The 71,252-nt window shown below is 46.6% G+C and overlaps 1 protein-coding gene across 1 annotated transcript; it reads left to right on the top strand.

Moving 5' to 3' along the window:
- The first annotated feature begins 25,161 nt into the window (after positions 1-25,161).
- Positions 25,162-40,258, top strand: LOC138304270 (perforin-1-like). Its single transcript, XM_069244194.1, has 2 exons — positions 25,162-25,738; positions 36,089-40,258. Exons 1-2 carry the CDS (start codon positions 25,197-25,199, stop codon positions 37,173-37,175), a joined length of 1,629 nt encoding a protein of 542 aa, XP_069100295.1. The 5' UTR covers positions 25,162-25,196; the 3' UTR covers positions 37,176-40,258.
- The last annotated feature ends 30,994 nt before the right edge of the window (positions 40,259-71,252 follow it).

The following is a 71,252-nucleotide window of genomic DNA, read 5'->3' as shown; positions in this document are numbered from 1 at the left end:
CTTTGCAAAAAACACCTGTTTTCTTTCAAAAAATGTGATGTGTCCACTTTGCGTTTTTGGGCATTTCCTGTCGCGGGTGCTAGGCCTACCCACACAAGTGAGGTATCATTTTTATCGGGAGACTTGGGGGAACTCTGGGTGGAAGGAAATTTGTGGCTCCTCTCTGATTCCAGAACTTTCTGTCACCAAATTTGAGGAAAATGTGTTTTTTTTGCCAAATTTTGAGGTTTGCAAAGGATTCTGGGTAACAGAACCTGGTCAGAGCCCCACAAGTCACCCCATCTTGGATTCCCATAGCTCTCTAGTTTTCAAAAATGCACAGGTTTGGTAGGTTTCCCTAGGTGCCGGCTGAGCTAGAGGCCAAAATCTACAGGTAGGCACTTTGCAGAAAACACCTCTGTTTTCTTTCAAAAAATGTGATGTGTCCACCTTGCGTTTTGGGGCACTTCCTGTTGCCGGCGCTAGGCCTACCCACACAAGTGAGGTATCATTTTTATCGGGAGACTTGGGGGAACGCTGGGTGGAAGGAAATTTGTGGCTCCTCTCTGATTCCAGAACTTTCTGTCACCAAAATGTGAGGAAAACGTGTTTTCTTAGCCAAATTTTGAGGTTTGCAAAGGATTCTGGGTAACAGAACCTGGTCAGAGCCGCACAAGTCACCCCATCTTGGATTCCCCTAGGTCTCTAGTTTTCAAAAATGCACAGGTTTGGTGGGTTTCCCTAGGTGCCGGCTAAGCTAGAGGCCAAAATCTACAGGTAGGCACTTTGCAAAAAACACCTGTTTTCTTTCAAAAAATGTGATGTGTCATTGTTGCGTTTTGGGGCATTTCCTGTCGCGGGTGCTAGGCCTACCCACACAAGTGAGGTATCCTTTTTATCGGGAGACTTGGGGGAACTCCTGTTGGAAGGAAATTTGTGGCTCCTCTCTGATTCCAGAACTTTCTGTCACCAAAATTTGAGGAAAATGTGTTTTTTTTGCCAAATTTTGGGGTTTGCAAAGGATTCTGGGTAACAGAACCTGGTCAGAGCCCCACAAGTCACCCCATCTTGGATTCCCATAGGTCTCTAGTTTTCAAAAATGCACAGGTTTGGTAGGTTTCCCTAGGTGCCGGCTGAGCTAGAGGCCAAAATCTACAGGTAGGCACTTTGCAGAAAACACCTCTGTTTTCTTTCAAAAAATGTGATGTGTCCACCTTGCGTTTTGGGGCACTTCCTGTTGCGGGCGCTAGGCCTACCCACACAAGTGAGGTATCATTTTTATCGGGAGACTTGGGGGAACGCTGGGTGGAAGGAAATTTGTAGCTCCTCTCTGATTCCAGAACTTTCTGTCACCAAAATGTGAGGAATACGTGTTTTCTTAGCCAAATTTTGAGGTTTGCAAAGGATTCTGGGTAACAGAACCTGGTCAGAGCCGCACAAGTCACCCCATCTTAGATTCCCATAGGTCTCTAGTTTTCAAAAATGCACAGGCTTGGTAGGTTTCCCTAGGTGCCGGCTGAGCTAGAGGCCGAAATCTACAGGTAGGCACTTTGCAGAAAACACCTCTGTTTTCTTTCAAAAAATGTGATGTGTCCATCTTGCGTTTTGGGGCACTTCCTGTTGCGGGCGCTAGGCCTACCCACACAAGTGAGATATAATTTTTATCGGGAGACGTGGGGGAACGCTGGGTGGAAGGAAATTTGTGGCTCCTCTCTGATTCCAGAACTTTCTGTCACCAAAATGTGAGGAAAACGTGTTTTCTTAGCCAAATTTTGAGGTTTGCAAAGGATTCTGGGTAACAAAACCTGGTCAGAGCCTCACAAGTCAACCCATCTTGGATTCCCATAGGTCTCTAGTTTTCAAAAATGCACAGGTTTGGTAGGTTTCCCTAGGTGCCGGCTGAGCTAGAGGCCAAAATCTACAGGTAGGCACTTTGCAGAAAACACCTCTGTTTTCTTTCAAAAAATGTGATGTGTCCACCTTGCGTTTTGGGGCATTTCCTGTTGCGGGCGCTAGGCCTACCCACACAAGTGAGATATCATTTTTATCGGGAGACTTGGAGGAACGCTGGGTGGAATGAAATTTGTGGCTCCTCTCTGATTACAGAACTTTCTGTCACCAAAATGTGAGGAAAACGTGTTTTCTTAGCCAAATTTTGAGGTTTGCAAAGGATTCTGGGTAACAGAACCTGGTCAGAGCCCCACAAGTCACCCCATCTTGGATTCCCATAGGTCTCTAGTTTTCAAAAATGCACAGGTTTGGTAGGTTTCCCTAGGTGCCGGCTGAGCTAGAGGCCAAAATCTACAGGTAGGCACTTTGCAGAAAACACCTCTGTTTTCTTTCAAAAAATGTGATGTGTCCACCTTGCGTTTTGGGGCACTTCCTGTTGCGGGCGCTAGGCCTACCCACACAAGTGAGGTATCATTTTTATCGGGAGACTTGGGGGAACGCTGGGTGGAAGGAAATTTGTAGCTCCTCTCTGATTCCAGAACTTTCTGTCACCAAAATGTGAGGAAAACGTGTTTTCTTAGCCAAATTTTGAGGTTTGCAAAGGATTCTGGGTAACAGAACCTGGTCAGAGCCGCACAAGTCACCCCATCTTAGATTCCCATAGGTCTCTAGTTTTCAAAAATGCACAGGCTTGGTAGGTTTCCCTAGGTGCCGGCTGAGCTAGAGGCCGAAATCTACAGGTAGGCACTTTGCAGAAAACACCTCTGTTTTCTTTCAAAAAATGTGATGTGTCCATCTTGCGTTTTGGGGCACTTCCTGTTGCGGGCGCTAGGCCTACCCACACAAGTGAGATATAATTTTTATCGGGAGACGTGGGGGAACGCTGGGTGGAAGGAAATTTGTGGCTCCTCTCTGATTCCAGAACTTTCTGTCACCAAAATGTGAGGAAAACGTGTTTTCTTAGCCAAATTTTGAGGTTTGCAAAGGATTCTGGGTAACAAAACCTGGTCAGAGCCTCACAAGTCACCCCATCTTGGATTCCCATAGGTCTCTAGTTTTCAAAAATGCACAGGTTTGGTAGGTTTCCCTAGGTGCCGGCTGAGCTAGAGGCCAAAATCTACAGGTAGGCACTTTGCAGAAAACACCTCTGTTTTCTTTCAAAAAATGTGATGTGTCCACCTTGCGTTTTGGGGCATTTCCTGTTGCGGGCGCTAGGCCTACCCACACAAGTGAGATATCATTTTTATCGGGAGACTTGGAGGAACGCTGGGTGGAATGAAATTTGTGGCTCCTCTCTGATTACAGAACTTTCTGTCACCAAAATGTGAGGAAAACGTGTTTTCTTAGCCAAATTTTGAGGTTTGCAAAGGATTCTGGGTAACAGAACCTGGTCAGAAACCCACAAGTCACCCCATCTTGGATTCCCATAGGTCTCTAGTTTTCAAAAATGCACAGGTTTGGTAGGTTTCCCTAGGTGCCAGCTGAGCTAGAGGCCAAAATCTACAGGTAGGCACTTTGCAGAAAACACCTCTGTTTTCTTTCAAAAAATGTGATGTGTCCACCTTGCGTTTTGGGGCACTTCCTGTTGCCGGCGCTAGGCCTACCCACACAAGTGAGGTATCATTTTTATCGGGAGACTTGGGGGAACGCTGGGTGGAAGGAAATTTGTGGCTCCTCTCTGATTCCAGAACTTTCTGTCACCAAAATGTGAGGAAAACGTGTTTTCTTAGCCAAATTTTGAGGTTTGCAAAGGATTCTGGGTAACAGAACCTGGTCAGAGCCGCACAAGTCACCCCATCTTGGATTCCCCTAGGTCTCTAGTTTTCAAAAATGCAGAGGTTTGGTGGGTTTCCCTAGGTGCCGGCTAAGCTAGAGGCCAAAATCTACAGGTAGGCACTTTGCAAAAAACACCTGTTTTCTTTCAAAAAATGTGATGTGTCATTGTTGCGTTTTGGGGCATTTCCTGTCGCGGGTGCTAGGCCTACCCACACAAGTGAGGTATCCTTTTTATCGGGAGACTTGGGGGAACTCCTGTTGGAAGGAAATTTGTGGCTCCTCTCTGATTCCAGAACTTTCTGTCACCAAAATTTGAGGAAAATGTGTTTTTTTTGCCAAATTTTGGGGTTTGCAAAGGATTCTGGGTAACAGAACCTGGTCAGAGCCCCACAAGTCACCCCATCTTGGATTCCCATAGGTCTCTAGTTTTCAAAAATGCACAGGTTTGGTAGGTTTCCCTAGGTGCCGGCTGAGCTAGAGGCCAAAATCTACAGGTAGGCACTTTGCAGAAAACACCTCTGTTTTCTTTCAAAAAATGTGATGTGTCCACCTTGCGTTTTGGGGCACTTCCTGTTGCGGGCGCTAGGCCTACCCACACAAGTGAGGTATCATTTTTATCGGGAGACTTGGGGGAACGCTGGGTGGAAGGAAATTTGTAGCTCCTCTCTGATTCCAGAACTTTCTGTCACCAAAATGTGAGGAAAACGTGTTTTCTTAGCCAAATTTTGAGGTTTGCAAAGGATTCTGGGTAACAGAACCTGGTCAGAGCCGCACAAGTCACCCCATCTTAGATTCCCATAGGTCTCTAGTTTTCAAAAATGCACAGGCTTGGTAGGTTTCCCTAGGTGCCGGCTGAGCTAGAAGCCGAAATCTACAGGTAGGCACTTTGCAGAAAACACCTCTGTTTTCTTTCAAAAAATGTGATGTGTCCATCTTGCGTTTTGGGGCACTTCCTGTTGCGGGCGCTAGGCCTACCCACACAAGTGAGATATAATTTTTATCGGGAGACGTGGGGGAACGCTGGGTGGAAGGAAATTTGTGGCTCCTCTCTGATTCCAGAACTTTCTGTCACCAAAATGTGAGGAAAACGTGTTTTCTTAGCCAAATTTTGAGGTTTGCAAAGGATTCTGGGTAACAAAACCTGGTCAGAGCCTCACAAGTCACCCCATCTTGGATTCCCATAGGTCTCTAGTTTTCAAAAATGCACAGGTTTGGTAGGTTTCCCTAGGTGCCGGCTGAGCTAGAGGCCAAAATCTACAGGTAGGCACTTTGCAGAAAACACCTCTGTTTTCTTTCAAAAAATGTGATGTGTCCACCTTGCGTTTTGGGGCATTTCCTGTTGCGGGCGCTAGGCCTACCCACACAAGTGAGATATCATTTTTATCGGGAGACTTGGAGGAACGCTGGGTGGAATGAAATTTGTGGCTCCTCTCTGATTACAGAACTTTCTGTCACCAAAATGTGAGGAAAACGTGTTTTCTTAGCCAAATTTTGAGGTTTGCAAAGGATTCTGGGTAACAGAACCTGGTCAGAAACCCACAAGTCACCCCATCTTGGATTCCCATAGGTCTCTAGTTTTCAAAAATGCACAGGTTTGGTAGGTTTCCCTAGGTGCCAGCTGAGCTAGAGGCCAAACTCTACAGGTAGGCACTTTGCAGAAAACACCTCTGTTTTCTTTCAAAAAATTTGATGTGTCCACCTTTTGTTTTGGGGCATTTCCTGTTGCGGGCGCTAGGCCTACCCACACAAGTGAGGTATCATTTTTATCGGGAGACTTGGGGGAACGCTGGGTGGAAGGAAATTTGTGGCTCCTCTCTGATTCCAAAACTTTCTGTTACCAAAATTTGAGGAAAATGTGTTTTTTTTAGCTAAAGTTTGAGGTTTGCAAAGGATTCTGGGTAACAGAACCTGGTGAGAGCCCCACAAGTCACCCCATCTAGGATTCCCCTATGTCTCTAGTTTTCAAAAATGCACAGGTTTGGTAGGTTTCCCTAGGTGCCGGCTGAGCTAGAGGCCAAAATCTACAGGTAGGCACTTTGCAAAAAACACCTCTGTTTTCTTTAAAAAAAATGTGATGTGTCCACGTTGCGTTTTGGGGCATTTCCTGTTGCGGGCGCTAGGCCTACCCACACAAGTGAGGTGTCATTTTTATCGGGAGACTTGGGGGAACTCTGGGTGGAACGAAATTTGTGGCTCCTCTCTGATTCCAGAACTTTCTGTCACCAGAATTTGAGGAAAATGTGTTTTTTTTGCCAAATTTTGGGGTTTGCAAAGGATTCTGGGTAACAGAACCTGGTCAGAGCCCCACAAGTCACCCCATCTTGGATTCCCCTAGGTCTCTAGTTTTCAAAAATGCACAGGGTTGGTAGGTTTCACGAGGTGCCGGCTGAGCTAGAGGTCAAAATCTACAGGTAGCCACTTTGCAGAAAACACCTCTGTTTTCTTTCAAAAAATGTGATGTGTCCACCTTGCGTTTTGGGGCACTTCCTGTTGCGGGCACTAGGCCTACCCACACAAGTGAGGTATCATTTTTATCGGGAGACTTGGGGGAACGCTGGGTGGAAGGAAATATGTGGCTCCTCTCTGATTCCAGAACTTTCTGTCACCAAAATGTGAGGAAAACGTGTTTTCTTAGCCAAATTTTGAGGTTTGCAAAGGATTCTGGGTAACAGAACCTGGTCAGAGCCGCACAAGTCACCCCATCTTGGATTCCCATAGGTCTCTAGTTTTCAAAAATGCACAGGTTTGGTAGGTTTCCATAGGTGCCGGCTGAGCTAGAGGCCAAAATCTACAGGTAGGCACTTTGCAGAAAACACCTCTGTTTTCTTTCAAAAAATGTGATGTGTCCACCTTGCGTTTTGGGGCACTTCCTGTTGCGGGCGCTAGGCCTACCCACACAAGTGAGGTATCATTTTTATCAGGAGACTTGGGGGAACGCTGGGTGGAAAGAAATTTGTGCCTCCTCTCTGATTCCAGAACTTTCTGTCACCAAAATGTGAGGAAAACGTGTTTTCTTAGCCAAATTTTGAGGTTTGCAAAGGATTCTGGGTAACAGAACCTGGTCAGAGCAGCACAAGTCACCCCATCTTGGATTCCCATAGGTCTGTAGTTTTAAAAAATGCACAGGTTTGGTAGGTTTCCCTAGGTGCCGGCTGAGCTAGAGGCCAAAATCTACAGGTAGGCACTTTGCAGAAAACACCTCTGTTTTCTTTTAAAAAATGTGATGTGTCCACCTTTTGTTTTGGGGCATTTCCTGTTGCGGGCACTAGGCCTACCCACACAAGTGAGGTATCATTTTTATTGGGAGACTTGGGGGAACGCTGGGTGGAAGGAAATTTGTGGCTCCTCTCTGATTCCAAAACTTTCTGTTACCAAAATTTGAGGAAAATGTGTTTTTTTTAGCTAAAGTTTGAGGTTTGCAAAGGATTCTGGGTAACAGAACCTGGTGAGAGCCCCACAAGTCACCCCATCTAGGATTCCCCTAGGTCTCTAGGTTTCAAAAATGCACAGGTTTGGTAGGTTTCCCTAGGTGCCGGCTGAGCTAGAGGCCAAAATCTACAGGTAGGCACTTTGCAAAAAACACCTCTGTTTTCTTTAAAAAAAATGTGATGTGTCCACGTTGCGTTTTGGGGCATTTCCTGTTGCGGGCGCTAGGCCTACCCACACAAGTGAGGTGTCATTTTTATCGGGAGACTTGGGGGAACTCTGGGTGGAAGGAAATTTGTGGCTCCTCTCTGATTCCAGAACTTTCTGTCACCAGAATTTGAGGAAAATTTGTTTTTTTTGCCAAATTTTGGGGTTTGCAAAGGATTCTGGGTAACAGAACCTGGTCAGAGCCCCACAAGTCACCCCATCTTGGATTCCCCTAGGTCTCTAGTTTTCAAAAATGCACAGGGTTGGTAGGTTTCACGAGGTGCCGGCTGAGCTAGAGGCCAAAATCTACAGGTAGGCACTTTGCAAAAAACACCTCTGTTTTCTTTAAAAAAATGTGATGTGTCCACGTTGCGTTTTGCGGCACTTCCTGTTGCGGGGGCTAGGCCTACCCACACAAGTGAGATATCATTTTTATCGGGAGACTTGGGGAAACGCTGGGTGGTAGGAAATTTGTGACTCCTCACTGATTCCAGAACTTTCTGTCACCAAAATGTGAGGAAAACGTGTTTTCTTAGCCAAATTTTGAGGTTTGCAAAGGATTCTGGGTAACAGAACCTGGTCAGAGCCCCACAAGTCACCCCATCTTGGATTCCCATAGGTCTCTAGTTTTCAAAAATGCACAGGTTTGGTAGGTTTCACTAGGTGCCGGCTGAGCTAGAGGCCAAAATCTACAGGTAGGCACTTCGCAGAAAACACCTCTGTTTTCTTTAAAAAAAATGTGATGTGTCCACGTTGCGTTTTGGGGCATTTCCTGTTGCGGGCGCTAGGCCTACCCACACAAGTGAGGTATAATTTTTATCGGGAGACTTAGGGGAGCACTGGGTGGAAGGAAATTTGTGGCTCCTCTCTGATTCCAGAACTTTCTGTCACCAAAATTTGAGGAAAATGTGTTTTTTTAGCCAAAGTTTGGGGTTTGCAAAGGATTCTGGGTAACAGAACCTGGTCAGAGCACCACAAGTCACCCCATCTTGGATTCCCCTAGGTTTCTAGTTTTCAACAATGCACAGGGTTAGTAGGTTTCCCTAGGTGCCGGCTGAGCTAGAGGCCAAAATCAACAGGTAGGCACTTTGAAAAAAACACCTCTGTTTTCTTTAAAAAAATGTGATGTGTCCACGTTGCGTTTTGGAGCGTTTCCTGTTGCGGGCCCTAGGCCTACCCACACAAGTGAGGTATCATTTTTATCGGGAGACTTGGGGGAACAGAGATTATCAAAACAAGTGTTATTGCCCCTTGTGTTTCTCTACATTTTTTCCTTCCAAATATAAGAGAGTGTGTAAAAAAGATATCTATTTGAGAAATGCCCTGTAATTCACATGCTAGTATGGTCACCCCGGAATTCAGAGATGTGCAAATAACCACTGCTCCTCAACACCTTTTCTTGTGCCCTTTTTGGAAATACAAAGGTTTTCTTGATAGCTATTTTTCACTCTTTATATTTCAGCAAATGAATTGCTGTATACCCGGTATAGTGTGAAAACGCACTGCAGGGTGCAGCTCATTTATTGGCTCTGGGTACCTAGGGTTCTTGATGAACCTACAAGCCCTATATATCTCCGCAACCAGAGGAGTCCAGCAGACGTAACGGTATATTGCTTTTGAAAATCTGACATTGCAGGAAAAAGTTACAGAGTAAAACGTAGAGAAAAAGTGATGTTTTTTTACCTCAATTTCAAAAATATTATTTTTCAGTTGTTATTTTCTGTAGGAAACCCTTGTAGGATCTACACAAATGACCCCTTGCTGAATTCAGAATTTCGTCTACTTTTCAGAAATTCTTAGGTTTCTGGGATCCAGCATTGGTTTCATGCCCATTTCTGTCACTGACTGGAAGGAAGCTGAACGCACAAAAAATTGTACAAATGGGGTATGTCCCAGTAAAATGCCAAATTTGTGTTGAAAAATTGGGTTTTCTGATTCAAGTCTGCCTGTTCCTGAAAGCTGGGAAGCTGGTGATTTTAGCACCGCAAACCCTTTGTTGATGCCATTTTCAGGGAAAAAACCACAAGCCTTCTTCTGCAGCCACTTTTTACCATTTAAAAAAAGAAAAACGAAATTTTCACTGTATTTTGGCTAATTTCTTGGCCTCCTTCAAGGGAACCCACAAAGTCTGGGTACCACTAGAATCCCTAGGATGTTGGAAAAAAAGGACGCAAATTTGGCTTGGCTAGCTTATGTGGACAAAAAGTTATGAGGGCCTAAGCGCGAACTGCCCCAAATAGCCAAAAAAAGGCTCGGCACAGGAGGGGGAAAAGGCCTGGCAGCGAAGGGGTTAATTTGTGCTTGTTGTTTCCGGTGCTGAGCACCGGTGCTCATTTTTGACGGCCGGGGCTTATTCTTCGGCCTCAAGCATTTGCTGCGAGCAAAAGACAAATATAGGAAAGACGGATGAAGGAATAACGAAAAAGCGTGACAAAGGTAGAAAGTAGAAAGCTTCAAGAGTGAGCTGAAAGGGCAGGGAGTGACTTTAAATGGATTGAAGAGGCCCACGATGGCTTCAGGATTACGCCGCCTCAGTATTCCGTGTTCTCACATTTAATTGCAGCAGCCACGTGTTTAAGAGGATGGCTTTTTTACTTACAAATTAAGCACTGGGTTGTACACCATCTGGACTGGCGTGAGGGATAGCCAAACTGAGATAAAATGGAGGTGGGTGTCCAAGACGTGGGCCAGAAGGCTAAACAGACGTTCAGGTCGACTAGCACGACTGAAGATTCTTGAGAAACTCACCGGTGTGTAGTTGCTGTTTAATCAAGTATGGCTCCGAGAGTAACTGTACCACTGCTCAGTGGAGCTCGGTCCGTACATCAAATACCTAACACACATATTTCTATACTTCTTATGCCAATGTAGCTCATTTGAGTTTGAGAGGCAGAGACGAGGAAGTACGAAGGCCGCAAGAGACACGTGGGAAGGCAGCATGTGTTAAGAGGTGTGAAAAACAGTGGTGAATGTCGCCGATAGAGATCGCATCCACGAAGGTGCGACGGCAGCTACGAAAAGAGGAAGGGGGTAAGCAGAAGCTCGTTTGTAGGAGGGGTCTTTGAAACGACAAAAAGGAGAGGTGGCTGGGTGCTGGAAGGAGAGCGTCTTAGATCTGTTGACCAGAGGAGAGCAGCGGGTGAGTGCTTCAGGCCTATTCTGCTACAGGGCTCCTGGAAGTGTCAGCAAATCCTTCCTAAATCATGCACTGACATGGATCTCTCCTGGCAGCACTGTAGAATAAAAGATGTATATCAACCCTTGCCCATAAAACTAGGAAAGGGAGGGTGACATTTCTAGATCAAGGCGGTCTGCCCCCTTGGTTTGTCGTGGCAGGATTGTGGTGCTGTTCGAGGGCAGAGTGCACATCCACTGAGGACAGAGATATCTGCGCATGGATGGTGTCTTTGTAAATTACACTCTAGTTTAGGAGTTGGTTAAAATCTCAGCATTTTCTGAGAGGTAACTGTGCGGAGCCAGAAAAATGCTCTGCAGTAAAAATATTGGCTATTCGGTCTGAGGTGCATATTTACACATGTCCCTGGTAATTACCGGGAGATGTGGCTGTAATACGCGTTCTGCTGCCACGGGAGAAAGAGTGAGACGACAGGTGGAGGTGGTGTCGGTCTGTGCCCGTTATTTCCCAGTCTGCAGCCACGAGACGTAAACAGCGCCACAATGGCCGTCGATACTAACGGCTTTCCCTTTCCTCCATATATCACGATCCAGGTTGTTACTGGAGCCTTAGTTTGATAATAAGGCAGGGTGAACTGGGCGATGCCTGATTCTGGAAGGGGTTGAAAGGTTACTACCATATACCGAAAAAGGGGTGAAAGGTCCGTCTTATTGAACTAGTTTTGTTAAAGTTGTAGCATCTGTTGTTTAGAGCGCACTAAAGCTGCAAACCAGCGCCAGTAAGATTTATATAGATATTGCATTTTATTATTATTGTTATTGCAATAGTAATTGAGACATCAGATTTAACAGTGTTGCTGATATAATTAAAATAACACTAGCAGTAGTCCATGCAATAATTATTATTGTATTATGTTGTTTACTCTACCTCTTACCATTACATTGCCTCTGTCTCCCGTCTATTCACAAATCACAATACAACTGTCCGGAAAATTGGGAGGGGGGGGGGGGTGCAGTGGTGAGAGTGCTCCTTTAAAGAAACAAGCATAGACAAAGCCCATAGTTGTGTCTTTTGTTTAGAGAAAGTTTTTGTATTTCGCTTCATAGACTGCTTGTGTGGTAACGCCTGGACTGTGAATGCCACAATTTAGGGTTTAATTTGATACCTTGGCTAGCTTTCATGTGATCTCTGATAAAGCACAGTGGGTGAGGCATTTTGGAGCTTCGAAAAGATAGCACGTGTGCGCCCAACCTTTGCCTGTTGTAACCAACCTCAACAAGCTGAATAGCTTTGTTCCCAGATGCACACCACAGATATCTAACCTTGGGTTCCGGAGCAGTATGCTGCCTGGCATAAAGCACTTTGTCAGGGGAAGTAAGCACTATACATATGCAATTACAATACAACTGAGACTTGTTAATGGTATTACATTAATAAAAAGGTGTGGTATTGTAAGATTAAAGTTTCTTTGAATTTTTGTATTGTAATAAGAAAAGGTTATATATATATATATATATATATATATATATATATATATATATATTTATAGAAAGGTCATAGAATAATTCAAAGAAATATTCATCAATACAATGGAGCATTATCTCCATCTCCTGTAAATGTGTTTTGTTTTCTTTTAGTGTTACTTTCTTTTCTCAAGATACAGAACAAAAAATAAACCTTCCCCGCACCTTTATATTAACTTAATTCCATTTAATATATATATATATATATTTTCACTGAAGGCGAAGGGTAAACTGACACTGTAGTCTGGTGAAAATGTCAGTTTAAATGTGACATTTTAAACTAAAAAAAAAACCACTGAAATTCACCAGTTATAGTTTTTTTAAGTAACTGCAATTTGTGCAAGGGTAACTATAACTTTCAAGAAAGTCTTGAGAACACAACCATCCAGATATATATACATTTTGAACCTTCTTTTCTCAAAAGCTACTGAATAAATTTACACTAAATCACAAAAAGCACACTTTCTGAGTAAAGGTGTAGATCTCTGTCAAATATGGTGTAATTCTGATCTGCCTTCTGGACTGCAGTGCTGTTCAAAAACCCTATGGAAATTGCATGGGGAATTTGCATTTTGGGGTTCTTTGTTCTCGACCCCTGCGTGACAGATCATCTGAAACTTTCAAGGGAGGTGCTGAGGTGATTGAACCTTTTTTTTGACTACTCAAAAACTATGAAAGGGTTTGCACCACATCACAAAAAGCAAACTTTGCGGACCAAGATCTAGCTATCTACCAAATTTGTTGAAATTCTGTTGAGTCATTCTGACTGTAGATGTGTCTAATTTGTAAAGTAGAAAATTGCATGGGGAAAATATGTTTGGGGACTCCCTTTTTTTCCTCAGCCCCCGCTTGATGGCTCTCTCCAAAACTTTCCAGGAAGAAGCTGAGGTGCATGAACTTTTGTTTAAAAAGTTTCTTGAAGATTCGTCAAGCGGTGCTAATGTTATTAGCAAACCAATAAATGCTTTACTTATGGAAACATGGTCTTGTTAATACTCAAAACAGTGTTCAGCATATGATGTTGGTTTTATGGTAGTATGCTGGTGGTTGTATTGATGTCTGATGGGTGTGTTGGCATAGGTTGTTTTTTGTTTGCATGCATGTTGGTGGATGTATGATGTTGGTTGTGGGCATTTAGTTGACACGTAGGCACATGCCAGTAGGTGTATGGGCAGATGATGGCCAGTGTACTGGTGTATGTGTTGGTGTATACTGGTGATTGTGCCCCTGCACCTCTGTCTTTGGGCCAATTGTCTCTCCTGCACGTTAGTTTTGTAACCCTTACCATGTACAGCCCCTATGTGTACCCCGAGCCCCCCTGCAGCCTGTCTTTGTCCCTACCACACCTCTGCTGGCCCTCTACCCCCTTGCAGCTGCTATTTATGTGTCCCACCCCCCTGCAGCACCCGTGTGACACACTGCTGTGACCCTGCAGCCACGTATTGGGCACGTACATGCCCCCTTCAGTTTATCTGTGAATCATCTGCCCCCCCTGCATCTCTTCTTTGTGCCCTCGCCATTTTACTGCCCCTACGTGTGCCCCATCTCCCCGGCAGCCGCTGTGTCACCATGCGCGCACCTACAGGCCCTCTGTGCGCCTTCTGCTCCTTTACATCCTCTTTGCATCCTCACCTCCCCTGTCATTCTCTGCTGGAGCACCGGAAACCTGCAGACCCCACGTGTCCCCGTCCTACCTGCAGCCAGGGTTCCCACTCTGCTCATAAAAAAGCACATCCACCCCTTTGTGTATGTTGAGTTGTTGAGAAAAGGGAATGAGCTGGCAGATGGATACCAAATTGTGTAAAATCCTAAGAATTCTTTATCATGTGGCAAAACTCGTTTTCTAATCAATAATATAGATAGCTCTAAAATACGTCTTAAACAATTTCTTCATGCGTTTGCTGTTTCATGCCTATGTAAAACAAAAAGGAAAAATACAGATTTCACTGATTTCCACCTTTCTTGAGCACCGACTTTATCCAACCCTCTTTGTTCCCCTTGCCTCAACCCTGCACCCCTCTATGGACCCCAACCCTTTGTGGCCCCTCCTCTCCGCTATGTGACCCTCTTCTCCTACAACTCCTCTGCGTGCTGCTGCCCCATCTGCAGCCCATGCGTGCCACCTCCTGCCCTGCTACCTGTCTGTGCCTCCACCCCTTATGTGCTATCCCGCACTGCCCCACAAGACGCATCACTGTGTGCCATCCATGCCCTCCCCATATGTGCCCTCCACCCCTCCCCCGGAAGGCCTCTGTGTGCCTCCTTCTCGTATCTGTGACCCGTGTCCGCTGACGCCCTCTGGGTGCCCCCTGCCTTGCTCCTGCACCCAGTCTGCTTGCCCCCCTCCCCCTTTGCAGCACTCTTTGTACCCCCTTCTCCCCCTGCATGCCATGCCCTTTGTGCCCCTTACCTCCCTGCCATCCGTGCAGCCCGTCCTTGCCCTGTCATGCTCTCACAGCTGGTCTACTTCCGTCCTTACCTCTGCACAGCCTTTGTGCCCCGCCTGTGCCCCACACCCCCTGCTCCGCTACTGGTCCCCCGCAGCCCCTTGTGGCACACTGCTCCAACCTCCCGTGTCTCTGTCTCTCCGTGCCCCCTGCAACCCTTCAGCCCCCCTTTATGCCACCCTCCCGCACCCCTCAAATCCCCCACGTGCCCCAGCGCTTAATTCCAACTGGTGGCTGCAGGGGGAGGGGGGGAGTGGGGGCACTGCCACTCAATTTTGGGGTCTGGCAGTTGTTTTTCCTCAACGGACTTTAATATCCTTTATCCAAGGAAAGAGAGAAATAAACGACACAGATCATGCAAGAGTTGGTGAGGCCTGCAGCGGCTGCTGGTGGGCTGCTGAGGCATGACGTGGATTCAAGACTAGCAGCCCTGGCAGCCGCACCTGCACCTTTCACCGCACAGACCGTGGGCCTCTGATCAAAACTTTAGGCCCCAGCCCTTATTATTTTACGAGTGAAGTGCCCTCGTGCCCTGCAGCCCATGAATGCTCCTAGATGCAGCCCCGGTATGAGCCCCTCAGTCACCTAAAGCCCCTTTGTATGCAACAGTGCATTGCACCTGCTGCCACCCTTTGTGCCCTTAAACCCCCTGCAAACACTCTGTGAACATGCTGCTCCGATGCCCCTGTGTGCACCCCCTGGTATTGCCTTATTGCCCCTTTTTGTGCTTCTTCACAGGCCCCAAAAATGTCAAAGCTAAGAAGTCTGGCTAGTAACAAAAAATACAAATGTGACTTCTTAGCTTATACATTAAAAAAAAAATATTCCCATATGTTTGTGAAGGGAGGGTTTGAAAACAAATGGACCTGGGGGTCGCCGGGGTGTTTCTTTAACATCTCCCAATCCTCTGGATCAAATTAAAAAAAGTCTCTATCAAAGTTAGCAAACATTATGAGAGATTTCTTTAGAAGCTGTCTCCAGGGGAGGTTGGTAATCCTTCTCACTGGAGACGGGAGGGAGTGGAGAGGTGTGATTCTCGCCCTGCCTGAAGGCGGGGCTAGTGTTCCACCTTGTCCCGACTCACATTGTCCAACTGCAAAGAGGAAGTTATAGCACCCGCCAGGCCTATCCCTTGCCCTGCCCACCTAGCCCTTGGGGCGGAGGGGGGAGAGGAAGCCCCATTCCTCGCCTTGCTCAATGGGGAGAGGGAGGCTAATAAAATAAAAGAAGAGAGGGTGAGCGGGGGAGCTGCACCAAGGCACTCTTCCGTGGCTCATGCAGAAGATGGGTTAAGCCGCGAGCACCAAAATAAAGGCATGTACCATGGAAAATATTTGTGAGCTTATAACTTCCAAACCACTGAATGCACGATCAAGGGAGTAGCCAGAAAATTAAAATACCCCCAACTTAAAACACATCTTTAATCACACCTAGCATGTGCAACGAGAGCAAACGTCATCGCCCATAGAAGAATTATTTCATGTTTTTATCCTTCTTCTATTCATCTGTCCATCCACATACACACTATGTCTTCCCCCCTCCATCTGTCCATCTGTTCTTTTTACAACCACCCATCCAATGATTCATCAAACCATAATTGTTTCGCCAGATCCATCTTTTCGTAAATACTTCCGTTCATACACTCATCCTTTCATACTCTGTTCTCCATCTATCCATTCTTACTTCCTCCAATCCGTGCATCCTTTCACCTATTGATCTTTTCACTCTTCTTTGAAACATTTTAACCTTCGTTTACTCATCCTTTCACCTTTCCATCCATCCATCGTTTCACTCTTCCAGCCTATCACCTGCTTTCCTTCTTTCCTCTCATGGTTCTTCCTTCCTGACACCCTTGTTTCCTTCTTTTAATCTTTCTTTCCTCTTTCCACTGGCCATCGTTTTTTCCTTTCTTATCCTTCTGCTCATGCCTATTGTTTTTCTAGCTGTTCTTCTGTCTGTGCTTCACCATGCCGTTTTAAAGTTTAACAATGTATTTTCAACCCACCAGCTCAAACGATTTTTGAAGCAGCAACAACAAGAGCACCAATTTCAAAGATATATGCTTGGTCTTTCTTATTAGATATAGATTTTTATGTGCGATTATTCTGAAACAATGTCCCCTTGCCTATATCCAATTAGATTTGGAAGAACTATCTCGAGTCTCCGAGTTCTCAATTTACTTTTGACTTGCAATCCATGTTTGTAAGCGTAATTGGGGTGTAGTTTTTTTTTTATAAGTTACATGTTTCCTTTCTTTGGAATAACACAAATCTACAGCTTGAGAAATCGAACCCTCTGACTTGACCAAGAGAAAAATCTTATACAATCTCTAGTATTTTAGAAAGGTGTTCCACCAGGCCCTGAAGAGTTTCACAATGAAGTCAATGATATTATCATCTCTTTAATAGTAAACTCTTCCTTCTCACAATCTTTGAATCATTTGTCATATATTTTAATAGTTGGTATGGGTAGAGTACACTGTACTGCCTAAAACCTCTCACAATAGTTGATAAAACAGTTACTAAATTATTTTGTAACAACTCTGCCAGTTTCGTCTTCAACACTCGTTATAAGGGAGCTCTCCTTCTAAGCCTTCAGATAATTATCTAATCATTTGCCCATTTTGTTTACGGACGTAAACAAATAATTTGCATAATCACGGACGTCATTTAGGGGTTGCCAGGGGTCGCAAATGCCACCCTGGTTTACTCCTTACTACCCCTAGCACTACCCTTGGCACCCCTATCCTTAGAGATCGCAAAGGCACTGCCTAATAAGCAGGGCTTTAATTAGCTTTTTGTAAAATTATGTTTAACCTGCAGCTAACACAGAAATAAATTCAGCAGTGAAATGGAACATAAACCAAATGTTATCATTTGTGACCTGGGACCAGCAAGAACCCAGCACAGTGCATTTAAAATGAAAAGAACAAGCTTGCAACATAATTTGCTGTTGCTGATTGAGAGAGCCTGGTAAAAGGTGTCTTAATATCCCTGGGCATGTCAGGGAGAGGGGAAATATGACAGAGAAAAGAAGAGGCAAGAGAGGACTCAGGAGCAGCAGAGAGACCGCAAAAGAGGAAAAGGACACAACAGATAGGGGAGACACAGACGAAAAGAGTAGTGTATGTCTTTGTTGTGAGTGCGTGAGAGAGATCGCTATCGAGAAAAATAAAAATAAACAGCAGAGAGAGATGGAAAGATGTAGCAACACATGCTGGAGAGACGGACAGATGTGAGAGGGAGAGACAAGAGAGAAGTTTAGAAAGGCAAAAAAGAGACAGCTAACAGACCGATGGAAAGACAAAGCTGTGATGGCACAAAAATGAGGAGGCACAATAGAGAAATGGGAGGGAGACAGGTGCGAGGAAGCGGTGAGAAAGAGACAGCCGAGAAAAGGACACAGAAAGAGTGGTGACAGGTGAAAAAGAGATAGGTGAGAGAGACAGACTAGGGGAGAGGTCTAAGGAAGGTAATAAAGAAATCAAGGTGGAAGACAGTTCAGAGAGGAAAAACAAGAAAGAGGGTGTACAAGAAAGAGGGTGAAAGAGTGCAATAAAGAGACAGGAGAAGAAACAACTGAGAGGTGAGGGAATGCACAAGTGGGAAAGGGACAGGGGAGACAATCTAGAGAGAAATGATACAGAGGTAAGAGACAGCTGAGAAAGGTGGGCACAGAGAAATGTGAAAAGTAGATGACATATATCGAGAGAGGTGAAAAAGAGATGAGTGAGAGGGTGAGACAGAAGTCTGAGACAGACGAGAAAAGTACTGGGGATTCAGGTGAGAGACACAGGCAAAAAGAGAGAGCTGGGAGAGAGGGTGAGAGGAGCCAGACAACTGGGAAATGCTTTGTTCACAGAGAAAGCAAGAGATAGTTTAAGGAGAAAAAGAGAAACTGATGTGAGATCTTAGAGAGAGGGAGACAGGTAAGAGTCACGGTTGCTAGACGACAGCTTAGACATAAATAGCTTAGAGAGGAGGGAGGATTGGCAGGTGAGATGTAGGTGACAGAAATAGCAGCAAGAGGGGGCAGACAGGTGAGAAAAGGGACAGCAATGGAGCACGTTGAGAGAGAGCTGAGAGGAGAAGACATGAGTCCAAGAATGAAGTCACAGACAGAAGAGGAAAATATAGCTGGATGAGAGGGTGAGACAGATGAGAGGAAGATCATACAAACTGACTGGGGGAAGGAAACAGCAGAGAAAAAGGTGATAAAAAGGAAAGGAGTGATGATAGAACAATGACGAAGACAGCTGAGAGACAGAGAATGCGAAAGACAGGGTTGGTAATGAGGGATGTTAGAAAGTGACAACTAAGGGAGATATGGAAAGGTGGGAGACAAAGAACTGATATACAGACAGGCAAATGTGTGACAGACAGGTAAGAGAGAGGTGGCTGGAAAAAGAGACAGGTGGGAGACTTGTGAGAAAGGGACGATAAAGAGATAGAGAAGCAAGAAACAGGTAAGTGAGCCAGAGGGGAGACAGGGGAGATAGAGAGGTGGTAAAGGCATAGCAGTGACTAAGAAGGAGGCAGCTAAAGCAACGAGGGGCTGATAACAAAAGAAACATACAGCTACATTTGAGGAAGAGCCCCTTGTAATGGATGAAAAAGATGAGGAATAAAGAAACGTGGTGGAGCCACCTTAGCAAGAGAGATGCAGAGAGGGAGGAAGGAGATGCAGTAACAGGTGGTATTGAAACTGGAGAGAAGGATGACCAGCTAGATGGGACAGACAGGATATCAGAGGGAAATGTCAGGAGAGTGGAAGGGGCGGGAGAGCAAAGTGAGATAAGAAAAACTACAAGGGGACAAACAAACCAAGAGAATGTGCTGGACAAGTTAGGAGAGAGAGACACACACAAGATGATTAACGGGGAGGAAAAAGAGATTTGAGAAAAGAGGTGATAGGAAGAAATCTAGAACTATAAAACTTGACCAAAAATGTACTGATAATCTGGCACAGTAGTACAGCTGTTCCACTCTCTATTATGAGATGATGGGCATGTATTCTGTACACATTTATGAAACCAAAGGCAGTGTCTCAGTCTATGCCACTGTGCACCCATTTTTGGGCATGTCCAGTGCTATAAAAACCTAAATTCCTGAAAAAGACTCTATCAGCATACATACTTACATTTCCAAACAGGAAAGCGGTAGATAGTGAGAAAAGGCAGAGGAATTAATTTTTCCAAATTAATAACTATGAAACAGAGGCAATTTTTAGGCGGGAAACAGCTAAAACCAAGACTTCTTTGGCTTTAAAAATCTAGAGTCTTGCTCCTAAATTGGGTCTGCTGGCATGTATGAATCAGGCACTGGTGTGAACAGAGAGTCGTCTGCATCTGCACTGGAGAAAGAGCATCAGTAAAATAGAGAACAGTGGTTTCAAGCTGCAGCTCCATCTTTGACTGTATGTGGACTACCTCCCTTTTAGTGGTGCACCTGGGACTCCCAGGAGCAGATTTAAGAGCCCCTAGTGCCTCCTTGACCCATATTAGCATCATTTTTTTTACGCTAATGTGGCCCAACGTGGCCAAAATCGTCCCACCAAATTTACAAAGTGGCAGAATGCATGCATTGCACCACTTTGTAACTCTTTGCGCTACATTATATCTGAGCCAGGCATAATGTATGCAAAGGGTGCGTCCCCCATTAGGAGGGTCGAAAAAATGGCACAAAGAAATCTAAGAGATTTCTTTGCGTCATTTTTTTCGGCACCTTTAGAGCCTGCTCAGACAAGGCATTAAAAGGAGGCACACCATTGTTTACAATGGGCCTCAATGGGCTTTGCAGGATTAGCATCAAAATTATTGACACTAATCCTGCAAAGTGCCGAACTAGCATAAAAAAGTATGACACTAGTTCCCTACCTACCGCCATGGTGCACAGTATATTTAATACGGCACACATGGTTTTGTTAGGTGGGACGCTAAGGGGTGCGAGAAAAGAGGTGCTGCACTAGGTGCAGCGCCATTTTTCATAAATCTGCCCCCAGTGTCCTTCCATATCATCTCAGGAGTGCACTAGTTATATGATACTTCCTACGTGGCACAATTTGGTGCAAGCTGAAGGGCAAAGATTTTCTCTCATTTGAATGGGGCACACCAAAAATGAAATGGGACATTGCCCTCTTAAGATTGGACAAGAGTGGAATGTGCACCTAAGCTAAGGGCATTAAACAATGCATCTGCAGCCCTTTCTATTTAAGTGTCTGGTGGAAAAGAATGTTATAGAAGATCGATGGGTGAATATTCTGTGATAAAACTACTGAATATCCTTTGTCAGTTTGACAAAATATGTTATTTTGGTAGTAATATTTTCTTAAAGTTTAAAAAAATGTATACAGTAAAACAGCCTAGGTTTGGTTTATGAACATGAGTATGCAGGCCTTGTTTATGTATATCTGTAGGGGACCAGGCCTCCGTTTGAAACTACAATCTGTCTTCTGCCAGGTGTTTTTTTGCATTCAGGGATTGGTCGGGCCCCTTGTAAGAGCATCACTAAATAGATGCCTGTTCACTTATCAATTCACACTGGGGCCCGCTGACTATAACTGCACTCACATTTGGGGACATAAGATGTATTTCTTTATGTGTTTCATCCTCTAGTGACTGTCTTACCTATGGATTTTTCAAGTTTTTATTAGATCAATTTGCAGTTATGTTTAAAATTAAGAAGATTGCAATTACCTATGATGTAGATCCAATAAGCAAACAAAGTGCTATTTATGTGGTCTGCATTACAAAATGTGTTTAACTTTGCATCTGACCACCTGTTGTATCTGTGGAGGGGATGTCTATGCCTCTGGCTCAGCTTGGTAGAATCCTAGTTGAAATATAGATTGTAACTAAAATAGAGATGTATTCACTTTTGTAACTAGTGTTTCTTTTTAGTCAGGCTTACACTTATGAAACCACTTCTAATTATGTCATTAGAGTAAAATACCATGTGACTTCACTTCCTAGGATCATAGTGGGTAAATGTGCATATGATTTCACTTCCTTTGATGTAATTGGGGAGTCAAAGGGCAAGTGATGTCACTTCCGCTGTCCCTGGGATTTTGGTGAATCGACATCCCTGGCCATATTATTTCACTTTAACTTTGCCCTGAATAGAAGGTCACTTCCGCTACACCTGGGATTTGGGTGAATCAACATCAAAGGCCCTAATATTTCACTTTAACATGCACTGAATAGAGGACACATTTTTGTGTTTTTCTTATTGTAGTCGATGTCAGCCTTGACTAATTGTTCTAGCACAGCTTGTGACCTAGATGTGTACTAAGTACTTACCAAGGCCTTAATTGTCAGCATATTCTTTTTGAATACTTATCAGAGAGCTTCCTTTTATGAAACACAAAGTTTATAATGAAGCCCCTTGCAAAAGCCTGAAAGGTATCCCAAGTGATTTGTACATAGGTGTCCAAATGCGAATTTAGTCCTAAAGATCCTTTGGCAAGGGCTTCAAATTTAGATACAAATAACATATCCTTTAACAAACTAGCATTGAATCTCCATCTTCTTTATAGGTTTTGAAAAATATTATCAAATTCATATGTAACTAGGGCATTATCAAATAGTAGGACTGCTCCATTTTAGACCCCTTCCTTTTTATGGGCTAGCGCAAAGCGCTCTGTCCATAAAGTATTCTCTCTTTGGGCTTCAAACCATGCCCAGGTCACGTCAGACTCTTTCATTGGTTCCTGGGCTTGCTCTTTAAAATCTGCTTGCTTTCATTTGTGAAAGGCATGCATACGTCATGCCTTTTCCAGTGTTTAACCCGCCTATACAGCACCGGTAAACTACTAGAAACATACGACTCTCTATGTTTTGAGCCTGGTTTCTGGACTACTTTATCTGTTAATTTTCCCCGCAGCGCGATCGCGCTGGGGTTTACATAGAGTGATTGTGCTCTGTTTTTTCGTTTCCAATTTCAGCGCGATTGCGCTGCATTTTACATGCGATCGCGTGGTGTTTTATTTCTTTTAATTTGTGGGGCAAGAAAAGTTAGGTTAGGAGTTTACAAAGCAAATAGCTCCAACTTGAGCAAATGCAAGCCCCGTTGCATTGAAAATGCTTGTTGTTAATGTGTTACCACGTCAACTTGAGGAATGGTAACTTTTCAATGGTTTATGACTCCTATTTTGGACCTAGACCTTTGATGCACATGGATAGTAATTGCTATCTTGAAGGCAGTTCTGCAATATGCTCTTTCAAATACCGATTCCTTATCTATTTCTAAATCCGTTTTAGGAGCTGGTAAATACGTTACTGACCCCTAAAATAGGATTAGTACATTGAAAAATGTGTTTTGGAGGTTGCAAACTCCAAATCGGAGCATTTGTGTACACAAAAATGCTTGGCACATTTGGCCCCATGTCCCCTAACATATCACTTTATACGTACTTTCAAGTGACAGAATTGAATGATTTATGATCTGCTTCTAAGCCACAGGGTGGTAGAAAGTTTAGTGAATAAATGAAGCAAGATGGTATATTTATTTTGTGTAAATGAAAGGCTTTTTAAAATGGCCTAACCCAATTTTCTGACCAACTAGCAAATGATTAGGTAAATTATGTTAAAGAAAACACTGGTTTGCTACCATTATAGAGATTTTCGTGGAGAGTGAATCCCCAAAAGCCTTGTGAATGGCTAGTTTTCTTAGCATGCTGTAAATCTTTTTTGGATGTTTAATCAGTACTCATTAGTAGCATGTGGCTTTTTAGTAGGGATGACAGTAACTCGTGTAATTTGCTGTAGCATAAATATGCAAAATTACAGCACAATTATGCAAGATTACACAGAATGAAGGGAGGAGCGCAATCCAGCATTTAGCGATATGTTCTTAGCAAAAAATGCACCCTTGCATCCGAAATGGAATAGAATACAAATCAGCCAGCAGCCACTCTTGCTTGCTTAGTTCATTGTCCCCGTGCTAATGCAGCAGGATGTTTTAGCCAAATTACTCGCAATTACATGAACTCACATAATCAGTTAATGTTTGGTAATTTCACATCCATAGAGTAACGTGAAATTACTTAGATTACTCCGGCATAATTAAAAATTACCAGGCCTAATTATTACAGAATGTAAGTGAAAACTGTGCTGTAATATGCACCATTTAGCTAAGTTTTCTCCAAATGATGGAAACCCCCTCTTCCATCCTATCTGACCTCCCTTGAGGCAATCAAACCTGTTTGCTACCCACTGCAATTCGAGATAGGTATTTACTTACTATCACTTTCACTAGCCACACCTGGTAGCACCCAGAATTTATGACAAAAATGGCGTGCTTCCTTTGCGTCAATTCACTTTGGGCCAGATGTAGGAAGGAAGCAATTTGTGAGTTGCAAATTGCGAGTCCTTCCGACTCGCAATTTGCAACTCGCAAATTGCTATGCAGTACGGTGTCTCAGACACCGACTCGCAATGGGGTTGCAATGACCCACCTCATGAATATTCATGAGGTGGGTCGCAAATTGCGGCCCCATAGCGAGTATAGGCACTCGCTAACATGGAGGCCTGCTGTAGTCAGCAGGCCTCCATGTTAGCGACCTGCTTTTCAATAAAGCAGTTTTTTTTTTTTTTAAATGTAGCCCGTTTTCCCTAAGGGAAAACGAGCTGCATTTCAAAAAATCCGAAACCTTTTGTTTCGGTTTTTTCAGGGCAGGGAGTGGTCCCTTGGACCACTCCCTGCCCTGAAAAAATATTTTGGGGTCCATTCACAAAGGGGAAGGGGTCCCATGGGGACCCCTTCCCGTTTGCGAATGGGTTACCATCCACTTCAAGTGGATGGTAACTGCGACTCCATTTGCGACCGCATAAGCGGTCACAAATGGAATTGCATACCATTGCGAATCACAAATAGGAAGGGAACACCCCTTCCTATTTGCGATTCGGAAATGCATTTTGCGAGTCGGTAACGACTCGCAAAATGCATTTCTGCATAGGAAACACGCATTTGCGAGTCGCAAACGGCAAATTTTGCCGTTTGCGACTCGCAAAGTGCTTCCTACATCTGGCCCTTTGTTTTTTAAGCTACCGACGCTGCACTTTCAAACAATCCAATTTAATAAGACAACAGCACAATATACATTTTAATGAATGTATAGAAGGTGAAATTAAAATCATCAAATTGAATGCCACCACTTATGAAAGAGGACTTGTTACTAATGAAACTTGGGTTATGTTTACTAATGTCTGCACTTTTGCTCCCAAAGGCAACAAAAATGAGCGCACTGTTTGCAGGCCAGTTTAATGCTGAGTAAATAGACACCCCTTATTCTATTGTATTGTGCCACATGGATGCCTTTCGAAACTTTATTAAATATGACTCTTTGTCTCCTGTTTTTCAGTTCCTTTTGTATGCAAATATTATGTTGGAAACTGAAATGTAAAGTGTATTACTTTCACATTCGCATAATTTTTATACAGCTGTACTTGGCATTACCAGGTTTGCCAAGCAAAAGAGCTACAAACCCAGGTTGATGCTTTTTAAATTTCCTAGATTTTTGGCATATTTCTCACAAAGATGGTGTCTTTTATTTTGGACTCCCACCTTGGTATTTAGTGACTACACCCCTTATGCTTATAGAACTATCTTGACAGAATCAGTGACCTAAAATATGGAAAATCGTAGGGGTGGTGTCTACATGAAACTTTGATACCTTGCTAGTTGTACTAATTCTCTATGCTTTGTTTTCAGGCGAGGAAGAGGTCTCTGGAGTGGGAGCCATTAGGCGGTGGCGATGGGCCACCCTGTGAGGCTTTTGTTTGCCTTGTGTGTGTTGGCGGTGGTGCCGGTGCTTATAGCCAATGTAGATGGCAACTGCGTGACTGCCACCCCTGAAGACTGCAAGACATACAAGTACATTCCGGGGATTTCCAGTGTTGCAAAAGGCTTCGACATCACCACAATGAGCCAGAAGCAGTACCCAATAATCCAGATGAAAACAACTCCTGGCAAAGCATGTATTGTGTGCCCGAACCCTCTCCAGCACCACGACTTCCAGAAGCTGCCAGACGTGTTTGCAGACTGGAGCGCGACTAGTCAGTGTCACTGGAAGATTGACACCTCCAGCTTCCCATCCAGCGCGGAAATCATAGCATCTCTTGGAAAGCGGGTGAAGAACAACTGGACCATAGGACTGGGCCCGCTGCTCGTGCGGAACGTCAGTGAGCAGGTGGTGTACCTCGGCTCCCACTCAAGCGAGACCGATTTTGTCAACAAAAAAATGCTCCGCGACAAATACAGTTTCACAAAACACGAAGTCCACTGCGGTTACTACAAGTAAGTAACGTTGGCTGTGAAGTTGGTGAATGGCCCGTCTTCGAACCACCTGCTGTATGATGGGGCCTCTTTGCAAAATGCTCAAAGACGGCAGGGATGGGGGGGAGCGCAGCAACACTGACAGCGAGCCTGCATTGAAATGAATGAGCCCAGCAATGCACAAATGATTCAGCTCATTTAGTGAGTGTGTCAGTGATGAGTGACTCAATGAAGCGCGGAAGGAGGGAGAATGACAGACGCCATTGTAGGACCTGGGCCCGTGATGAGCAAAGGGTAGGTCACAGTAGATGAGTGTGGGGCTGTAAAGTGAGAAGGAGTAATTCCTGATTCCTCTAGGCTGGCGTTTCAACGCTACACTCTCTGGGAAAACTTCCACAGCATGTCATAGTTATCTGTGGAAATGAACACATATTTCGTTGCCACCGTCAACGCTTGTTTATCAAAAGCATTCCAGAAGTCCAGCAGTAAGTTTGGAACCTCTGGCTTGGACACCAAACAGCTCAGCAATTATATTTATAAAAACGCCACTTTATTAGCCTGATGAAATAAAGCAGGTGAACCCGCCGAAAGATCATCTTGAGTTTTCACCACTTAATTGTTCAGCAAAGAAAAATGCCTGCACTGAAGTCCCAAGTGCCCCCTTTTGGAGTCCATGGGTAGGCTCGCATTGACGATCATGGAGGTTACGATAATGATAACATATGTATGGCCACTTTAAGCAAATATCTCTGGCGCTGGACACTGTTGCCTCTATCCGAGGTTCGAGTCATGCGAATCTGCAGGTGGTGAATCGTAATGTCCTATAGTTATTCTGACGGAAAACTATGCTTGATATTCCACCCCACAGAGCCCAAGAGCTAAGTTAATGATTTCTTTCCACCAAAACTGGATAGCTGAAAGGCAACTAAGTGGGTAATCCTTGCATAGGAAGTTCTTAGGCATCTGGGGCCAGATGTAGCAACAGATAATTTTGCGAGTAGCAAATTGCGAGTCAGACCGACTCGCAATTTGCAACTCGCAAAATTGTATGCAGAAAGGTGTCTCAGACACCTTCAGCGACTCGCTATGGGGTCGCAAAGACCCACCTCATGAATATTCATGAGGTGGGTCGCATTTTGCGACCCCATAGCGAGTCCCTGCACTCACAGGGATGGTGGCCTTCTGTAGTCAGCAGGCCTCCATGTCTGTGACTGCTTTTTAATAAAGCAGTTTTTTTTTTTTATTGCAGCCCGTTTTCCTTAAAGGAAAACGAGTTGCAATTCAAAAAAATAATGAAACCATTTGGTTTCATTTTTTCAGAGTACGCAGGGGTCCATTGGACCACTGCTTGCTCTGAAAAAATATTTTCAGCGACATTCACAAAGGGGAAGGGGTCCCATGGGGACCCCTTCCCGTTTGCGAATGAGTTACCATCCACTTCAAGTGGGTGTTAACTGCGAATTGCTTTGCGACCGCTTTCGCGGTCACAAAGCAATTCTGCATCGCGGTGCGAGTCGCAAATAGGAAGGGAACACCCCTTCCTATTTGCGAGTCGGATTCACATTTTGCCAGTTGGTACTGACTCGCAAAATGTGAATCAGCATCGCAATGGCCATTTTGCATGTCGCAAACTGCGTTTTTCGCAGTTTGCGACATGCAATCCGGTTGCTACATCTGGCCCCTGATGCGATAGTGGTTTAGGGTCTTTCAGTCGAATAAATGGAAGCCTGTTAGTGGTACATCTATGTGCCAGACACTGGCGCTTAAACTTAGAAAGAATCTCCACCTTGAGGCACGAAGCACACTTCTAGCTCCCGATATCTCATCTCTCCTGCCTCTCTCATTGGCTAATTAGGTTCTTCGGTGTTAGAGTAAACCTTTATCAATGCTTAACAAAACGTCAATTTTACTTCGGGCCTCATGGTCACATGTTTGTCTAGTAACATCCCTAGATTGTTTACTTTCCACAACGCTCACCACTGTTGTTCAGTCTTTAAGTGAGTTTTTATCTAGCTGGATCCCAGTTCAGAATACCTCTATCTTGGTTTTATTTTCGTTGCCGCACATTCACCTTCAGATATAAAGCAGGCAACATTTTAACTTTGTCATTTAGTTTAACCCTATTCGAATGCCAATAATATTTGAATAATGTCAGCAGAGGCTTGGAATTGGGATCCTAGGCCTCGAATGTCTCCAGCTGCTTCCAACCGGGCGCACAGAGGTTTAAAATCCGACAGTGCAAGGAAGAGCCTTGTGATACTCCAAACCCAGGTTCCCTTGAGTTGGAGCAGTAGGATCTTAGTTTTACCAAGGTTGATTGATCATTTAAAAATGATGAAAAGCTAGGGAGAGCTTTTTCTCTAACCTTTACATGTTTCATAAAGTCTAAAGCTTGCATGTTGTTTTCATTAAAAAGATGGGGAATTATAGGTTGAACCCCCTGGTGCTGTAGTGGTAAAAGGTTCAGCCTTCCTCCCTGGGCTCTAAGTTGAAGCTTGTGACGGATAACAGCTAATATATGACACAGACGATTCCTTGCGGCCAGAACTCTTACCCTTCACATGTGGCACCTCTGGCAGAGCACCACTGTTTAACCACTACTAACATCCGGACTAAAAGGTAGCAGATACATCGTCCTCATTTACCCCTGCTTGTGTTAGTTTTTAGCGAGCCAAAATTGTTGCAGTGGCGGCTGGTCATTTTGGGAGGGAGGGGGGCGGGCAGCACACTCACACTCGTGCATTCACACACGCACGCACATCCATTCACAGCACTCAACACTCAAACATACATGCACGCACCATTTCATTTAAAAAACACACACCTTCACACACACACACACTCACCTTCAGCCTCGGAGGTCCCAGGAGGGTTGGAACTGCTGCCTTCCCTCGCTGGCTGACCTTAGGTTGAGGGAAGGTAGCAGTCCCAACGCCACAGAGTGGGATGGGGTCAGTGAGACTGCTTACCCCTCCCCACTCTGTGACAAGGTGTCACTGTTTGACACTCACCCTGGGTGCTTCAGGGCTTAAACCTGAAGCGCCCAGGTCAAAGTCAATGGATGACGCTTCCCCTCGTCACAGAGGGTAAGGGCCTCAAGGCACCTTTGCTGAGCTGAGGAGGTCACGCCCATAGGAACTGTGACCTCTTCAGCCCAGCAAAGTTCAGCTCAGAGAGCCAGGACTGCGCAAATCGAGCATGTCTCGCTCCTGGCTGTCTGATCTTAACATGAAGAGTGTCTGTCAGGCTGATCTTTGCTCAGCCTGACAGCCACTCTTCATGAGGGGCAAAAGGTGGGGGGGTGTGGCCCCTCCTCCCTAAATGACGGGCCGCAGCTGAATTATTCCCAGCAGCTGAATGACATCCAAGTCGAATAAATTGCAGCCTGCATCAGGCCGAATGGCTGAAATATTGCCTTGGCGAAGTCAAAGATCTTCACCAGCCTTCCAAGAAGCATGACGGAAAACCGAATATAACTTGCGGACGGTATAGAATGGTTCGGGGAAGAGCAACCATTTAGAAACCTCCTGGATAATGTGGAAACAGTAGGGAATAAAGAAGACATCTGTAGACAGACTGAGGTTGCTTCAACTAGGGAGCTAAAGGGAGGAGAAGAGGTGACTGATATCAACATAGTAGTCAGAGGGAAAGGGATCTTGTGGAAAGAGTGAGGTAAACAAGAGGGAGACGAGGAGATGAGAGGAGAGGTACAATGAAAAGTGGGGAATGAAGTGGAAGAACGAAGTACCAGAAAAAAAATGAAAAAGTAGGTGAAAGATGAGGAGGGGAGTGCAGGGCGGGAGTGACAGAGGTCAGAGAATATTGAGAAAGCCGCTGGTGAAAGTGTGGGGACAGTCAATGAAATAGGGTTGGAGCTACACCAGGTAACATATAAGTAGGTATGTTTTTAATGTTTTTCTGGAATGGAAGAAGGTCCTCGGGATGTTTTGTTTCTCCTGGGAGTGTGTTGATTTGACAGTGGGTTGATGGTGAGAATGATGACTTGGTAGCCTTATGAGATTTGAATTTTTCTGCTTAGATTTATAGGCTCTTCCAAAAATTCTTGAACGAAATCTTTACAAGTTATGGGAGTCAATTTGAAATGTCCTGTTACTTCGAGGGGAGTATATCATAACTAGTATCGAGGAGGACTTGTAGCTGATAAATGTACTCTAGCAAAGATTTTAGCCGATGCTAGGAGCTCGATTGTGGAATCGTTATTGTTTGGGTGCTCTACAGCACATTAGAAATGACTGGCACTATTGAAAAATAAGTGTTGTGGAAAACAGTGAAGAATATAAGTCCAGTATTGTGGAAAACATTAAAGAGGACAACCGCAGTGATTTGAGGAATGAATGAGACATCTTTAGAATGAGAAATAACTGCGCTATAAATAAAGAGTGAGACATTATTGAAATGCAAGCTGTCTATAATGTAGAACTGAGTTATATTCCATTCAGGTGAACGAGGCCATTGATGTGGGAATGGATGACTTGGGATCGGGCTAGATGACCAAAGGTCCTTGCTATAACAGAAAATGTTATTTTATTAAGATAGGTATGCAGAATTGTTCAGCAATACAAAAACCATCCCCTGACTCAGTAATACATATTGTAAAGCCCACAGCTCACCACCCTTGAAATTCACGATTTTACCAACATTTCCCCATTGCATCGCTTTTGCTATCAATCACCCTTCTTAGCTCCCCATCAATGCATGTTTTGGTACTGATTCAGTCAAACTCCTCATAACCTTTAACCTTTGTCCTCTGCACCTTTTCAGCTGCTCCATTTCCTACTTACTTTCCCCCCTCTGAGCTGGCTAGACCCACTCTGTGGTTAACCGATGAAGCCTCTCATACTCTTTAAACCCTAATGTTGCAGTCTGCTCTACTTTGGCAAAAACAAATGCAGACCGAAAAAAGTAACCAAATTTTACCCCAAAATAGCTTTATTCTTACCTTGAAAAATGGGGGTCAGAGGGAGGGAATAAGCTCTTCCTGCCAACCACCTACTCGGAGGGAAGGTAATGGCCCAAAGGGCCAGAACCGTCTTTCTCCTGCTAATTTAACCATTTGGAGCTTCACAACTCTGACTTACCTAACCTATCCCCAGCCCCTATCCTGTGGCCAGGACCAACCCGCCCCAAGAGCCGTGGGGAGACACTGCTAGGGCTCCCCACGCCCCCGACACCCATTCAGTAGCACAGGTAAAATTATGTGGGGAATGAACAAGACGCTCCTGAAGTATATGGGGCTGGGGACAGTAGGCTTCCGGAAGGTGGCTTTAGAGATGAGGTATGCAGTGCGTAGAAAGCCAGAGGAAGGACACTGAACAGGATCTCGCTGGTAGGCGAGCGTCCAGCGTTGTAGAAGTGATACAGGCAAACAGGCCATTTCATTGAAGGAGCAAGATGGGAGACCAGAAAACCCCAGGCCATTTAACATGTACTGAAAACAAACTTAACTACTATTTCAGGATTTAAAAAACTTCAGCATGGTGCCCTTCTTTGAATGTTTTTTGGCTCTATAGCGCGTGGCCATAATTACACCAAAACTTCCAATCTGTCAGAGAACATGTCAACATACCTGCAATTTGCAGATCCGCCACATTACAAATTTCGGTGCATGACACATGTATCATATATTTTCCTCTAGCCCTGAGCCATTCTCCTACTCTTGAAATTGACTGCACTCCGTATGGATGGTAGTACTGTTCAGAAAATGATGTGGTGTTGCTCAAATTAGTGCAATATTGTAGGAAGTTGGCTCTGTATGTACTATTTCAAAGTAAGAAATAGCATGCACAGAGTCCAAGGGTTCCCCTTAGAGGTAAGATAGTGGCAAAAGAGATAATTTTAATGCTCTATTTTGTGGTAGTGTGGTCGAGCAGTAGGCTTATCAGAGGGTAGTGTTAAGCATTTGTTGTACACACACAGGCAATAAATGAGGAACACACACTCAAAGACAATTCCAGGCCAATAGGTTTTTGTATAGAAAAATATCTTTTCTTAGTTTATTTTAAGAACCACAGGTTCAAGATTTACAATCAATACTTCAAATGAAAGGTACTTCACTTAGGTATCATAGGAACTTTGAATCACCAAAATAGCATGTACAGTTTTGGCAAAAAATGGTAATAAGCTATTTTAAAACTAGACACTGCAATTTTCAACAGTTCCTGGGGGAGGTAAGTATTGGTTAGTTTTTCAGGTAAGTAAACCACCTACAGGGTTCAAAGTTGGGTCCAAGGTAGCCCACCGTTGGGGGTTCAGGGCAACCCCAAAGTTACCACACCAGCAGCTCAGGGCCAGTCAGGTGCAGAGCTCAAAGCGGTGCCCAAAACGCATAGGCTTCAATGGAGAAGGGGATGCCCCGGTTCCAGTCTGCCAGCAGGTAAGTACCCGCGTCTTCGGAGGGCAGACCAGAGGGGTTTTGTAGGGCACCGGGGGGGACACAAGTCAGCACAAAAAGTACACCCTCATCGGCACGGGGGCGGCCGGGTGCAGAGTGCAAACAGGCGTCGGGTTTGTAATGGAGTTCAATGGGAGACCGAGGGATCTCTTCAGCGAAGCAGGCAGACGGGGGGGCTCCTCGAGGTAGCTACCACCTAGGCAAGGGAGAGGGCCACCTGGGGGTCACTCCTGCACTGGAGGTTGGATCCTTCAGGTCCTGGGGGCTGCGGGTGCAGTGTCTTTACCAGGTGTCAGGTTCTTAGAAGCAGGCAGTCGCGGTCAGGGGGAGCCTCTGGATTCCCTCTGCAGGCGTCACTGGGGGGGTCAACTCTGGCTACTCACAGGGTCGCAGTTGCCGGGGAGTCCTCCCTGTAGTGTTGTTTCTCCGCAGGTCGAGCTGGGGGCGTTGGGTGCAGAGTGGAAAGTCTCACGCTTCTGGCGGGAAACGTGACGTCCTTTAAAAGTTGTTTCTTTGTTGCAAAGTTGTTTCTTCTTTGGAGCAGAGCCGCTGTCCTCTGGAGTTCTTGGTCCTTTTAGATGCAGGGTAGTCCTCTGAGGCTTCAGAGGTCGCTGGACCCTGGGGGACACGTCGCTGGTGCAGTTTTTCTTCAAGTGGGGAGACAGGCCGGTAGGGCTGGGGCCAAAGCAGTTGGTGTCTCCGTCTTCTCTGCAGGGCTTTCAGGTCAGCAGTCCTTCTTTGTCTTCAGGTTGCAGGAATTTATCTTGCTAGGTTCTGGGAGCCCCTAAATACTCAATTTAGGGGTGTGTTTAGGTCTGGGGGTTAGTAGCCAATGGCTACTAGCCCTGAGGGTGGCTACACCCTCTTAGTGCCTTCACCCTAAGGGGAGGGGGGCACATCCCTAATCCTATTGGGGGAATCCTCCATCTGCAAGATGCCGCCAAAAGTGGGACCGCGGCCGGAGGGGGTGGGCATCTCCACTAGCTGGAGTGCCCTGGGGCACTGTAACAGAGGGGGTGAGCCTTTGAGGCTTACCGCCAGGTGTTACAGTTCCTGCAGTGGGGGGTGAGAAGCACCTCCACCCAGCACAGGCTTTGTTACTAGCCACAGAGTGACAAAGGCACTCTCCCCATGTGGCCAGCAACATGTCTGGTGTGTGGCAGGCTGGTAAAACTTGTCAGCCCACACTGGAAGTCGGGTATGTTTTCAGGGGGCATCTCTAAGATGCCCTCTGGGGTGTATTTCACAATAAAATGTACACTGGCATCAGTGTGCATTTATTGTGCTGAGAAGTTTGATTCCAAACTTCCCAGTTTTCAGTGTAGCCATTATGGTTCTGTGGAGTTTGTGTATGACAGACTCCCAGACCATATACTCTTATGGCTACCCTGCACTTACAATGTCTAAGGTTTTGCTTAGACACTGTAGGGGCATAGTGCTCATGCACCTATGCCCTCACCTATGGTATAGTGCACCCTGCCTTAGGGCTGTAAGGCCTGCTAGAGGGGTGACTTATCTATGCCATCGGCAGTGTGAGGTTGGCGTGGCACCCTGAGGGGAGTGCCATGTCGACTTAGTCATTTTTTCCCCACCAGCACACACAAGCTGGCAAGCAGTGTGTCTGTGCTGAGTGAGGGGTCCGCAGGGTGGTATGAGACATGCTGCAGCCCTTAGAGACCTTCCCTGGCCTCAGGGCCCTTGGTATCAGGGGTACCAGTTACAAGGGACTTACCTGGATGCCAGGGTGTGCCAATTGTGGAAACAAAGGTACAGGTTTAGGGAAAGAACACTGGTGCTGGGGCCTGGTTAGCAGGCCTCAGCACACTTTCAAATCATAACTTGGCATCAGCAAAGGCAAAAAGTCAAGGGGTAATCATGCCAAGGAGGCATTTCCTTACAAATATTCAACAAGGAATGCTTGTATTAATTACATCCACTGGTGGTCCTCGGACTTACATGTGAAATCTAAACTTCGCATATAAACAAGTTTAAAAACTTTGCAGTTCATAAAGACTGCAGAGTTTGCTAATTTTGTAAAAGGGTTTTTGGAAAAAGTTATGTGTTGGTGAAATTTTGTGCCACAAATCTTCTTACAGGATAATTTTCCTGTAAAAGATTTGGTTGCAAATTAATTCTCCTTATTATTCCCAATTTTCCTGCAATTTGGTTTAATTTATTTTCTACAAATTTTGTTAACTTCATAACCGTTGTAAAACATTGTGAAATCTTCACAGTTTGTAGAGAAATACCTTCACAACTTTCCACACCTGTAGTTCAAACAGTAATAAAAAAAAATAGGTATTTTCAATTTCTGAGTTCAGCAAATAAACTGTTAATTCCCAGACCCGAGGACTGCCACCGAGGGCAAGAGTGTGTGGCTGATGCTTGAACGCTGTCAGTGATCCTGCGCTATAACTTGCTTGACTCTGCTTCACTTTTCTCAAATCTACTGGCTGGTACATTTCAACACAAACAAGCATTCTAGTCGATTTTGTAACACCAATGATCTCGTTCATGGGGTCATTCATGGCATCACTCTTTGAGGACAGATTGCCCTGTCTATGAAGACCTCAGTGGATCTTCAGAGCCCCTGATGAAAGTTGGACATGTACCTGCCACTGTCTAGCCAGTTTATTGTGGCCAGGAGGGTTCGGCTTTAATTCAATCTACATTTCTAGGAAAGACTTGCCATCTCCCCAGCTGGCTATGTTGTCTCTGCCCTTTGGCCTAGATTCATGAACACTTCATATCCATGCTTACCTGACTGTAGACAAACTGTGCAGTGCCACTTTTCTTGTGCCCTTTAGTGCCCCCCTACTGCCACCATGTGTGCGCCGTATGTAAACTATGGCGCACCATGGCGCAGGGTAGGAGGCAATAGCATCATTTTTTTAACGCTATTGATGTACACTGCAGGAGTAGCGTCAACATTTTGCAGAGTACATTGGGGCCCATTGCATTCAATAGTCTGAGCAGGCGTTAAGAGTGCTGAAAAAAAGGATGCAAGGAAACCTGTTAGATTTCCTTGCGCCATTTTGTTGCCCCCCCCCCCCAGCAGGGGAACGTTCCTTTCCATACATTATGCCTTCCACATGCATAATGTAGTGCAAAGGGTTACAAAGTGGTGCAATGCATGTATTGCACCACTTTGCAATATAGTGCAGCTGCATTTTTGGCCTTCTAACGCCACATTAGCGTAACAAAAATGACACTAAAGTGGCGTTAGAATGGCGCTAGGGGCTCTTAAATATGCCCCTAAATGACAGACCACAACACAAAAGTGGCAGAGCACTCTTATGATATATTTTAAAACAATCTCCACTTTAGTTCCCCAGTCTGTTTTGCAAACTGAGGCTAAGCCCAATACTGAATGCTTTGGAAGTTATTGTCCTGAGTCACCACTTCTTTTGCAACATTTCATAATGAGGAGTATACAACAGTAAAGGAAACAGGTATTCATGCCCCAAGGACGTATAGTAAGAACTGCTAGCAAATGTTACATTCTAAATTTAAGTTTCTAATATGGATTCCAAAGTCGTAGATTATTAGATTGAAGACCTTCCCTACACGTCTCTGTGTTGTGGACGCAATCTTCATACCTGAAATTTTCCAAAGGTTCCACTGTGGACATACCTATTTTCCTCTCATCTTGTGGTTTCTCTTAAGAGAAGTGGGCAACCAACTTCTCTTCCTTTCTGAACCTTTCCACACATTATTTCTGTACATCCTATGCATGTTTCCTAAGGAGGCTTTTCTTTCCTGGTCTCTGCATTGGACCCGCCACTGTACTTGAATGACGTGGCTCCCGCCCCTTCAAAAAGAATATGGAAAGCACTAGACAAATGTAAAAAGTACATAAGTTGAAACACATCACCAGTGCCTCAAAATAAAAATCAATAAAGTATAGATGCTAATATATTTTTTCTTCATATATTTTCCCTTTCCTTTGTTTTTCACAGGTTCGGTTTGAAGCGCAATATCCCTCTCAATTCCATGTTCGTGTCATGGCTGAAAAGACTGAAGAACCCATACAACTCCAAAAACAATGCTGAGTATGAGGAGCTGATTCAGCTATATGGCACACACTACATCCACCGAGGAGAGCTGGGAGGCCATACTGAAGAGGTGACTGCACTCAAGACATGTGAATTGTCCCTGGATGGCTTGACCGTTGATGAGGTAGGTGACTGCCTGTGGTCAGAAGCCTCCACCCAAGTGTTCAGGATGGGCAAGAAAACTACCCGCCATGAGGTGTGCCAGAAGGCTCAAAAACGCCAGCTCTCAAATCAGTTATTTTCAAAGAAGTATGACGAGCGCTTTGTGAAGGCCACAAGCCGCTCATTAAATGACATTTCTCTCCTCTTCATGGGGAGTGAGAGCCGCAGTGAGATGTTGACCTGGATGAAAAACTTGAATAAGGAGCCAGACATCATCTCATACTCATTAACACCCATCCATGAGCTGGTCAATTTCAGCCCCACGATCAAGAAGAACTTGAAGATGGCAATTACCAACTACATTCGTAGCAGAGCCTTTAGGAGGAAGTGCCCAACCTGCCCCAAGGACACAATGCCAAGCCCCCTTAAGCCTTGCAGATGTCTCTGCAAACAAAATGCGCAGATCACCCAAGACTGCTGCCCTAAGCAACGAGGACTGGCCATGCTGACAGTAAAGGTGAATAAAGGGGAAACATTGTATGGGGACGTGATTGGACAAACAGATGGTTTTGTAACGGTGTGCCTGGAGAAGAAGTGCTACAGAACAGACACTATTGATAACAATGATAACCCCATCTGGAGCTACACAATGAGCTTTGGATCCGTTATCTTGAGCCGTAATTCCAAGATAACAGTGAACGTCTTCGATCAGGACTATCTTTGGTCAGAAAAACTGGGATCATGCACCGAGGCACTGGGGAAAACTAATGGCTCTGAGAAGAAAATCTGCTATCTGAAACATGGCAAAATCTTGTACGATATCAATGTGGAGTGTGGCCCCTACCTGACAGGGCCATCCTGCTCTGAGCACAAAGCCAGCTACCACTAAAGTCCACAAGTGCTGCTGGCCCTAGCTAATTTCTTTCTCACCAATGAAAGCAATGACCAAGTAATTTACTTCTGGAAACATGTGGCCCTCTCTGGAGAAGAACTTTACTCTAACATATAGATGCTTTGATCTGTGCATGAGGCCGTTTCCAACCAGATTTAAAAATTACAATCTTTGAACCCTTACTTTTATCTTGTTGATACTCAAGTTGAGTAATAGTTGTAAATTATACAAATTCATTTCTAAGAGAAAGATAGTGTAGTCCAGTGGTTCCCAACCTTTTGAATCCTGAGGACCCCAACTGAATCAATACTGGAAGTCGGAGACCCCCAAGCAATTTGTACAACTTAAATTTCAAACATTAAACCAGTAATTCACAAACAATACACAAACAAGTATATACCAAACAAATTACTAATGATATAAATATTTTATATTGAAAACTTATGCAAAAAGTCAAAACAATGTAATGAGGAGTTTGTGCTGCATCTTGGTGACTAACCTTTCAATATTTGGTTTTATTTTAGGAAAACTGAATCCTCAGGTCAGATTCGACATTTCCCAAGCGATTTCAGTTTTTATTTTTTAGGTACATAAGATCTGAGTAAGCATTTCCCATAAATATGTGGTGGGGACAGGAAGTAAAGCTATAAAGACCTCTTGTTTTTCTATAGCCCTGCTGTCACATGTAATTCATTTGTTTTATAGCACCTCGCATACCAGTGTAGGGTGTCGGAGCACTTTACAGGCGACTACAAGGCGTAGGATTCACAGGTTCTCCACAATGGTAGGCTTTTTCTCAGAGTGCTTGGTCTGGAAAGCACAAACTCAGTAGTCAGAACATAACACAGTGTTTAGCACTGATTTTAATAATAAGAATGTATTTCTACACAAGCAAACATTTTTTAGCAGCATAAGGATGCTGGGAGAAAAAGCTTTCTAATTTGTGACATGCAGTTTGCATGCAACTCTTTGATGGCAGTTCACTGACTAGATTACAATTTTAACTTATGAACTGCACAGTAACAAAAGAATCTCTGTGACAAAAGCAGAAACTCATTGCACAATGCACATAAAATAATTTTCTTTGCATGATACACGTGCTCTGCATCAGGCATATTAACTGTCTGCGCTATCTTAGATGAGTCAAAACTACCACTAGACAAAACTCATCTCTCTCTCCAGCAGGTACATTAATCACCAGAGTAACTTGACGTTTTTATTTTCACCTGAAAGCTGCTGGTTGTATAAGGAACTTTGAAGGCTTTAACACCGCTGCACAAATAAAAACACACACGGGTTTCTGTCAGATCCCAGCTGGAGAATGTGTCACGGACCCCTATGGGTCCGCGGACCACAGGTTGGGAACCGCTGGTGTAGTCTCTTGCTGGAGGCCACCCAATGCTTATCATTGCATGGCTTCATTGTCACTCTTATTTGCTTGCTTACTGGCCATCTTCCATAGGCTTCCTTACTCTTCTCGTGTTTGCCATTCCATGGAGCATGGACACATTACTTGTGTCCTTCTACTACTCATTTTTTTAGGCACTACTTTTTGTTGTTGTTTTTTCAGTTTTTTTGTTTACTCATTCCATGACAGCTTGTGTTTTTCAGCTGTCTCCCTCAGGTATTTCTCCTCCTCTGTGTTCCGTCTCCAGTCTGTCCCGCCCACTGACCCTCTGTTGTCTGTCTGCATGCCCCAGCCCCTCCCTCTTTTGCTCTATTGTCCATCTGTTTGCTCCCAGCCCATCCTGACCACCCTATTTTGCCTATTTGCTAGTCCCAACCCCTCCATTGTATGTGTGCTCCTACACTGCGTCTCCTGTCTTGCCTGCCCTCTCCCCCAGAGCCTGTCCCTGTCTTTCGCACTAACACGCTCCCTCCATGTTGCCTCGGGGAGCAATACAAAAATGCTATGACGCTGCTAGTGCTTTCATCTAAGCTACAAAGCAGCCACACTGGTGTACATCATGGCTACAAAACATTGACAAAGCCAGCAGGCTAGACCTATTGGCTTTTCTAATAATTGTTTGACTTACAGCTTACTTTTTTTTTATATCCACTGCTTAAGATACCATAGAAAATGTTAGTGTCCGTTTCAAGGTTTGTGAGATCGGAGGGCCTAGCTATCATTAGTGTAGCAGGTGCAGCGGCACTGGGCCACTGCCACATTCTAGTTCTGGACACCTTTCATTAATCAGCTGGTGAGTGGGTGCCACACTTTTCATGCCTACCATAGGGGATCATACATATTTCATATTTCAATGTATACACAGAAGATGCTATATTTGACATTCCATTGACAACTTCTCAGAAAATGTAAAGAGGGAAAAATATACTTGCTAAAAAGAAGCACTCTTTAATAAAGATGTAGCTGCAGTATTGCCTCGAAAGTAATTATTAGAATAAAAATACCATCTGTTTCCTGCTGTTCCCTACGACCTCATACTTAAGTGATTGCTAGAGTCTTCTCTGTTTTAGGCCGATATGGTCTGTACTTTAAGACCACCATTATGAGTGGCCTCAAACTGTATGCCTAGGGGAGCTTGGTGTTCTTGAGATTACTGAGTGTGAGACTGGTGGGCCCGGTAAGGGGTTGTTTGGGTGGCAGATTGCAAAACAATTGACACTTGCAGCTTGGTTTTGATTTTGGAGAATGATTTTATGCCTGCGAGGATGACGGCTATATCACTCCGTCGCCCTGAAGGACATCCCGTCCCTCAAACCTAAAGACGTCCGCCACCCAGGGACAGCGCTCTTGACATTGTCAGGAACCACCATCATGGTGGTTTCTGTTGATGTTGTAAAAGTTTGAAGAACGACTTTGTAAAAGAGGGTGGCCGTCCGTCAGACTTTTACATAGTTTACTTTTACTTAAAAAACAAACTCCCAAAGCAGAAGTTTTTTTTGGGAGAAAGTAAAACTAATGACCTCCCCTCCCACAAGGGAGTGTTTTCCAATGGCTGAGGGTCATTTTAGATTTTTACTCTCCCTCCTAGCACTTTGAGACAACAAAAAAAGCCACCCCATCAACCACTCTAAATTGGGCGGGCGTCGGATGGGTAACCTCTGACAGCCCGTACTCCATCAGGCCATCGGAGGAGGAGACAGCCAGAGTAGCCTCTGTCATCTTCATATTTAAGGTCTGCTGAGCACTAAATCGTGTGGCGGACTTTTCTCTGTTGCAATGGAGTACCCTCTAAGTCCAACTCTAAATCACCCCTTGGGCTCCAGTGCCTTGGCTAGATTCCCACTACACAAATTCTGCGTACATAACTCTGAACTTCATTCTGTAGGCAGCTGATGATATATATGAAGAGCAAACCCTGCTGACAGGCTCTTGAGATTCTACAAGTGATATGCAGACTTGAAACGATGCAACTAGAATACTGCGTACAGCAGAATGGGAACATCTAAACAAAAGGTTCACAAATTCTCAGGTAGACACAGAGTTGTTGAAATGCTATCATAACGGAACTGTAAATTTACGTTTCATTGTTAATGCCCTGGGTGTGGTCTCTGACTGATTATTTTCCTTGGATATTCTTTGTGTCGTGCCCGTACCACTGGGATATTCGTTAGACTGATCCTTATTTTAATTACAAATAAAGTAAAGTGAATCTGAATATCTAACATAGTGCAGAATAAGATGGTATGCCTAGTGGCTGTCTAGAAGCTTGAGCAATAGGTTAACCTTGGTTGTGTATTTTATTGAGGTTGTTTTACATCATGCTTTGCTAAAATGTGTTTTGAATACAAAACTTTGTGTTTCTATTCTGCATATTTCTAAACATTTTCAAATAGCTAGTAACACAACTCATCAGTTTTAACTTTTTTTTTCTTTCTTGAATTGCACGGTTTTGTATGCTGAAATGTACGTATAGGCATCATTCTATAACTCATGGTTTATGACCGATTGGTTCGAAATAACCAAACGTCGAAATATTCCGTATTTGATGGAAGGATTACAGGTGCTCTTTAGTTGCTTTCTTGTTGATGCTTTTTCTCATTGGCTCATCGCTCTATAAGATGATCCTGTATTTTATTCACAGAATGGTGCATATTATATTCCCTATTACTAAAGCCACAGCCTACTGAACCTCAATAAAGTCGTTTTTATTTTGAAGCTGTGAAGTCTCATTTTGTCGTCTCCCTTTAGATTTCTGTTAGCGCGTTGAATCTGTGCGCTGTGTGTGCCGCGTCAGGACTCAGCATTGTTTAGCATTGAACATTTCTGTCTGTTTGTGGTTTGTCCACATCTTTAAGTCCTGGCGCCCCACCTGCTCTCTAACCCCCAGTTTGTGGACCATTGTATGAATGCTGCTCACAGTCCACAGAGAAGACCTTGTATGAATGCTGCTCACAGTCCACAGAGAAGACCTTGTATGAATGCTGCCCACTGTCCACAGAGAAGACCTTGTATGAATGCTGCTCACAGTCCACAGAGAAGACCTTGTATGAATGCTGTCCACAGTCCACAGAGAAGACCTTGTATGAATGCTGCTCGTGGGCCACAGAGAAGACCTTGTATGAATGCTGCTCTTGGGCCACAGAGAAGACCTTGTATGAATGCTGCTCGTGGGCCACAGAGAAGACCTTGTATGAATGCTGCTCACAGACCACAGAGAAGACCTTGTATGAATGCTGCTCACAGACCACAGACAAGACCCTGTATGAATGCTGCTCACAGACCACAGAGAAGACCTTGTATGAATGCTGCTCACAGACCACAGAGAAGACCTTGTATGAATGCTGCTCACAGGTTACAGAGAAGACCTTGTATGAATGCTGCTCGTGGGCCACAGAGAAGACCTTGTGTGAATGCTGCTCACAGACCACAGAGAAGACCTTGTATGAATGCTGCTCGTGGGCCACGGAGAAGACCTTGTATGAATGCTGCTCGTGGGCCACAGAGAAGACCTTGTATGAATGCTGCTCATGGGCCACAGAGAAGACCTTGTTTGAATGCTGCTCACAGTCCACAGAGAAGACCTTGTATGAATGCTGCTCACAGGCTACAGAGAAGACCTTGTATGAATGCTGCTCGTGGGCCACAGAGAGACCTTGTATGAATGCTGCTCGTGGGCCACAGAGAAGACCTTGTATGAATGCTGCTCACAGGCCACATAGAAGACCTTGTATGAATGCTGCTCGTGGGCCAGAGAGAAGACCTTGTATGAATGCTGCTCACAGTCCACAGAGAAGACCTTGTATGAATGCTGCTCATAGGCCACAGAGAAGCCCTTGTATGAATGCTGCTCGTGGGCCACAGAGGAGACCTTGTATGAATGCTGCTCACAGTCCACAGTGAAGACCTTGTATGAATGCTGCTCATAGGCCACAGAGAAGAGAAGACCCTGTATGAATGCTGCTCGTGGGCCACAGAGAAGACCTTGTATGAATGCTGCTCACAGACCACAGTGAAGACCTTGTATGAATGCTGCTCATAGGCCACAGAGAAGTCCTTGTATGAATGCTGCTCATAGGCCAAAGAGAAGACTTTTAAAAATGCTGCTCGTGGGCCACAGAGAAGGCCTTGTATGAATGCTGCTCGTGGTCCACAGAGAATACCTTGTATGAATGCTGCTCATAGGCCACAGAGAAGACCTTGTGTGAATGCTGCTCACACACAACAGAGGGTACCTTGTATGAATGCTGCTCACAGACCACAGAGAAGACCTTGTATGAATGCTGCTCGTGGGCCACAGAGAAGACCTTGTATGAATGCTGCTCATAGGCCACAGAGAAGACCTTGTATGAATGCTGCTCGTGGGCCACAGTGAAGCCCTTGTGTGAATGCTGCTCACAGACCACAGAGAAGACCTTGTATGAATGCTGCTCGTGGGCCACAGAGAAGACCTTGTGTGAATGCTGCTCACAGACCACAGAGAAGACCTTGTATGAATGCTGCTCATGGGCCATAGAGAAGCCCTTGTATGAATGCTGCTCGTGGGCCATATAGAAGACCTTGTATGAATGCTGCTCATAGGCCACAGAGAAGACCTTGTATGAATGCTGCTCACAGACCACGGAGAAGACCTTGTATGAATGCTGCTCGTGGGCCACAGAGAAGACCTTGTATGAATGCTGCTCATGGGCCACAGAGAAGACCTTGTTTGAATGCTGCTCACAGTCCACAGAGAAGACCTTGTATGAATGCTGCTCACAGGCTACAGATAAGACCTTGTATGAATGCTGCTCGTGGGCCACAGAGAAGACCTTGTATGAATGCTGCTCGTGGGCCACAGAGAAGACCTTGTATGAATGCTGCTCATAGGCCACAGAGAAGCCCTTGTATGAATGCTGCTCGTGGGCCACAGAGGAGACCTTGTATGAATGCTGCTCACAGTCCACAGTGAAGACCTTGTATGAATGCTGCTCACAGACCACAGAGAAGCCCTTGTATGAATGCTGCTCGTGGGCCACAGAGGAGACCTTGTATGAATGCTGCTCACAGTCCACAGTGAAGACCTTGTGTGAATGCTGCTCACAGACCACAGAGAAGACCTTGTATGAATGCTGCTCGTGGGCCATAGAGAAGACCTTGAATGAATGCTGCTCATAGGCCACAGAGAAGACCTTGTATGAATGCTGCTCACAGACCACGGAGAAGACCTTGTATGAATGCTGCTCGTGGGCCACAGAGAAGACCTTGTATGAATGCTGCTCATGGGCCACAGAGAAGACCTTGTTTGAATGCTGCTCACAGTCCACAGAGAAGACCTTGTATGAATGCTGCTCACAGGCTACAGAGAAGACCTTGTATGAATGCTGCTCGTGGGCCACAGAGAAGGCCTTGTATGAATGCTGCTCGTGGGCCACAGAGAAGACCTTGTATGAATGCTGCTCACAGGCCACATAGAAGACCTTGTATGAATGCTGCTCGTGGGCCACAGAGAAGACCTTGTATGAATGCTGCTCACAGTCCACAGAGAAGACCTTGTATGAATGCTGCTCATAGGCCACAGAGAAGCCCTTGTATGAATGCTGCTCGTGGGCCACAGAGGAGACCTTGTATGAATGCTGCTCACAGTCCACAGTGAAGACCTTGTATGAATGCTGCTCATAGGCCACAGAGAAGAGAAGACCCTGTATGAATGCTGCTCGTGGGCCACAGAGAAGACCTTGTATGAATGCTGCTCACAGACCACAGTGAAGACCTTGTATGAATGCTGCTCATAGGCCACAGAGAAGTCCTTGTATGAATGCTGCTCATAGGCCAAAGAGAAGACTTTTAAAAATGCTGCTCGTGGGCCACAGAGAAGGCCTTGTATGAATGCTGCTCGTGGGCCACAGAGAATACCTTGTATGAATGCTGCTCATAGGCCACAGAGAAGACCTTGTGTGAATGCTGCTCACAGACAACAGAGGGTACCTTGTATGAATGCTGCTCACAGACCACAGAGAAGACCTTGTATGAATGCTGCTCGTGGGCCACAGAGAAGACCTTGTATGAATGCTGCTCATAGGCCACAGAGAAGACCTTGTATGAATGCTGCTCGTGGGCCACAGTGAAGCCCTTGTGTGAATGCTGCTCACAGACCACAGAGAAGACCTTGTATGAATGCTGCTCGTGGGCCACAGAGAAGCCCTTGTGTGAATGCTGCTCACAGACCACAGAGAAGACCTTGTATGAATGCTGCTCACAGTCCACAGAGAAGACCTTGTATGAATGCTGCTCACAGGCTACAGAGAAGACCTTGTATGAATGCTGCTCGTGGACCACAGAGAAGGCCTTGTATGAATGCTGCTCGTGGGCCACAGAGAAGGCCTTGTATGAATGCTGCTCACAGGCCACATAGAAGACCTTGTATGAATGCTGCTCGTGGGCCACAGAGAAGACCTTGTATGAATGCTGCTCACAGTCCACAGAGAAGACCTTGTATGAATGCTGCTCATAGGCCACAGAGAAGCCCTTGTATGAATGCTGCTCGTGGGCCACAGAGGAGACCTTGTATGAATGCTGCTCACAGTCCACAGTGAAGACCTTGTATGAATGCTGCTCATAGGCCACAGAGAAGAGAAGACCCTGTATGAATGCTGCTCGTGGGCCACAGAGAAGACCTTGTATGAATGCTGCTCACAGACCACAGTGAAGACCTTGTAGGAATGCTGCTCATAGACCACAGAGAAGTCCTTGTATGAATGCTGCTCATAGGCCAAAGAGAAGACTTTTAAAAATGCTGCTCGTGGGCCACAGAGAAGGCCTTGTATGAATGCTGCTCGTGGGCCACAGAGAATACCTTGTATGAATGCTGCTCATAGGCCACAGAGAAGACCTTGTGTGAATGCTGCTCACAGACAACAGAGGGTACCTTGTATGAATGCTGCTCACAGTCCACAGAGAAGACCTTGCATGAATGCTGCTCACAGTCCACAGAGAAGACCTTGCATGATTGCTGCTCACAGGCCACAGAGAAGACCTTGCATGAATGCTGCTGCTCACGAGCCACAGAGAAGACCTTGTATGAATGCTGCTCACAGACCACAGAGAGCCCTTGTATGAATACTGCTCACAGTCCACAGAGAAGACCTTGTATGAATGCTGCTCACAGGCCACAGAGAAGACCTTGCATGAATGCTGCTCACGGGCCACAGAGAAGACCTTGTGTGACTGCTGCTCACAGACCACAGAGAAGACGTTGTATGAATGCTGCTCACAGACCACAGAGAAGACCTTGTATGAATGCTGCTCGTGGGCCACAGAGAAGACCTTGTATGAATGCTGCTCACAGTCCACAGAGAAGACCTTGTATGAATGCTGCTCGTGGGCCACAGAGAAGACCTTGTATGAATGCTGCTCACAGACCACAGAGAAGTCCTTATATGAATGCTGCTCGTGGGCCACAGAGAAGACCTTGTATGAATGCTGCTCAAAGGCCACAGAGAAGACCTTGTGTGACTGCTGCTCACAGACCACAGAGAAGACGTTGTATGAATGCTGCTCACAGACCACAGAGAAGACCTTGTATGAATGCTGCTCGTGGGCCACAGAGAAGACCTTGTATGAATGCTGCTCACAGACCATAGTGAAGACCTTGTATGAATGCTGCTCATAGGCCACAGAGAAGTCCTTGTATGAATGCTGCTCATAGGCCAAAGAGAAGACTTTTAAAAATGCTGCTCGTGGGCCACAGAGAAGGCCTTGTATGAATGCTGCTCGTGGGCCACAGAGAATACCTTGTATGAATGCTGCTCATAGGCCACAGAGAAGACCTTGTGTGAATGCTGCTCACAGACAACAGAGGGTACCTTGTATGAATGCTGCTCACAGTCCACAGAGAAGACCTTGCATGAATGCTGCTCACAGTCCACAGAGAAGACCTTGCATGATTGCTGCTCACAGGCCACAGAGAAGACCTTGCATGAATGCTGCTGCTCACGGGCCACAGAGAAGACCTTGTATGAATGCTGCTCACAGACCACAGAGAGCCCTTGTATGAATACTGCTCACAGTCCACAGAGAAGACCTTGTATGAATGCTGCTCACAGGCCACAGAGAAGACCTTGCATGAATGCTGCTCACGGGCCACAGAGAAGACCTTGTGTGACTGCTGCTCACAGACCACAGAGAAGACGTTGTATGAATGCTGCTCACACACCACAGAGAAGACCTTATATGAATGCTGCTCGTGGGCCACAGAGAAGACCTTGTATGAATGCTGCTCACAGTCCACAGAGAAGACCATGTATGAATGCTGCTCGTGGGCCACAGAGAAGACCTTGTATGAATGCTGCTCACAGACCACAGAGAAGTCCTTATATGAATGCTGCTCGTGGGCCACAGAGAAGACCTTGTATGAATGCTGCTCAAAGGCCACAGAGAAGACCTTGTATGAATGCTGCCCACAGTCCACAGAGAAGCCTTGTATGAATGCTGCTCACAGTCCACAGATAAGACGTTGTATGAATACTGCACACAGTCCAGAGAGCAGACCTTGTATGAATGCTGCTCATGGGCCACAGAGAAGTCCTTGTATGAATGCTGCTAATGGGCCACAGAGAAGACCTTGTATGAATGCTGCTCATGGGCCACAGAGAAGACCTTGTATGAATGCTGCTCACGGTCCACTGAGAAGACCTTGTATGAATGCTGCTCGTGGGCCACAGAGAAGATCTTGTATGAATGCTGCTCATGGGCCACAGAGAAGACATTGTATGAATGCTGCACACAGTCCACAGAGAAGACCTTGTGTGAATGCTGCCCACAGTCCACAGAGAAGACCTCATACCCAAGAAGATAAGACATCAATACCCATGCAAAGCACAGAGCAAGACCTTGGCTGAAAACTGAGTTAATTTTACAGGTGAGTGATTACATGGTCTGTCTCTGCTTAGGGTTGGGAATGTGAGGGTCAATCCCTGAATTTTAAGGTGGTAGGTAAGGGGCATGCACCGAATTAAGTAAAAAAAAAATAGATATTTGACCTTGGTACACAGTTGATGTTGATAGATTTGGCCACATTTATCATACTCGGTTTATTTTATGTAAGGCAGAATTACCGCATTTTTGATTCCTCAGCATACACAGAAACTGCACAAGTTGACACCACATAATATAGCGGTAGTTAAGAACGATCATCTACCTGACAATTTCAATAGGTTTATGTTATTTTATGTAATAGCTTACTTACAGAGTGCAAAGCAAGCAACTACTTTTCGGCGCTATAAAACTATTGAGAGTGAAAACTTCACGTGCAAGAAATCAAAGATTATACCATTGAGGGCCAGATTGACCAAAGTAAGTTTGCACTTTTTCAGTATTCACAAAACGGCATTTTAATATTAAGTTTACGAGTGCAGGTCCTCTTACCTTTTTATGTGCTGCTTCCTCCGCCCCGACTGGGGAGTCTCAATTGTAAACGCACTATTAAAATGCAATTTTCTGAATACTATAAAAGCGTAAATTGACTCAGTGGTGTAAGTTTACTTTAGTGAAACAGCCACAAAGTATTTAAAAGTTTCCCTCAAACTAATAAGACAACCTTTGGAACATTTGTTTAGGGGAAATGGCTGCGTCCCCTTAAGCACCAGGCCTCAGTAATACAAGGTTGGTGGATCTTTGAATGTCAATGACATTTAGAAGCCACGAAATGTAGTGACTTTTCTACAAGGCCTTATGCACTCTGGTTCTAGATCTGAATATGTATCTTTTCCGAACCAGTAACCCGTAGAGGATAAGGAAGTTTGGGAAGGATGTAATCCTTCCTAGAGAAGCCTGATGCCAGACTTGTAACAACATTTTATGCTGTCTGTAAATGTTTCATCTATTTTTGTGGTGCAGCCTGATAGATATCATTTCCATAATCTTGGAGTAGTTGAACATGCACATTTATTACAGGGACGGGCAGATGAGATTCTGTGAAGGGTAGCCTCTATCTCCAAATTTCAATGTGAAGAAAACAAGGGACTAGGGCCCATATTTATACTTTTTTAGCACCGCATTTGCGTCATTTTTTTACGCAAAAGCGGCACAAACTTGCAAAATACAATTGCATTTTGTAAGTTTGCGCCATTTTTGCGTCAAAAAGCAGTGCAAATGCGGCACTAAAAAAGTATAAATATGGGCCTAGGGCCTTTATCCACTCCTCCGCCGAAACATAATTTGCTGGTGATGTCATAAATATCAACCTCCTTTTTCAGGTTATTTCATCTGTCTGCTTCCAAAACAAATGCAACCAAGTTTTTCCAATCAATATTATGTTTTTAATGTTATTGTCAGATACCCTGCCCTCATAACCCACTGTGCTATGCTTTGACAATGCACAACTAGCACTGGGCACAGAGCTAGGCCTTGGCTGTAGCTGGCCCTTAGTCAACATGGCTCCAATCCCACTGGCCATGTGAGGAGAACACTGGGTGCGAAGTGTGGTCTTTGGCACAATCCTGTGTCCATGTCCCCTGTCCCTGATTGTTGGAAATGGGGTCTCTAGTTGGCAGTTTATACCCTGTCCAATTAGGTACCCTCACTCTAGTCAGGGTAAGTGAGTCACACATCTACGATAATCCCTGCTCACCCACTTGGTAGCTTGGCATAAGTAGTCAGGCTTATCTCAGAGGCAATGCATTAGGTATTGGTACCCAAACACAGTAACACAGTGAAAACACTACAGATGGGTACCACACTACTTTAGAAAAATAGCCAATATTCAGCTAAGTAAAATGAGACCAAATTGACAAAAATCCAACATACACAAGCAAAGATAGCAAAGATTCTTTAAAAGATTAAATTGCAATAAAGTGCTTAGAAACACATTAGCTCCAACTGGTGCTATCAAGGCATCATAACGGAGTTGTTACCAACAGTATGACGTAATTCGTGAGGGAGTGTGGCGCCAGTCACAGAGTTGCACGAATCCCAAGCACAGTACCTTAGAAACTAGGCAGAGTCAAAGATGTGGCACGGAGATGGGGAGGTGAGGAGTCGCTGAAGCTGGTTTGGCATCAGTTCTGTTCTGCTACTGGGGAGGTGTTTTGAAATCTGGATTTCTAGTGCCACACTGAGGTCTTTACATCAAGTTAGCAGTGCAGATGGATGACAAATCAACTAACAGAAGATGATGGATTCCCAGCTAGTCAGTTCTTAATAGATGGTTCGTTTGTTAGTGTCCTTCATATGAGGTGAGGCACTGGTGAAGGAAAACAACAAATTCCTGGTCTGTTGTAAGTGTTACTCAAGATGGTTGAGAGCAGGAAACAAGTCACGTGGCTATGCAGGGCTCTACACTCTATGATGAAGGCCAGTTTAGAGAGTTTACAACATAGATGGAAATTGGATCTTGATGTGGGATTGGAATATGAAGACGGAAAAATCTCTGAAAAACACCCACAGGTTCCTAGAAATTCCTGATTCAAATAAATCCAGTTTTGCTGCGTTCGAAGGGTGTATAGAATTCCTAAAAAGCTTAATACCCACATTATTTCCCCCATATGTGCTCATACAGATGCAGACTTCTTTCATTTAGTTTAGTAATGCTCGTCATAAATAGGTCTTGGTAGAGCATTATCCAGATCCTGCTGGAAATGCTAGAATGTATTGATCAGCAGACATCAAAACAATGCCTCTTGGGTCTCTTCTGACCCCCAAACTTCACGTCCTAAGGCTAACAAGGTAGGAAACACATTTCTAGACCGGGTGATGATTCTTGGCAAGGAGGGCCACCGCTGGAAGAGAGAGTAGTGCTGGGCTATGAGGAAAAGCTCTGCCTTACTTGGGGAGGAAACTAGAGACCTGCAGAGTTGCCTCATTGGTGGATTTTAGCATCAATGGAGGCACAAGTGATGATTGCAGCTTTATACAGAATGTGAAAGCTCAGAGGCAGGTTCAACCGACATTGAACCCAGTATGGGCTAGTTTAAACATACACGTAATACAATATGGATGCCTTATATGTGCTTGCGAGCTGCTGAGGTGCCATTCCTATTCTTTTGAACTGCCATAACCATTAGGGACTTATACCCATGCCACAACGTGTCTTATCCTCAGAGGAAGGACGTGATTGTATGTTGTGTTATGTGTAGTTGTAAAGCTCAGTATCACCCTCAAGGGTGTCCTGGTGCAGAGCAGCCATATGTGCCTAGCCCGACCTATGGTAGGTTGGTTAGTTGACAAGCCATCTCTTCAGCCAGCTTCTTGCGTAATTCAAGAAGAGAGGAGGTAGCTCTGGTGGGCAGTGGGAGGTTGTTTAGGAGCAGTGTAAAGAAAGCTTACCCTTCTGATTTTGTTCTGTGCATGCGTGGGATGTATGCGCGTAAGTGTGCTGTGGAGGGGAGGTGTCTGGGTGGTTGATGGAAGGAGATAAGGTTGTTCAGGTAGGTGGCCTAATTTGTATAGTACCTTGAATGTGTGTGAGGAGGTTGAAAGTAGCTCAATTGTGTATCAGAAGATATTAGAGCATCCTGAGGAGGCCTTTCAAGAAGCATACTGTTCTATATTTTATTTTATTCTGTGATCTCATTCTCTTAGCAAATAGACCCCCACATATCCTGTATATAACTGTATTGATGTAAAACAACTGTCTACACCTTATCCGTGAACGTTTTGGCAACGACTTATTTTATGCAATGTATTGATCGAGAATAAAACTGGTTCAAAAAAGATAAAAGTACAGATAGTATGACGACTCCACCTTAGTCATTGCTGCATATTTCCAAACAAGCAAGGTCCTTTTTAGGGCGAATCTACATCATGAGAATTATTGGGAAAAAACGAAAGATGCATTAAAATCTTAAACTTGTAATATGGAATTAAACTTGTGTTTTCTTCAAGCAGAATTAAAATAGTGACTCTGCTCAGTCGATGACAAAGATAGAAACGTATTAATGTCAAAAACTGGTAGCAAACATTGGTTGCACTGTAAAGAATCATATAATTGAACACTGACAGAGCAATCATCTATTTGAACAACGTTTACTTACCTGCACGGAGTTAACTCCTTTTTTCAGGTTTTCCTGTTCACTGATAATTAATCTGACAAGGAGATTCAGCGAATTAAGTACTCACTGACATTGGCGTTACATCTCCAGGTCACAGGTTTGAATCCTGGTAGACACACCCAGCCTTTCATCCTTCAGCGGTTGCAAACTCAAATACCTTGAAAATATACTAAGATACAATAAGACATGTTTTTACAGTGCCTACAAATGGTAAATAGGTGGTACTGTGTACTACATAAAAATAGCTACTATTCAGAAGAAATGCAGGGGGGGTCAAAGGCCTTGGACTGCGTCGACTCCATGTAAACACAGAAACAATTATCAGCTCTGCCAGTGCACCTCTATCAGGCTTTGACGGGAACGCATTTATATAGCGCTTACTACCGCAGACTGGGCTTTTAAGCGGTTTTCCATGATTAGCACGCTACTCCATAATCCAAAAAGGATTCGTGGTGGATTAGTAGAGGGAAATAGATGTTGTTAATGTGAACAGTGAGCATGAGTCTGTTAGTTTTATTGAATACGATAGAGGAGGAGAGAGGCCAGAAAGGGCTAAGGGAGATCATAGTAATAAGATGACGTTTTGGAAGAGTCAAAGGAGGGATATGCGAAGGGAGAAACTAAAAAGGGTTATTTGGGAGATCATAGTAGTGAAATGAGGTTTGGGGTGAGCCAAGGAGGAATGAGTTAAAAATTGGCTACTTTCGAGATCATAGTAGTAAAATAAGGTTTGGTGTGAGTCACAAGCAGAGGACATATTAAGAGAGATATAGGCTGAAACACAGAATAGTGCATTGGAGAGAGTTGAAGTTTTTTTAGCTTCTACCGTAGGAGTAAAGTAATAAATAAATACATAGATACGTAACTACATAGAAAAATTGTATTGTATAAATATGTGCATGTGCAGATAGATAGAAACTCACAGTTTCATGTGTTGTTGTACGTGCAGCTAATTTATTTGTGTATTTTTATAAAAATATATTTGTTTATTTTCTTTTTATATTTTCTTTAATATTTCAATAGTGAAGCACTTGTAGATACAATTGTTAGATCAGATTGACATATTATGATAGATAAAATAAAACAGGGATCTATAAGCGTCTAGTCTAATAATTTATATGGAAACTTTGCAGTGACCTATATACATGTTAACTATAACAATATACGGGCTCGAACCAGTAACTCTAAGAACCAGGGTAGTAATACTATATAAAAAAACTAAGGGTCATTCAGGAAAGAGAAATGATAAGGACTAGAGAAACATCCCCCGGTAAGTCAAACAATATATACAAGTACAAAGAATAAAGTTCCCTTATAGAATGACTCTACACACACACAATGGTAAATTTCAAATAAAGATATATGTCTAAATAGACATGGAGATAATCGTGCAAAATCATGCACTGATGATACAAAGCAAAACAAAGCAAACAATACTCGAAACAATCAAGGAATTCAGGCGCAAACAAAATGAAATAATGTATTATGGAAAATAATAGGTGGCTAAGAGAAACGGAAAAAAAATAGTCAAATAATAATTGAAAACAACATATATTCAACAGGAAATATGAGGTTGTGACTGAATGGATTTTGACAGTCATTATTATATAAAAGAGAGTCAACGTTTCAGTCCAACTGTAAACTTAACCAGGGCCATCATCAGGACAAAGTGTTGCAAGGGCATTTGGTAGAAAGCAACCTAGATAATGGTAGAAAGAAAGAAAACAATGTGAAGACGACAAGATGCGCAAGCAGTGTGTGCATAAGGGAAAAAGCTTTGAAATAGCCACCACCAAGGGCCGGCTCACCTAAGGAGTTCCACGCTGGATGAAAGAGAAAAAGTAATGAAATAGCATAAGCCAAGGACTGGTCCTACAGTAAAACAAATCAAAAGGTCAGTATCAGAGACACGGAGAGTCACAAGTCTCATACCACAAAAATCTAGTGTTTATAAAAGTAGTAAACCACACAAAAGCAGGTGTCCAGATCAAGGACACACCACAGTATGTTTAAACCTAACAAAACAAACAAAAATATGCATAAGACTCAGCATATGTTTAATACTTTAACAAAGGAACAAACTCACAAATTACGAAAGTCAGTGTGAAAACACTTACTCAGGGTTAAGCTGCTGAGAAATTAACCTGTCCAATCCCCAGGTCCCACCTGACAGGCATGATCCTACAGCATGAAGGAGCCACAGGAAGATCATGGACTGCGAACAAAACAGTGAAACGTAAGACGGCAACAAAAGTCGTTGAAGCCAGCACGTATAAATCCAGAGAATAGTTAGCGCGTCTCACATCATTTGCTTAACGCTCACAATGGAGCGTGAATTGAGAAACCTCATGGCAGAAACATGAGCCGTGCAAGTCCACGAGCATAAGGCCAGGAAATGATAAGCGCTTCTGACATCATCCATTAAGTGCTTCCAGTTGGCCATACATTGCAACTCTGGTGCTGGGAAACATAATCGTGCCAGGGCACAAGATACAATATTAAGCTGGGCACATTCAAGCCTCAGAGTACCTTAAAGAGCCCCCAGTATGCACCCCTGAGAAACACAACAAGCACTCCAAACGTGGAACACTGGTGAAGCATACCAATATGGGAATGGAGAACGTCTAAATCAGACAACAATTCACCAAAAGCTAAACAAGAAACATAGAGGGATAAAGACCACTCATCAGGGGATGTCCAAAGAACAAGAAGGAGTGCCACAAGGACAAATATGGTATGCCACCCCAAAAGGAGTGAGCATTACTGAATTGCCAGTAGAATCCCATAGCGCCAGCATAATTGCTACTACTTGAACAGAGAAAGATGTACCACAGATGTCTTTTTTACTTGTATGCTGGGGTTTCGAGGTGAGGTGCCAACCTGGAGTGGAGGTTCCTTTGTTGAATGTATTTGGTGATTTTATTCCTGATGAGAAGTGGTCCTGTTCTCTGTATTGCTCTGTAGGAGGCTGGCCTGGCTTGTAGTGGGTACCAAAGGGTACTTACACCTTGCACCAGGTCCAGGTATCCCTTATTAGTGTAGAGGGGTGTCTAGCAGCTGAGGCTGATAGAAAAGGTAGCTTAGCAGAGCAGCTTAGGCTGAACTAGGAGGCGTGTGAAGCTCCTACTATACCACTGGTGTCATATGCACAATATCATAAGAAAGCACAATACACAGATACACTAAAAATAAAGGTACTTTATTTTTATGACAATATGCCAAAAGTATCTCAGTGAGTACCCTCAGTATGAGGATAGCAAATATACACAAGATATATGTACACAATACTAAAAATCTGCAGTAATAGCAATAGAAAGCAATGCAAGCAATGTACAGTCACAATAGATTGCAATGAGGGCACATAGGGATAGGGGCAACACAAACCATATACTCTAGAAGTGGAATGCGAACCACAAATGGACCCCAAATCTATGTGACCTTGTAGAGGGTCGCTGGGACTGTAAGAAAACAGTGAGGGTTAGAAAAATAGCCCACCCCAAGACACTGAAAAGTGGGTGCAAAGTGCACCTAAGTTCCCCAGAGAGCACAGAAGTCATGATAGGGGAATTCTGCAAGGAAGATCAACACCAGCAATGCAACAACAATGGATTTCCAGACGAGAGTACCTGTGGAACAATGGGACCAAGTCCAAAAGTCACGATCAAGTCGGGAGTGGGCAGATGCCCAGGAAATGCCAGCTGTAGGTGCAAAGAATCTGCCACCGGATGGTAGAAGCTGTGAATTCTGAAAGAACGACAAGGGCTAGGAACTTCCCCTTTGGAGGATGGATGTCCCACATTGTGAAGAAGCTTGCAGAGGTGTTTCCGTGCAGAAAGACTGCAAACAAGCCTTGCTAGCTGCAAGGGTCGCGGTTAGGGTTTTTGGATGCTGCTGTGGCCCAGGAGGGACCGGGATGTCACCAATTGTGTGAGGAGACAGAGGGGGCATCCAGCAAGACAAAGAGCCCACTCAGAAGCAAGCAGCACCCGCAGAAGTGCCGGAACAGGCACTACAAAGTGGAGTGAACCAGAGCTCACCTGAAGTCACAAAGGAAGGTCCCACGACACCGGAGGACAACTCAGGAGGTCGTGCACTGCAGGTTCGAGTGTCAGGGACCCAGGCTTGGCTGTGCACAAAGGAAATCCCGGAAGAGTGCACAGGAGCCGGAGCAGCTGCAAATCACGCAGTACCCAGCAATGCAGTCTAGCGTGGGGAGGCAAGGACTTACCTCCACCAAACTTGGACTGAAGAGTCACTGGACTGTGGGAGTCACTTGGACAGAGTTGCTGAGTTCAAGGGACCTCGCTCGTCATGCTGAGAGGAGACCCAGAGGACTGGTGATGCAGTCTTTTGGTGCCTGCGGTTGCAGGGGGAAGATTCCGTCGGCCCACGGGAGATTTCTTCGGAGCTTCTAGTGCAGAGAGGAGGCAGACTACCCCCACAGCATGCACCACCAGGAAAACAGTTGAGAAGGCGGCCGGATCAGCGTTACAAGGTCGCTGGGTAATGGCTCGGTGATCTGGGGTGGAGACTTTAACGTGATTCTGGATCTGCCGATGGATCGAGAAAGTTTAGCTAGGGTGCAGCACATTGCGGCGGTGAGGGCTCTGACGTCGGTTATAAATGAGGGCGCTTTGGTGGATCGGTGGAGGGTGAGGCATGGAGCCGCTAGAGAGGGTATGTGTGTTAACTATACTCGCGGTAGCTGGTCCTGCATTGATCGCTGGTTGGGAACAAGGGATGTGGAGCTCTGGACGCAATCCGTGGATCACCTGCCTCGCACTTTATCGGATCACTCGCCGGTTAAGTTAGTGCTGGAGGTGCATTTGGGCTGGACTGCATGTTTTTGTGGCGGGTGCCTCACGGGGTGCTCTGGGACAGGGTGTTTCGTGAGGAGGTCCGCAAGGTCCATAGTTGTTTTTTTTAATGACAACAGCGGGTCTGTGAGTTTGGCCGGCACTTTGTGGGAGGCATTTAAGGTGGTTATCCGTGGTGTGTGCCTCTCGAAGCAGCATGGTGTGCTGAAGGCGCTGCGCCGGGAGCTGGCAGACTTGTAGGGAAATATAGCGGAGCTGGAGAAGCGCCTGGTGGTGGACTGGTCTGGTGATATGCTGGCGGAGCTACGGAGTGCTGTGTCCCTGTATGAGGAGGCCTCTCTCAGGGAGATTTGCTTTCTGGAGAGGTATGGCAAGGCGCAACGCTATGGTGAGGGTGAGAGGGCCGGACGTATGCTGGCGAGCATGCTACGTAGGCCATGGGCTAGCAATTATGTTACTGAGATTGACGGTGCCAGGGGAGAGCGTGTGGCTGGGACGCGTGGCATTATTCAGGTTTTTACCCCAATTTTTGCAAATTTATATGTGGTGCCGACAGGGCTGGACGCTGCTGCGGCACAGGCTTACTTCTCTGAGATTGCGCTGTTATGGTTTGATGATGCCCATTGTTCTTGTTTCGATGCCCCATTCTCGGTGGATGTGGTCGCTGTGGCGATTCGCAGTCTGCCTAGCGATAATCTCCTGGACTGGATGGCTTGACCCCTGCGTTTTACAAGGAGTACTCGGATATTCTTGCTCCTTACCTTCTGGAGGTATACGCAGAGACAATAGAAGCTGGGACCTTCCTGCTTCACTCCGTGAGGTCCTGATTGTCATGATACTCAAGCCGGGTAAGGATCCGTGCTGTTGTGACTCGTATCGCCCTCTTTCTATGATCAACATCGACAATAAAATCTTGGCCAAAATGATTGTGGCACGGTTGCAGCCGTTGCTTCCGAGGCTGGTGATACCGGATCAGTCTGGGTTTGTGCCTGGAAGATCCACATCTCACAATTTGTGTATGTTTTTTGCAGTCGCGGGCTCGATGGAGGCTGACGGGAATGTGGCTGCAGTGTTTTTGGATGCCACTAAGGCTTTCAATTCTTTGGCCTAGGAGTATATGTTTGCGCTGCTCGCTAGAGTGTGACTGAGTGCTCGCTTTGTGAAATTGATTAGATTGCTGGATTCGTCCACTACTGCCAGACTGCTTTTAAATGGGAATATTTCAGACCTTTTTCCGGTCACTCGCGGGACTCCTCAGGGGTAAGTAAACTACCCTAAGACTTTTGTTATGACATGTGGCCCACGTAATACAAAGTCTAAACAATTCACTATGGGAGGACATACTTAAAACAAGGTAAAAGGCTTCTGTTATTTAGGTATATACATGAGTTCCTCTCTGTCCTGGAAGACACATATTAATTTTAAGTTCCAACTGTTGATTAGGAACAATGAAGCGATTTTTCGCTTTACCAGTAAATTAGGTCACAGAACCCTTGCACAGATGAAAACACTTTATAATTCCAAGTGTGCTGCAGCAGTCTTATACGGGGCAGGATTTTGGGGCTACAATAAAATACCCTCTCTCCAAATGGTCGAAAATAAATTCCTGCGTAGACTACTGACGGTTCCAAAATGTATAGCAAACATCATCAGCCATGAGGAAACTGGTCAATGCTTTTTGGAGGACAGGGTCTCTATTGCTCCTCTACTGCTCTGGATTAGATGTTGGCTGAATCCTGCTGCAAAACTTGTTCAAGAATGTATCACTGTTTGCCTACAATTGGACAATTCAAATAGGATTCCCTGGCTTGTGTTTCTGCGAAACTCCTTTGAGAAGCTAGGGCTTAGGCATATGTTTGAGGAACCCCATCTGTTAACCACAAACTCTAGGACTGTCCTGAAGTCAATTTATTGTGAGCACATATCAGAGTTGAGATTTTATAGCTCCCTGAATTTGAAATCTTTTGATTCATATACACGAATTATTACTGTTTCAAGTCTTGAACCTTATTTGATCTGGTTTTCAAGTTCTAAAAAATCCTTTCTCCTAACTTTTTTTAGACTTAGGGGGTCATTACGACCCTGGCGGGCGGCGGTAAGGTGGCGGTAACACCGCCAGCAATTATGACTGTGGCGGAATTGCCACAGCCATACCGCATCCCCGCCAATATCCCACCAGGATTCCACCTGGCGGTCATAATCCCCAGGGCAGCAGTGCCCTGGGGATTATGAGTCCCGACCACCAGCCTGTCCGTGGCGGTACACACTGCAATTGAAAGGCTGGCGGTAAGGGGAATTGGGGTGCCCCTGGGGGCCCCTGCACTGGCCATGCACTTGGCATGGGCAGTGCAGGGGCCCCCAGGCATAGCCCCGTCGCGCATTTCACTGCCCGAATTTCGGGCAGTGAAATGCGTGACGGGTGCTACTGCACCCACTGCACATCAGCATTGCCGCCGGCTTTATTACGAGCCGGCAGCAATGTTGATGTGACATTTCCGCTGGCCCAGCGGATGGTAACACTGTTACCGTCCGCTGGCCCAGCGGAAATGTCATAATAGGGAGCCAGGAATACCGCCGGCAATGGCGGTATTCTGTCTCCCACGGCCTCTGCAGTCTTTTTACAAGACCGCCGAGGTCGTAATGACCCCCTTAATCTTATTCATTTTAAGGTAGCCTTTCCCAAACCATGTATCTGGAAAAAGGACCTACCACCCTGCCCCTGCGATTCTAAGTCAAAGCAGAGCACTTTACATTTTTTTCTCTTTTGCTCCTTAAATGCTGCTCCTAGAAATACTTTTATCTTACCCATTTTATGTCATCTTAGACCTATCCATTATAAGGAAGCTTTATTATATTTTCAGAGACTGTCAGATATTCAAACCTGTTACCATGTACTACATTTTGTTACAGCTTCTTTAAGTATTAGGAAAAGGTCTATTTTATTTTAATCCTTATATGTTTGTGAGAGATTTTTATTTTGAGACAATGGGCCTGATTACAACTTTGGAGGAGGTGTTAATCCGTCCCAAAAGTGACAGTAAAGTGACCGATATACCACCAGCCGTATTACGAGTCCATTATATCCTATGGAACTCGTAATACGGCTGGTGGTTTATCTGTCACATTTGGGACGGATAAACACCTCCTCCAAAGTTGTAATCAGGCCCAAAATTCGTAAACCTGTGTTTTGCGATCTTTAATCATGTTTTAGTATACTTATCTGTTACATGCCAAGGGGATTCAGACCGGATGTTTACACAGTGCTTTAGAACTTGTTTTACAGTTCTATTGAGTTTTATAATATTAATAGATTCGTAATATGTGTCTTTTGTATGCACTTTTATGGCAATTGCCGAATAAAGTACTCTGACTGACTGACTGACTGGTCAGGGGTGCCCTTTGTCCCCGTTACTTTTTGCTGTGACGATAGAGCCCCTTGCGGCGTGGCTGAGACAGCACCATAATGGTAGGGGTTTGCCATTCCGACAGCGGCCTATTCTGATATCTATGTATGCTGATGATATTGCGTTGTACGTTCGTGACCCGCGTACCAATTTAGACGTTTTATTGGATGAGATAGTGCGTTTTGGCACTTTTTCTGGGATTGTGATCAACTAATCTAAGTCAGTGGTGCTGCCTCTGTCTTCGGGTGTGGCGGATTTCCCTTCCCGGTACCAGATTGAGTGGGCGAGCGGACCGGTTCGTTATCTGGGAGTTTGGTTGAGTTGCGATGTGGAGGCTCTCTGGCTGGCCAATTATGGTAAGGCTATATCGTGGTTGGAGGAGAAGGTCGAGGCATGGCGCTCGCTTCCGCTCTCGCTGATTGGGCATATTGCAACTGTGAAAATGGTGGTACTACCTCAATTTCTGTATCTGTTTGTGAACCGCCCTCTTCTACTTCCGGCGAGCTTTCTGAGGCGTCTTCGTTGTGCTCTGATCCGATTGGTTTGTGCGGGCGGACAGCCTCGTATTGCGTGGGAGAAGCTGACGCTACCATTTGAGTTGGGTGGCCTAGCTGCCCCGGATCTGGAGCTTTACAATTATTGCACTTAGGCGCATTTGGATATTATTGGCTGCGTCCGATTCGGTATTTGCCACATCTTGCGCCTGAGAGTGATGCGGTGTGGCCAGATGGTTTGGCTCGTGTCCTCGGCAGTCCCTCCCGGCCTCGATCGCGGGGCGTTGACACTGTGACGTGCACCGCTTGAGCCTGGACGGCGCTTTGCGCTGCTCTGGAGTTAGTACACCTTTTGCTTCCTCGCTGCCGGTTCTTGCTGCTGCTGATGTTAGGATGTACCGTGATGTGAGGTTGCGTGACTTTCTTCGGGATTCGAACTTAACTGAATTGGGTGACTGGTTTGTGGATGGTCGACTGATCTCCCCCAGGGATGCGCTTGGGGATGGACGCGCCACTGCGCTGCAGCGGATTTATGTATTGCGTGTCTGTGCTATGCTGCGTGCTCGATTCTCTGGACTTCCAGAGACTCCACCGGAATGTCAGGCCCTGGAGGTATTGTGCCGCGCTCAGTCGCCGGGTAAATTAATTACTAAATTGTATGATTGCATCCAGGAGCAGTGAGGTGAAATTGGAAAGTCTGCTAGGGTGCGATGGGAGGTGGATGTGGGCGAGCCTATTTCTGAGGAGGCGTGGCAGAGATGCTGTGTGCATATGAGAGCTTTGTCCCCCAACTATGTCTGATTCATTTCAAGTTTTTGCACCGCCTATATTATACCCCTCCTGGTCCCTGCTCTATGGACCTGCGTGCGATGCGTGCTGTGAATGGTGCCGCACCCCTGATGCTGGGTTCCTGCATCTTGCGTGGGAGTGTGTTGAGGTTTATGCTTTCTGGGTGGAGGTAATGCACATGATTGCGGAGATGACTGGCTTGGAGCTGCCTATCTGCCCCAGATTAGCACTGCTTGGGTGTGTGGACGAGATCCGGCTGACTCATAGGAGGCTGGTGGGCCTGCTCCTATTGCTGGCTAAGCGCAGGGTTACCATGTGCTGGGGTCAGGGACGGGCCCCTCGTGGATCCGACTGGCTGAGTGTTGCCTCCTTTTGTCAAGAACAGCTGATGATCTTTTGGGAGTTGACTCCGGAGGGTTCCCGACCAAAGGATATCTGGGCTCCACTGCGCTCCTTTTTGGAGGCCTTGTAGTGAGGCTGCGTCTGTGCTACATGATTGCCCACGCGTTAGGGGACTTTATCTCCCACTGCTTATCTCCCACGCTGAGAATTGTGTGAAGATGATAGTGGCTGTGCGTCTTTGTGTCCTTTCTCTGCCTGCCTTCCATTTTCTTTTCTTATCTGTTGCTTTTGTATTTACTTTCTAGCCCTACAGACATTTTGTGTAAGACCTCGCGCCTGGACTATCTTTTTGCAATGTACAATTTGCTGAGGCTGGGGGAGTACTAGCAACATTGCGGGACCTCAATGCAGTGTACCTGTGCAGAGAATCGTCTGTGCCTTTCCTCATTGACTGTGCCCGGTGACAGGGCGGGGACGGAATCCGATATAGCCTTTATATTCATGATCTGTGGGCTTGTCTTTTGTTGAAATGTTGTATGTTTATTACATAATAATCAATAAACAAATATATATTTAAAAAAAAGTATCTGGAGAGACCATCAGCATTGGTGTGGTCAATCCCCGGGCAATGCTCCACCGTAAAGTCCATTCCCTGTAGGGAAATGGACCACCTCAAGAGTTTAGGATTCTCACCCCTCATCTGCATGAGCCATGTGAGGAGCCTGTGGTCTGTCTGAACCCGGAAGTGAGTCCCAAACAGGTATGGCATCAGCTTCTTCAGTGCCCAGACCACAGCAAATGCTTCTCTTTCAATAGCACTCCACCTCTGTTCCCGTGGTAATAGTCTTCTCCTAATAAAGACTACTGGTTGGTCTGAGCCCTCCTCATTTAGCTGTGCTAGAACAGTCCCTATGCCATGCTATGAAGCATTTGCCTGCACAATAAATTCCTGGGAATAGTCAGGGGCCTTGAGCACGGGGGCCGTACACATCGCTTCCTTCGGAGAATCAAAGGCTTTCTGACAAGCCTCTATCCAATTCTCCAACCTAGGTTGCTTTCTGGAGGTACGTTCTGTCAAGGGTGACACAATTCTACCATAGCCCTTGACAAACCTATGGTGGTATCCAGTGAGGCCTAAGAAGGCTCTCACTTCGGTCTGTGTTCTAGGTGGTTGCCAGGCCTTGATAGTTTCAATCTTGGCCTGGAGTGGCTGCACCTTGCTATCACCCACTAGGTGTCCCAAGTATACCACGGAACCCGGCCCAATCTGGCACTTACTAGCCTTGATGGTCAGATCTCCATGTTGCAGAGCCTGAAGCACCTCCTTGAGGTGGAGCAGGTGTTCCTCCCAGCTGGAACTATAGACAGCCACCTCGAAAACAACAACATCCTGGACCAATCCCAGTCCGGGTGCAGACGGAACCACAGCACCGAGACCACCCTTCTAGCCGCCACAGATGACATCAGATGCCAACTGGACAACGGCGAAACATCAGCCCTCATCCTCCTGGACCTATCTGCCGCCATCGACACAGTCTACCAACGTACTCTTATAGCACGCCTCCACGAAGCCAGAATACAAGACAAAGCCCTCAACTGGATCACTTCCTTCCTCTGCAGCAGAACCCAAAGAGTCTGCCTCCCTCCCTTCTGCTCCAAAGCCACCGACAACATCTGCGGCGTACCCCAGGGCTTTTCCCTTAGCCCAACACTGTTCAATATCTACATGGCCCCCCTCGCACAAGTGGCCTGCCAACACGACCTCAACATCATCTCCTATGCCGACGACACCCAGCTCATCCTCTCCCTCACCAAGGACCCACACACCGCCAAAACCAACCTTCATGAGGGCATGAAGGCCATGGCCGAATGGATGAGAACAAGCCGTCTGAAGCTGAATTCGGACAAGACGGAGGTCCTCATCCTCGGACCAATCCCCTCAGCCTGGGACGACTCATGGTGGCCAACCACACTGGTAACCCCACCAACACCAACCGACCATGCACACAATCTAGGCTTCATCCTCGACTCCTCCCTCCCCAAGTCCAAACAGGTCAACGCAGTTTCCTCCTCCTGCTACAACGCCCTCCGCATGCTCTGCAGGATCTACAAGTGGATCCCCACTGAAACAAGAAGAACTGTGACACAGGCCCTCGTCAGCAGCAGGCTAGACTACGGCAACACACTCTGCAAAGGCATCCCGGCTAAACACATACAACGCCTCCAACGCATCCAAAATGCCTCCGCCCGACTGATCCTCGACGTACCCCGCCGCAACCACATCTCCCACCACCTGAGAGACCTTCACTGGCTCCCTGTAGACAAGAGGATCACATTCAAGCTCCTCACCCACGCACACAAAGCCCTCCATAACACCGGACCAGCCTACCTGAACAACAGACTCAGCTTCTACACCCCCACCCACCAGCTCCGCTCCGCGTACCTCGCCCTTGCCGTTTTTCCCCACATTCAACGAAAGACCTCTGGTGGCAGATCCTTCTCCTACCTCGCCGCTAAGACCTGGAACTCCCTCCCGACTAACCTACGGCAGACCCAAGACCTACTCACCTTCAGAAGACTTCTGAAGACCTGGCTCTTTGATCAGTAGCAGCACCCCCCACCCCCCTTTTCCCCAGCGCCTTGAAACCCTCACGGGACCGTAGTGCGCTTTATAAATACGTTGATTGATTGACAGCTATGTCATCTAGGTAGGCTGCGCAGTAGGCATTCTTGCCAGCTAGGACCACATTAACCAACCGTTGGAAGGTAGCGAGGGCATTTTTCAACCCAAAGGGAATCACCCTGAACTGGTAATGGCCATCAGGTGTGGAAAATTTGACAGTTTTCTCTTTAGCCCCCTCAGTCATGGCGATTTGCCAGTACCCTGATGTGAGATCAAAAGTACTCAGGAACTTGGCATCACCAAGCCTGCCAACGAGCCTATCAGCTCGGGGGATGGGGTGAGTGTCAGTCCGTGTGACTGAGTTGAGACACCGGTAGTCCATACAGAACCGGGGTTCTGGCTTTGCAGCGGGGGCAGCAGCCTTAGGTACCAGCACCACAGGGCTGGCCCAGGGACTGCTGGACTTCTCAATAACCCCTAGGGTCAACATCTTGGAGACCTCCTCCTTGTTGCTGGCCTTCACCTTATCTGACAACCTGTAAATGTTGTTTTTTACAGGGGGACTATCTTCCATGTCAATATCATGGACACACAGATGGGTGAGTCCAGGAGTAAGGGAAAACAGGGAAGAGAACTGCTCCAACAACTCATAGCAGGCTCCTCTCTGATCTAGAGTCACGGAGTCAGAGAGAATGACAGCCTCCACTGACCCATCACCTTCTTTGGCAGAGAGGAAGTCGGGGAGAAGTTCTCTCTCCTCTTCCATGCCCTCATCAGTGACCAGAAGCATACTGACCTCAGACCTCTCAAAGTGAGGTTTGAGTCTGTTATGATGGAGAACCCTTAGGGGCTGCCTAGGGGTCTTGAGGTCCACTAGGTAAGTGGCCTCCCACTTCCACTCCTTAATCTCAAATGGGCCAGACCAGCGATCCTGGAGAGCCCTAGGCTCTACTAGCTCCATAACCCAAACCTTGTCTCCAGGTGAGAACTCAACCAGAGTGGCCTTCCGGTCATACCACTCCTTCATCACCTCTTGACTGGCCTCAATGTTGCTCTTGGCTTGCTTCCAGAAGCATTGGGTTTGGTTGCGGAGTGCCAGCATGTAGCTGACCACATCCTGGGGAGGTGTCTTGGGAGATTTCTCCCACCCCTCTTTAACTATGCTTAGCAGGCCCCTGACAGGGTGACCATAGAGAAGTTCAAAGGGGCTGAACCCCATCCCTTTCTGGGGCACCTCCCCATAAGCAAACAGCAGGTATGGCAAGAGGACGTCCCACTTACGCCTCAAGGCTTCAGTTAGGCCATTAATCATGCCTTTAAGGGTCTTGTTGAATCTCTCAACAAGCCCATTGAGGATGATAAGGGGTGGTAAACTGGTATGTCACCCCACACTCATCCCACATGGACTTCATGTATGCAGACATGAAGTTTGTGCCTCTGTGCGGCACAACTTCCTTAGGGAATCTCACACGGGTAAATATTCCCAGCAGGGCTCTGGTCACCATCGGTGCAGTCACTGTTCTCAGAGGGATGGCCTCTGGATAGCGGGTGGCATGGTCCATCAAAACCAGGATAAACCTGTTGCCCAAGGCAGTTTTGGGGTCTATGGGACCAACGACGTCAATGCCCACCCTTTCAAAGGGGGGTGCCAACGATGGGGAGTGGGATCAGGGGGGCTTTACGCTTTTTCCCTGTCTTCCCACTAGCCTGACAGGTGGGGCAGGCTCTGCAGAAATGATCTGAGGCTACCCTCATTCTACGCTAATGGAAGTGTGTGACAAGCCTGTCAAAGGTCTTGTCTTGGCCCAGATGTCCTGCCAGGGGAATGTTGTGAGCCAAACCCTATAACACCATATAGCACCACAAAAATATACCACACAGGGGGTCATTCTGACCTCGGCGGTAAAAGGCGCTTACCGCCGGTCAGAAGACCGCCATAACACCGCCGCGGCCGCAGAAAGCCGCCACGGTCATTCTGACCCACAACGGCCAAACCTCCAAAAATCCGACCTCCACTGCAGGCCGCCACATCAGCGGGCAGCGATAAACTGGAGATGACCAAACCTCCACCGTCACGCCAACAGAAAAACGCCCATGCCATTACGACCCACGAATCAACGCGGCGGGCTTTCCAACGCGGTATTCCATTGGCGGTACACACCGCCGCGGTCAAAATACACACACAGCACCAAAACACAGGCACATTGGACAATTACAAATACACACACCTGATACACATACACAACCCACTCCCACACAATCAATCAACTATAAAACACACCCCCACATCACCCACAAACCCCTACGACCACAATTACTGAGAGAAGGAGAGAGAGACACAGCAGACAATCCATAGCAATACACACTGAGGCACACTACACCCTCACACACACCACATAGTAGCACAAAGCACCACACACCAACATACTCATCATCACATACCCCACCCCACACCTCACCCACACCACCCCATGGCACCCCAAAGGCACCCACGCTTTTCGGACCAAGAACTCCGGGTCATGGTGGAGGAAATCCTAAGAGTGGAACCCCAGCTCTTCGGCTCACAGGTGCAGCACACCAGTATAGCTAGGAAGGCGGAGCTATGGCAGCGGATCGTGGACAGGGTCAACGCGGTGGGACAGCATCCCAGGAATAGGGAGGACATCCGCAAACGATGGAACGACCTACGGGGGAAGGTCAGATCGATGGTCTCCAGGCACAACATCGCGGTCCAGAAGACTGGCGGCGGACCCCCACCCACCCCTCCCGAATTTACATCATGGGAGCAAGAGGTCTTCAACATCCTGCATCCTCAGGGCCTCGCAGGAGTAGCCGGAGGAATGGACTCTGGTAAGTCCAATCTCAACTACTAGATCCCCCCCACCCCACCAGCATGCCAACCCACACCCCCACCCTCACCCCCAAACCCCCAGCACACATCCTCCCTGACAATGTCTCACCAGCACAACCCACCCATCCCAACACCAACTCCTGCATGCCAACACAATCCATGGACACCCATCACCCAAGCATGACCACTGCACTTACCCCCCCCCCACTAACTACCCTCACAACACCTCCCTCAAGGGAATGCCTGCACTGGGGGACGAGGGCACCCATAACACGCATGCTATTGCACACACAGAAACAATAACCAAACTCTCTTACCCCATGCAGGACCCGAACGCCAAAACACCAGCCATTGAAGGTCCAGCATCTTCCATGTGCGCGTTTGACGTCTCTTGGCCTGTTGTCTTAGTCAGTAGTACTGAGTAGTGTACCCCGAATGCGCGGCTTAGTGCATTAGGCACCTGTGTCTGTCCTCTCCGCCAACGGTGTTGACATTGCATGCACTCAACCTGGTCTTCTTTTTTCTCCCCCCACCCTTTCTCTTCATCTTCTTGTGCATGTGTGCATTAGCATCATCAGGCGGAGGAGATTTGGCATCGGAGCACGAGGGAGCTGCAGGACACAAGGCCCCGGTGGGCCCAGGAACAGCACCGAGGGCACAAGTGATCCGGAGGGCAAGGGGAGCACCACGACGGGGACCGCTGGTGAGAGAAGCGAAAGCGACACGTCGTCGGATGGGAGCTCCCTAGGGGTGGCGGCAACATCCGTGCCCCCCGCCTCTACAGGTACAGCCGCCACCCAGCGCACCAGCCCCGCCCTCCCAGCAGCCCCTCAGTCTTCGCTCCGTGCCGGTTCGCCCAGGAAGGCGCGCGTCTCCTTCGCCCCAGGCACCTCAGCCCCTGCCCCTGTTGCCCCTGCTGCCCTCAGTGCGGAGCTCATTGACCTGGTAAGGACGCTCATTGTTGGGCAGACGACCCTTTTGAATGCCATCCAGGGTGTGCAAAGGGAGGTGCAACAGAGCAATGCGTACCTGGAGGGCATTCATTCGGGTCAGGCTGCCCATCAACGAGCGTTCACTGCTCTGGCCTCAGCACTGACGGCAGCCATTGTCCCTGTTTCCAGCCTCCCTCTTCTTACTGCCTCCAGCCTTTCTCTGTCTCCTGTTCCTCAGCCTATCCCATCCACACCATCAGACCAGCCTGCACACACCTCAACACCCAAGAGCAGCTCATCCAAACACAAGCACCACAGATCCCACAAACACTCACCCAAGCAACACCCAGATGCAGACATGCCAACAGCCACTGCCACCCCTGTGTCCCCCTCCTCCTCGTCTCCCTCCTCCCTCCCTGTGACGTCTACACTCACACCTGCATGCACCCCAACATCAGCCAGTGCTTCCATCACCACCTCACCCTCCAGTACAGTCCACACTCGTGCAGTCACCACCCCCACTGCCATTTACACGTCCCCTGTGTCCTCTCCCACTGTGTCTGTCACCCCCTCTTCCAAGACACACAAACGCAGGCAGACACCCACCCAACAGCCATCCACCTCACGACAGCCTACAGCACCAGCACCTTCACCCAATGACAGCACACCTGACTCTCCTACAACCACCTCCTCTACCTCCACTTCCATCTCCACTTCTCCTACCCTTTACCTTGGCCCTAAAAAACTTTTCCTGGCTAACCTTAACCTCTTTCCCCCCGATGAGCTCCCCCATCCATCTTCAAAGAGTCCCAAGAGCACCGCAGCCACCACCAGCCCAGCTTCGGGTGTCACTGTTGTGCCTGGGTTCTGGAGCCCACCCTTTGCCAGCAGTGACACATCGATCAGCAGCAAGGACACGTCCAGCCCCCCCCCGGCAAGAGGACCCGCAAAAACAAGGGCCGCCGTGCGAGGACCGACAGGGCTGCCCCCAAGGAGCAATGTGCGGCCACTTCACCACCCACACCATCTAGGGGAGGCAAGGGCCCGAGAGCCCCATCAAAGGAGCGGAAGGGCAGCAGGAGCGCGGAGAAGGTGGACCCCACATGCCACATCCCAGCTGGGAAGGAGGACACTAAGGAGGCCAGGAGTCCGTCCCCGAAGGGTCCAGAAACGTCACGGTCCGAGGGCGACTGAGCAGGGAGTCCAGGCCAGGTCTGGCTCCCTTGACCTGCTGGATGAGCATCGCTGAACAGGGCCCGCGGTGCAGAAGAGCACCGCTGAACAGGGCCCGCCGTGGAGATAGGCACCGCTGAACAAGGCCCGCGGTGCAGAAGAGCACCGCTGAACAGGGCCCGTGGTGCAGAAGAGCACCGCTGAACAGGGCCCCGCCGTGGAGAAGAGCACCGCTGAACAGGGCCCGCCGTGGAGAAGAGCACCGCTGAACAGGGCCCCGCCGTGGAGAAGAGCACCGCTGAACAGGGCCCCGCCGTGGAGAAGAGCACCGCTGAACAGGGCCCCGCCTTCTCAAGCACCGCTCCGCTGGGCCCTTCCTCTCAAGCACCGCTCCGCTGGGCCCTTCCTCTCAAGCACCGCTCCGCTGGGCCCTTCCTCTCAAGCACCGCTCCGCTGGGCCCTTCCTCTCAAGCACCGCTCCGCTGGGCATCGCTGTCTCAAGCACCGCTCCGCTGGGCCCTTCCTCTCAAGCACCGCTCCGCTGGGCACCGCCGTCTCAAGCACCGCTCCGCTGGGCCATTCCTCTCAAGCACCGCTCCGCTGGGCCCTTCATCTCAAGCACCGCTCCGCTGGGCCCTTCCTCTCAAGCACCGCTCCGCTGGGCCCTTCCTCTCAAGCACCGCTCCGCTGGGCACCGCCGTCTCAAGCACCGCTCCGCTGGGCCCTTCCTCTCAAGCACCGCTACGCTGGGCCATTCCTCTCAAGCACCGCTACGCTGGGCACCGCCGTCTCAAGCACCGCTCCGCTGGGCCCTTCATCTCAAGCACCGCTCCGCTGGGCCCTTCCTCTCAAGCACCGCTCCGCTGGGCACCGCTGTCTCAAGCACCGCTCCGCTGGGCCCTTCCTCTCAAGCACCGCTCCGCTGGGCCCTTCCTCTCACGCACCGCTCCGCTGGGCCCTTCCTCTCAAGCACCGCTCCGCTGGGCATCGCCGTCTCAAGCACCGCTCCGCTGGGCCCTTCCTCTCAAGCACCGCTCCGCTGGGCACCGCCGTCTCAAGCACCGCTCCGCTGGGCCATTCCTCTCAAGCACCGCTCCGCTGGGCCCTTCCTCTCAAGCACCGCTCCGCTGGGCACCGCCATCTCAAGCACCGCTCCGCTGGGCACCGCCGTCTCAAGCACCGTTTATGGTTCACTGTGCCCACCATGCCTCCTCCTTGACCAGTGGAGACTGTCATCCACCTGATGGACTGTGGCTTTGCACTCCCCAGGATGGTCCAGTGGGCAGCCCACCCACTGTAGAGACGTTGAGAGACTGTGGCTTTGCACTCCCCAGGATGGTCCAGTGGGCAGCCCACCCACTGTAGAGACATTGAGAGACTGTGGCTTTGCACTCCCCATGATGGTCCAGTGGGCATGGTGGCTCCTCGTGGATCTGGCGTCGTGGACTCATGTGGCTGTGGTGCCCCCCCCCTTCCTTTCCCCCTGAGGTGCCTGTAGTTTTTACATCTGATGCCCCTGCAGTGTTCTCTCCAAAGGACTCAGGTCTCCTGTGTGGGCTTTGCCCTTATTTCTCAAGACTTTGGCCCACGGACATGCTGAATTCGTAGGATGTGCAGGACTTGGTACTTCAGTTATACACTGATGTGTATGTCATTAGTTTTGTTGTGAATATCTTTCAAGGTTGTGCGATAATTTTCTGGAGCTTTTTGGTACATAAATATTTATTCCAAATATGATTATGTCCGAGCATTTTTCAGGGGTGTTTGGGTGGTGTCACTGTGACTTGGTGCTCTGCATTGGTGAGTACATAGTTGGGGGGGGGGGGTCGCATATGTGTGTGCCCGTAACCTTTCGTCCTCCCCCTCCCGTGTGTCGTAGGTGCAGTACTCACCGTTGTCGTCTGCGCCGGACTTCGTACTCGTGGTAGATGAGAAGGTAGACGAGAGCAGGTAGGATGTTTAATTCGGGTTCCATGCTGTCCTCCTTCCTCCTGGAGTGCGTAGTGGTGAGCGTTTTCCTGTCCGTAGTCTGTTTCCGCTGTGTTTTTATCGGCGGTGCTCCCGCCCCGGAAAAGGTGGCGTATTGGTGAGTTGGAATAGTGTGGGCGGTACATTGTCTGCCGCCTGTCTGTTGGCGGTGACCGCCGCGCTGTTTGTTTGTACCGCCGTGGCGGTCGGAGTGTTAAGGTGGCTGTCTGTGTTGGCGGTTCCCGCCA

This window comes from Pleurodeles waltl, chromosome 7, assembly GCF_031143425.1.
Source record: "Pleurodeles waltl isolate 20211129_DDA chromosome 7, aPleWal1.hap1.20221129, whole genome shotgun sequence".
Taxonomy (NCBI): domain Eukaryota; kingdom Metazoa; phylum Chordata; class Amphibia; order Caudata; family Salamandridae; genus Pleurodeles; species Pleurodeles waltl.
Note: the sequence above shows the minus strand (reverse complement) of the source record. Positions and strands in the feature narration are given on the sequence as shown.

Coding starts and splice junctions, on each gene's coding strand:
- LOC138304270 (XM_069244194.1), top strand. CDS start 25,197: ATGGGCCACCCTGTGAGGCTTTTGTTTGCCTTGTGTGTGTTGGCGGTG. Junction 25,739..36,088: donor GTCCACTGCGGTTACTACAA/GTAAGTAACGTT, acceptor TGTTTTTCACAG/GTTCGGTTTGAAGCGCAATA.